Below are 71,602 nucleotides of genomic sequence, written 5' to 3'. Positions count from 1 at the left end.
AATTTTAAAAAGGAAGTAAGAAGTCATAGAATTGTGACAATAATGAGTAATCAATTAAAATGAAAGTAGAATTTATTAAAAATAATACATTACAAACAATAAGTAAAATAATAAAATAAGAATTTAGAATTCTACACAATTATTCAAAACATTATTAAAGTAATATTTTAGCAGGAAAATGTTGTTCAAGTAATAAATGAATGAGACTAGAGTGAAAATAGGGTGTACAATAAAGGTGGGAATAATTAGCGATGTCAGCAAGTTGTATTTCTATGGAGGAAGAAATACAAATTCTGCACAACATAAGCAAGAACTTTTATTTCATGAGCTTCCACATTCATCTAAATCTATCTCATCTGATCTTATAAATCTTTTCAGTGTACATTCTGTAGGCCATGTTTAAAGTGGGCACCTGTTGCGGCCTCCGCTGCCTTGAGGGCATCTTGGACAGTCCTCTGGGGTTTTGCACGGTTGGAATGGCGCCCTTTGTGGCCGTGGACGGAGCGGATGTGGCGAAAGCGAACCTCGTTGGACTTGAAGAAGGCCACCAGGAAGGGCTGCTTGTCCCGTGCCCCGCTGCCCGTTAACAGCCCTGCCAATCGGGGGTGCCTCTCGTGGCCTGCATTGGGATAGCGTGATTAGCATTACAGACTGCATAAACAATGCAGGGTTTCCTTCTTTATTTGTTTGTGTCCACTTTTTGCTTGTTTTTTTTCGTTTGTTCCAGTACAAGTTCATCAGAACATCATGTCTAACAGGCAATATTCAGTCTAGTTAGGCTACAGGCTGACCACGGCTGTCTTGCAGGACCAGATGCAGGCCGAAGTTGTGCTCAGGGTTGGCCAGCCAAAGATTACCGGTGGCAGTCAGGTCAAAGATAAGCCAGCCCTCATCTGCAGCCCACACTTCTCTTTGGTCCACCAGCAGCAGATCTGCTTCACTGGGGGAAGATAACACGAGGTCATGAAAACATCAATAAAACCAAGTGATTCTGGTATTGCTGTCCAGAGAACATGGACTTGATAAGTTCCAGTTGAAGGTGGAACACGAGGTAACTAGTTGGTCAGTCAGGATCGATGTGATCTATCAGCTGAAGCCTGCTTTAGGAAAACATCACTAAACAATATGCTAACGTCACACGTTGGATGCTGTGTGGTCTCTACAAACACCAAATACGTGTCGTCTTAAAGGCTGATTTGGCAGACAATAATATCACTTTGAGACCCTCAGGCAGACGTCTGTCTTTTGTCCCGACGCCTGCTCGTCTGCGCTGAGTGGCCTTTATGTGTGTGTCCGTGAATGACAATGGTCTTGCCCTCATCACCGTCGTCAGCCCTGCCGTCGCCGATGGACCCCTCCTCCGTGTCCCACCACAGGCTGAGGTACTGCCAACAGTACAGGAGTTTGAAATGTGGAAAAGGCTGCAACACAGCAGCCTTCTCATCATCCTCCAACCTTTGACTGTGTCATGGCATTCCCAACAGCTGGGATCTTGTTAGCCATTAAATACTGAGCAGATGTTTCATTCTTACAACAGAGGTTTGCTGGAACAGATATATCTGATAACCACCACTGTAAAAAGCAATAGAAAGGCTCCAAAAGCATCCACAAAGTCAAAATAAAGACATTTCATGAATGTGATGGACACAGGGAGCAGAAGAGAAATAGCATGCTGTCACGTAAAGGGATAAGGGTACAGACAGTACTGTAGGTTTGAAAAAGGACCACGTATATACCAGTTCTGTATGAAAGGTACACTCACTGTTGCTTTTGCTGCAATCTGGCGCTTTATAGAAAATAACATGATAATTAAAAATTCAATCAAACGACCTTCTTGGTATAAACGGAAAGGTAAACACTGGGGACTGGAAGTATATACAGTACGTAGTAGTATGAAACCCGGATATGCGATCAAAGGTCAGCAGGAAATAATGCATGTTTATGTCTGTTGGTTTGTATTACGGCTGCATGGTGGTCTAGTGGTTAGCACGTTGGCCAATACAGTAACAAGACCTCGGAAGACCTTGGTTCGATTCTCCCTTGGGCATTTTCTGTGTGGAGTTTGCATGTTCTCCCCGTGTGTGCATCTCCGGGTACTCCGACTTCCTCCCACCTTCCAAAAACATGCAGGTGAGGTTAATTGGAGACTATAAAGAGTCCATAGGTATGAATGTGATTGGTTGTCTATATGTGCCCTGCCATTGGCTGGACACCAGTCCAGGGTGTACCCCGCCTGTCGCCTGAATGGATAGGCTCCAGCAGGCTCCAGCATGCCCCCCGACCCTAATGAGGAAGAAGCAGTATAGAAAATGGATGGATGGTTTGTATTGCACATCAAAAACGTCATCAAATACAAATGGCAGGAGCAAAAACGGCTTGTTATTATTGCATTCAAGGATTGACTCTGGGTGTTTGGATTGTTCTTTGACATTTTGTGTATTTCTTTGCAAAACCTAAATCCAAAATAACAAGTGATGTAAAGAGAAGACAGCGAGAAGAGAAGAAGAAGAATATAAAGTTATGTGACGTCAGCGGTGACGCTCGTCACCACGAGTTGTCATCCGTATCAAAGTTAAGACGGAGTGTGCTGCTGTTTTGCCATTAACACTTGTCAGCTTTCTTTTTACAATCGTATGTACCGGTAGTTAAGAAAAAAATGTTTTGTAACTTTGTAAATAAGTTTTAAAAATCTGTGCAGTTACTAAAGGTTATTTGATGGTGATGGATGATCTTTATTGTCATTATTGACTAAATTAACCCAAAATAATGTTGTTTTTTTTTCAGCCTGAGGGAATAAAGAGCTGTAATGCCAGGAGGTACCACTTGTAGCCAAGAGTGTATCTTTTGCTGTGATTTTTGTCCAGCAGGCAGAGTGGAGTGGAGTGGTATTGCAGGATGCAGATATCGTGGAAAATACGCCTCAGAAAAGCGAGGGTTTTATAGCAGGGCTGGGTAAACTTCTTGACTTCTGGCCCACATGGGGTTAAAGATTTGGCAGTGGGGCAGGACTATATATGTATGTTTGGCAGTCGAGCAAAAGCACAGAGAAACAGATTGAAACAACGTGGCAAAACACAACGACAACGTTAAAAACACCCATCAAATATAAATGATCACTTTTCTACAGAACACTTGCTTGTTTGACCTTCTACATCCTCTCCATCCTGCTCTATCAAAGCTTTGTCTTCCTGGAGCTGCTGCGACGTAGTCCCTGTGATTACCGTAATGACCAATATATCACTAGAAAGTGCAGTCTCAGAAAACCTATGGGAATGTAAAAATACCATCACAAATCCTATTGTTTAAAAGTAGAGAAAATATCATTTTTTATGGGTAGTTTGCCCGTGTCTGCACTGTACTTTCACACCATCAGCATTTACACAGTAATTGCCAAATCTTGTTTTATTTTACAGAACAGTATGAGCACAATGAATGATTATATTCTTTGTGGATGAATTAGAAGCTTGGTGGAGTAATGGGTTAGGCCCAAATCAATACGAAGCAAACACAGTTAGTGGTTTGCTTTGCAACAGGTCACAAAAATGTCCATCACTGCTTTTCAAGGTCAAAGCTGATGTGTGTGAATATGTTGTTGTCTTGCTGAAAACACCAGCATAATAGATCTGCTTTCATGGATGACTACGGACATGTGAGAGGCTGAAATCAGAGGATACAGTATTTATATTCCTAGAATACCAAAGTAGTTGTGGATGAATTGTGCAATTGATGAATCATGGATTGATCAATGAAATGTTGCAGCGCTACACAAAACACACTAGAAGAAGTAGCAGAGGGATGAAAAAGATGCTTTACCTGTCGGCAGTCTCCTGCAAGGCCTGGTAGATGCTGGCTCGGAATGTCTCATTCTCATAGCGTTCCTGGATCAAATCTTTAAAAATCCTGAATTCCGCTGCTGTGACAGCCTCTCCCGGCGGAATACGAGAAACATCAAATCTGAATTCCCTTCGGTGCTTCTGGTACAGAAGCTCTTTATCCTGATCGACTGTTAGGAAAAGAAAAAAGAGGAAATTGTGTATTTATATCTTCAAGTCTAACATTTGGCAGCACACGGAACTCAACATTTGATTGAGGCTTTGGCATGCGTGTTGTTATCATGAACTATATACCAATAACAGCAGGCTTTATTAGATTAAAGCAGCCGCCACACACTAAACATACAAACATTTCTCCCTTGTGAAGAAAAGTCAAGCCACTGTGAGACGCTTAACTAGCCGATGATGTCAAAACTGTTGCAGACTCCCACAGTTCTCTGATGTGTGTCGCCCTTCGCCACATCTCGGAAGGGCCGCAGCAGGAATAGAAAAACTCTCGCCTCAGTCTGCGACGCGACTGATCTAAACATCACTTAAGTCTGCCGTACATGCCAATAGGGGGGATAAAATACACCCTGCACCCAGTTTGGCTCACACATGTGTCGACCACAAGAAAAGGCCCATTAAAGCGCTGCCCGGAAAACCACAGCTGCCAGCGTGCTTTTCCAAACACATTCACATTATGCACAGAAACCCACACAACTCATGCCCCTTGCCAGACTGTACCACACACACCTCCCTGATCATTTTCCCATGCATCACTGCCCCACCATTCCATTCCAATTGTTGAGGATAGATGTCAAGCAGCAGTGGCTGCTGGCACTGTGGTTTCTCCTTCTCCGTCCTGCACTCGGGCTTTCCACAACAAAGACCCCAACGCTTCCTGACACTTCCCAGTGCTTTTGCAGCATTGGTCAACGCGTCTAGGGCTCCAATGAAGGTGAAGCAGCGCAGCTGTTAGACAGCCGGCTGACATCATCGCAACGGCGCACATTTGAATTTCGTAGCCCGAAAGGTCTGACACTGGCTCAGCCTTCTCAAAACACACACAGCCCACTCGCTCTTCACAACCGAGCATTCTGAGCCCTGGTCGTCATTTGTGTGACCGCAATTAAATGCTGGAAGGGAACAGTGGGTGTTTTTATGAAAGCAATAATTGCTTGTAAGGACTTGGTGTGTTTATTTTAGGGACCATTAGCTGCAAAGATCACACCTCAGATATGCTGACTTCCCTCTGGGAGGCATTTCAACACTTCAGTTTGCCCCTGACGCCGCATGGCCACACAGACGTGGGGCTTCCATTAACCACTGGTGATTTTACAACATGTTTTTTTCAAGAATCAGCTTGGGTGGTTTTCAGACGTATGAGAAAAAACACCGTTTCTCTGAATGACTCCCCAGGACTGAAAATATCAACTGAATCACTTGTCCTCTGATGTCTGTTACACACGAGAACACTTCATCACACTCACACCATCATGTCGGCACGTTGACCTGTTTGACAGCATTGCACATTGTCGCCTGTCCGTTCTTGTGTACGTGATGAGTAATGGTCTCACCTTGGCCACCCCAATCAAACATTTCTGGAAGTGCTGCTCTAACCGCTGGTTGTTTATACTAGGGACCGTCAATAAATGAATAAATAATTTACGCTGAAGAGAGTTTGTTTAAAAAAGTCATATATTCTAAATCAAACCACAAGGTAATCTATAAGCATGTCACATGATTAGTCCTACCCTAAAAGTATTTTGCACGCCCATTTTTTCAAATGTGATCTTTTATTGGCTCTTTTATTGGATTAGTAGCTGACTCTCAGAGGTTTGTTCCAAAAGCCAAACAGTATTGTTGGTCATGCTGTGGAATAAAAAAGTACATTCAGCAATACTTTGCTTGCATCACTTTTCATGCTGTTTTCACAAACATATCCAATTCCACTAATTCATGTTTGCAAGAAAAGCATTTTTTTTTTTTTAAAGGATCGGTACCAAGCCAAAAATGTGTATCAGGACATCCCAAGTTATTAATACAAGGAGTTGAAGCAAATATTGTTTGATCCTTTGGATATACTACTACCAGTAGGAAACTCCTGACAGGGGGCCCCCAGGCCGTACTTTGGACACCCCTGGTATGGAATAAGAAGGTTAAGCCATTTTCTGCGGAAGGAATACTCGCCTTGACCCCGCTACAGGAGCCCTGAGAGCAGCTCAGCCGCGCTGATTTTTATTTGGTTTGTGAATCTAGAACACCCTGTGCTGCGTTTCTTGTGGGAAAGCATCTTCCTAAATGAAAGTCTGTCAGAAACGCCCATACGCCCACGTGAAAACTACATGAGCACAGTGCATGAGCACATGCACTTGAAATCCCTCAGGTGCACTTTGACACTTTTGACTGTGCATTCTGTGCTCAGCCTCTAAAAGCACACTGACTGATTTCAAAAGCTCGTCACCTCTGCAGCGGAAAGACCATAATCCATTTAAGTCTTGAAGCCATCACGCGGGGACCACCAACACAATGAGCGGGGCCCAAGCTAAAATCTCCAAAAAACGACCAGCATGGGATGCTTTGGTGTGCTCCAGGAAGAGAACCCCCCCCCACTAATCATGTCTGCCTTCACACCCGTTCTTCCATATTCAGCAGGGAAATGACGCACGCCTCATGTTTATGTTCTTTCAGATGAGTTTCATACTAAATATCTCTTTATTTATCTAAGTTCAAACTCAGTAGACTAAGAGCATCCCAACTGACCTTTAACCTTTCACCAGGACCTGCAGCAGCAGCATCGCTACATGATGAAACGTAACATCCACATATAAAGTTCCGTCATGTAGAAGCCACTGGAAACACTACGAAACACCAAATGACCCAACAGTGCATCAAAGTGTACTTTAGACCAGCACAGGTAACTCAAGCAGCTCTCTGAACGCAGTTCTAGACGCAGTTTTCATTCTAAGTGTCTCACAAGTGTGCATCTGCTCTAACAATATTGTTTGTAGAAGTTGAATTCTTAATTCTGATAGGAGGCGACCTCAGACAACATCAAATAAACATAAAGCATCAAATGGACTACAAGGAAAATGAAAGACAGTCTGATGGAACAACTACGTCAGCATGACATCGATTGTTTAGCAATTACTGCTTTGACTTCATGCAGTCGCAATGTTTCATTTAACAATGAATAATTCATTGGATAATAATTCATGTAATAAGTCACACACTGCATTATTCATTTACAATCAGCATTTATTCACCAATTGACACATTTCACTCCAGTATTTACTTCTACACTCATTCATCTTTAACCGCTGCACTTACATTTCAGGGGCAGATCTAGCTTTTTTGAAAAGCGGGGGGGGTGGCCGAGGCCGCAGGCCGAGGCGCTGGAAATGGAGCATGGGGTCTGGGAGCCCTCCCCCCGAATTTTTTTTTTAAATTGGACCCTTATTCCCTGCAATCTGGTGATATCCGAGGCCAATTTTATGTCCTTAATTTCAAGAGTTTGTTGTTATTTTTATCTCTTTTATCTTATTTTTGTCTCATAGCCAATCAGAACCACATAATGTGTGTTAAGGTTCATCAGTAAACCGAAGTCTGAGATCGTAAATATTTTGTGGGACATCGTAATAGCGTAATGAGGGGTAATCTCTGGGTTGTCAATGTCAAAGTGTGCTGGCCGCCAGCCAGATTGACCGGCTATTCAGATAAAAAGACCGTCTATTTCCCACTGGGAAGCAATCCCTAGCAGTGTTTAATTACTTTCACTTCATAAACCCTCCAGCCCAATGCCCAAACTGATATCAAGGATACATGCTGACCCTATCCTGCATGCCGCCAGCTTACCACCTACCACTACACAGTGCAGCATGTAGTAAGCCATACACATGTACAGCCAGCCTAGAACGGTGTAGCATCCTCCTGACCCAAAAAGCAGACCACAAAATATTCCCTGGGGCTCCCCTCCCCTAGAGTCCCTCCATATAAAGAGTTGGGACATGACGAGTCGAAAAAATACGGTCACGTGACTCGTGGAGCCATCTTGGGGCCAAATTCGCTTCGCGTTCACCTTTTCTTTACCGTATTCTTGGCCGTATTCTTGTTTATTCCCCAAAAATGCCGGGTTGTTGTGCATTTGGATGCACAAATAGACATGACAAGGGTTTCAAGCTGTACAGATTCCCTTCAGATGTCAACAGACGGACAATTTGGGAAAATAAAATCAACCGTTTGGGCTGGAAGCCGAACTCGTCTTCAAAGCTGTGTGAGGTAGGCTCTGTATATGTTAACATGTTTAATGTCACAATGTTTAGACAACCTGCCAGAGCCACCTGGGGCGATGTTACTAAGTTTAAGGCATCTCGTCATGAGCTTGGCACATTTTGGAGAGAGTGTGTTTACCTAAATATTGTGTTCTACTTCATTGGTTTGATATAAGAAAGTAGCCTAAACGTAAATATACTATAAAAAAGGAAACAATAAGGCAGTCATGGATGCTTAGAGTTAAGAATGATCCTTGTGTAAACCACCTCTGGTTGCAAATGAAGTCATCCATGATCTCCAGCAAACTTATAAAACTGCATTCATTTTGAGATCTGTTGGCATTGAATGTATCGTAAAATTCTGCTTTTTATTCCATTTACAGTTGAAACCAAATGTTGAAGTTAATGCAACTGTTCCATATTCAACAGAATTCATATTGTTTTAATGTAGACTGCATTTGCATGATGTCCATAACTGTTCAACAATGTTTTCATTCATCCAGTCAAGTCAGTCAAATGACACCATATTACACATTAGAAAATATAGATCTATAAATTGTTATAAAACAGACATTTTGCATGCGTCCCTTTGTGCAGAGACATTGCAATTTACATGCATTGTCGTACTGTGCACGCAAGCCACGCGCTTGAATTGGCCCCAACATGGCGGCGTAATCTCAGTTGTCATAACTCTCTTTATGAAAGGACGCTAGCCTCCCCTGCTCCCCCAGCCGGCCTAGCTCTGGGGTCAGTTGACTGACTGTGGCCTGGGGTGATCTGTCTTGGTACTAGTAGCAGTACTAATAAATCAACGTGTACCGGTTTAGACATACATGTACCTTCACTGGGACTGGGTGACTGCAATCCAGGATGGTTTATCATTTTATTAGCTTTTATTGTGGCAAAGAAAATCGTGGGTGCCCCAAAACGGGGGGGTGTACACCCCCCATACCCCCTCTAAATCCGCGCCTGCTTTTATTCATTTCATTTTAGTTTAATCGTTGACTCAAACCTTGCACATTTACTGGTACACATTTTTGATTGAACACACTTTATTCTTCTTATTATTTTGGATTTTATGTTTCATTCTTCCAGCAGCCTTTTCCCTTTTTGAGAAGATAGTGTGGATGGTCAGTCAGTAAAAGACAAGAAGAAGGGGTAGGATTAAATCAAATAAACTCTGCATCTTCCTCCTCCTTTTTGGACATTATGATATAATAATAATTATAATTTATTTATTAAATACGTTATACGGTATACCTGAGACATTTTTACATATCTAGAAAAGTGACATAAAAAACCAACTTACCCAAGTTGACAAAACTCATCACCATATCAGCGTCATCCAGGAAGCGACTGTCCTGCAGGGTGACCATGTCGGAGGCCAGGTGGGGGTTGTAGCTGGAGTATCTGCTGTGCGGTGCGTCTGCCGAGGCAGTGTTGTACAAGTCCAGCATGAACATCGGGGCTGCGGTGTGTCTGCTTTGGACGTGAGTGGGTCGCGGGCGACGAGGCAGCCCCAAGATGGACAGGATCTCTCGCTGCATGTCCCTGCGCTCCTGGCTCCTCAATCGGCGCTGGATGAAGCTGGAGCGCACCTCGTTATCCGTAGAGAAGTTGGAGAAGGAGAGTCCACAGCTCCACGTCGTGACAAAAATCATGATAGTCCCCAAGGCGCATGTAAGCATTTTGACCATATTTTTTACTCTCTCAAAGATATCAGTGAAGTAACGAATCAGCCGTAGATATCACCAAGAGCAGATATATTCTTCTGAATGTCCAGCTGCAATCATCTGCTGCTGCTCTGTGCTGTTCTGTCGGATTCTGTCGTGCTTCTTCCTGATGGCATCTTTGGAGCCAGACGAGAGTCGGCTGGATCGATACAAGCACCGATAGCTATGATACCACAAGCAGTGTCAATATCCGATCGATACTAGTGTGATTAGATCAATATTCTATGTTTAGTTTCACAAATATTCTTGTTTTTCTTGTGTTGTTCATACTGTTACATTGTTGATACTGTATATACTGGATGACACATTCTCCAAACCTGCACAGATCGTCACAAGGATCTTCTATTCTACATGCAAGATGTGAAAAAGTGTTTTGTCCCCTTCCTGATTTCTTTTTTTTGCATGTTTGTCACAATGTTTCAGATGATCAAACAAATGTAAATATTAGTCAATGACAACACAACTCAACACTTCATGCACTTTTTAAATGACATTTTATGATTAAATCAAAGCTACATGTCCCTGTGTGAAAAAGTGATGTCCCCCTAAAGCTAATAAGTGGTTGCCCCCCCCCCCCCCCCCCCCCCCTTAGCAGCAACAACTGCAATCAAGCGTTTGTGATAACTTGCAATGAGTCTCTTACAGCGCTGGGGAGGAATTTAGCACAATTGTTGTCATTCAGCCACATTGGAGGCTTTTCCTTGTTAAGGTCATGCCACAGCATCTCAACAGGATTCAGGTCAGGACTTGGACTAGACCACTCCAAAGTCTTCATCCATTCAGAGGTGGACTTGCTGGTGTGTTTTGGATCATTGTCCTGCTGCAGAACCCAAGTTGCTTTCAGCTTGAGGTCACCAACATTCTCCTTCAGCACAATTCATGCTTCCATTGATCACAGCAAGTCTTCCAGGTCCTGAAGACCATCACACTACCACCACCATGTTTTACTGTGGCTATGTGGTTCTTTTTCTGAAATGCCACATGTAATGGGACACACACCTTCCAGAAAGTTCCACTTTTGAGTATTTTCCCAAAGGTCTTGGGGATCATCAAGATGTTTTCTGGCAAAATTGAGGCGAGCCTTAATGCTGTTTTTGTGCGCTCTTGGGGTCATTTTGGTTGGCAGCCCACTCCTGGAGCCATCTTGGGGCCAAATTCGCTTTGCTTTTGCCTTTTCTTTACAGTATTTTTGGCCGTATTCTTGTTTATTCCCCAAAAATGCCGGGTTGTTGTGCATTTGGATGCACAAATAGACATGACAAGGGTTTCAAGCTGTACAGATTCCCTTCAGATGTCAACAGACGGACAATTTGGGAAAATAAAATCAACCGTTTGGGCTGGAAGCCGAACTCGTCTTCAAAGCTGTGTGAGGTAGGCTCTGTGTATGTTAACATGTTTAATGTCACAATGTTTAGACAACCTGCCAGAGCCACCTGGGGCGATGTTACTAAGTTTAAGGCATCTCGTCATGAGCTTGGCACATTTTGGAGAGAGTGTGTTTACCTAAATATTGTGTTCTACTTCATTGGTTTGATATAAGAAAGTAGCCTAAACGTAAATATACTATAAAAAAGGAAACAATAAGGCAGTCATGGATGCTTAGAGTTAAGAATGATCCTTGTGTAAACCACCTCTGGTTGCAAATGAAGTCATCCATGATCTCCAGCAAACTTATAAAACTGCATTCATTTTGAGATCTGTTGGCATTGACTGTATCGTAAAATTCTGCTTTTTATTCCATTTACAGTTGAAACCAAATGTTGAAGTTAATGCAACTGTTCCATATTCAACAGAATTCATATTGTTTTAATGTAGACTGCATTTGCATGATGTCCATAACAGTTCAACAATGTTTTCATTCATCCAGTCAAGTCAGTCAAATGACACCATATTACACATTAGAAAATATAGATCTATAAATTGTTATAAAACAGACATTTTGCATGCGTCCCTTTGTGCAGAGACATTGCAATTTACATGCATTGTCGTACTGTGCACGCAAGCCACGCGCTTGAATTGGCCCCAACATGGCGGCGTAATCTCAGTTGTCATAACTCTCTTTATGAAAGGACGCTAGCCTCCCCTGCTCCCCCAGCCGGCCTAGCTCTGGGGTCAGTTGACTGACTGTGGCCTGGGGTGATCTGTCTTGGTACTAGTAGCAGTACTAATAAATCAACATGTACCGGTTTAGACATACATGTACCTTCACTGGGACTGGGTGACTGCAATCCAGGATGGTTTATCATTTTATTAGCTTTTATTGTGGCAAAGAAAGTCGTGGGTGCCTCAAAACGGGGGGGTATACACCCCCCATACACCCTCTAAATCCGCGCCTGCTTTTATTCATTTCATTTTAGTTTAATCATTGACTCAAACCTTGCACATTTACTGGAACACATTTTTGATTGAACACACTTTATTCTTCTTATTATTTTGGATTTTATGTTTCATTCTTCCAGCAGCCTTTTCCCTTTTCCTGGGAAGGTTCACCACTGTTCCATGTTTTGGCCATTTGTGGATAATGGCTCTCACTGTGGTTGGCTGTTTCACACAGGGACATGTAGCTTTGGATTTAATAATAAAAAGTTTCATTGAAAAAGTGCAAAGTGTTGAGTTGTGTTGTCATTGACTAATATTTACATTTGTTTGATGATCTGAAACATTTAAGTGGGACAAACATGCAAAGAAGAAGAAATCAGGAAGGCGGCAGCCACTTTTTCACACCAGTGTGTGTAACAGAAGAGAATAAGGTAACTGTTGTATTCTTTCTGGATATTGTTACATTGTCTTATATTGTTGTATGAATATTTTGTTCAATTGGACATTATTTTTTAATCTAGGCCTAAGTATTTTTGCAAAAAAATCACAAAATCATCTTGAAAAATGTACTTGGTATCGGATAGATACCAACAGTTGCTGTATCACCCACCCTGGTTACAGACTGTATTTTGGGGGAGGGTGGTTGGGTGTCCTGAAGTCTATCTAAGGTGTATCGGTGAAGAAGAGCTTTTAAATCCACAGGCCATTGTTTGAATTGAAGACAAATGTTGGCATTTTTGTGTGACATTTGTCTTTTTTTCAGACGTGAGCATCCAGCATGGAAGTATGCCTTACGTACCAATACTGGCCCAGGGTACGGTATGGCTATCTCTCCTCTAAATGGTCACCAGGAGGCAAAGAATAAAAACAATGAACTCATCAGCTTGTCAGCACAGACATCTTTGAACTCAGACAATAAACTCGGCCCCGCCCGAGTTATTTGGGGGTCATCAGCTGCAGCTCAGGGACATGAAGGGACTTGCCAATGGCCCAAGTGATTTAGTGCAACAATGTGCAAGGCACTGTTACTTTAATAGGAGGGTGTGGGTGATGAACGACAACAGTTCAGTCCAGCCAAGAGGTGCAAACGATACGTTGATTGAGGTCATTGGTCATTTCATAGAAAACGCATCAATATAAAACACATATTGACTTTGATCCATCCTAAATGAATGTGTCGTCTTTGCAGTGTGTAGGGTTGTGTGGTTTTCAAAGTGTGAGGTCAGTGGGCCCCCCATGGGAGGTGTCAGAAGACTACAGGGGAGGTGCAGCAGCTTCAGAAAAATGAAGAAAAACAACCTGCAAAGCTAACTTCAGTTACTCATCCAGTTTCTATGCCGCTTGTACTCACTAGGGTGGCGGGGGTATGCTGGAGCCTATCCCAGCTGATTTTGGGCAAGAAGCAGGGTACACCCTGTAGGAGATGAAATTCTGCACAACCTTCTAAAGGTCAAAGGACCACTGAAGCCAATTTCACCTCCCCCATGCGTGCTCTTTAATCTCCACTTATGAGAAGGAAGAAAGGCTCTCACACCAAATGACTGACTTTTCCAAATGTATTGAAGAATACGTCAGACATATAAAATTGAAAAATAAATCAGACAGGATTTCTTTCTTTATATATATATATATATATATATATATATATATATATATGTACAGTATATATATATATATGTACAGTATATATATATATTTTTTTTTTTACTTTAAAATGTGTTTATTTGTTTTTTTATTATTATTTATTTATTTATTTACTTTTTTTTATAAGACAGGATTTCTTAACAGCTTCCAGGGCCCTGGTCCCCATTTCATTCACCAGTACCCATCTCCGGGCCGAATGAAAGAGAGAGGCCCTCAATTGTCCCATCTGTCATTTTTATACTGGTTATGGTCAGACCGTTGGCACCAGTCTCTACAAAGATAACGTTCTCCTGGATTCCTTGACAAAGCTTGTGACGCCAGCAGATGATAGCCAGCTCCTCCACTGGCCCGATAACACTTAGTGTAGTTGTTGACATAAACAAAACATTGTTTTCCTTCGCCTACTTCAAGGCTCAGGCCAAGTTTTTTTTATCTGTTTGGACTACTTCTGGGCCCTATCTGGCTGCTGACCCTGGCTGGTACAAGCAGGGGCCAACAGTATTTCTGTTTGACCTTTGACACACTTAAAGAGATGTTCATCTGCTCAGCTCATGATTTAATAAAGCATTATTTCTATAAACTACTTGTAATCATTCACTAAGCTATTAGATGAATTGATTAAACAGTTATATCTATACTGTACTTGTTTTAATGCACTCAGCAATATTTCAATCAATAACCATCAATGCAAACACGTCTGTGTAGGCTCTCAGTCGACATCAATGCAAACAATTATTCTAAAATCTACTTGTAATAATTATTTACCCACTCAGTAAATTAATTGTTTTCCTACAACCCTGGACTGGTGGCCAGCCAGTCGCAGGGAATAACTTCAGTTATGTCAAAGTGTTTCATTCCTACAGTGAGCGGAACTTTAAGGAGTAGGAGAGGCCTCAACCATATTACACTAAGTCCCCAACTAACGAACACAATTGGTTCCAGACGATCGTTCTTATGTCGAATTGTTATTAAGTAGGGGAAAAGGTAATATTACCAATGATATAGGTACTACATGTACGTGTATACATATACAGTATATGTGTATGTATGTAAATATGAGTTTGGATGCAGTAGTAATATTAAACCAGGATAATTAATGAAAAAAACAATAATAAAAGTGATATAATAATACGTAATGATAAATGTTATTTACCTTTGAAGAGGAGTGGTCGAGCATACGTCGTTGTGGTGGAGGAGGAGGAGTTATTGAAAAAAAGTACAAATGGTGGTGGTGGTTAGACTCTTCTAAAAGAGGTAGTGTTCTGTGGGTGGTGTAGAATTAAGCAGGCCTATTAACTCTTCATCAAATTTAATTACACGCTGTGCTGTGTTGTATCATACAACTCTTAGCCTTCTTCTCTCCTCTTCCTCTTCTTCCTGTATCTGTTGGTCCCATAAGCAGTGTCACAGTGCCCTCTGCTGGTCAAGCATGTACAGTATAAATATGGACTTATAAGGCAAAACACATGAAAAAATAGACCAGTCGGCTTGTGTTCTATCTCCGAATGTTCGCACGTCGGATGTTCGTTAGTAGGGGACTATATTCCTAATGTATATTCCTAACTTTGACCACCAGCTGATTTTGTTTATTTGATGTTTCATGTCGACACCATGGGACACCTCAGCGAGGCTTGTGACACGTGCAGTCTGGGTTGGTATTTAGACCCCTTTGGAGCCTACATCACAACCGGATGTATGATTTTTGTGAAGTCTGATGTCTGTGTGATTTTTGGCATTCCCCCAAATTGCTGCGTTTTTTTTTATTCGTGGAAAACGTAGTTGTGGTGACCATGAAGGAGTAAGATCTCAACACGCTTGGAGGACATATGATATACCTGAACGTGCACTAATTACGGGGCACTAATTATAAAATGAATGGTTTCATTGTATTTACATTATTTCTTGATTCAGTGTTCATTTGTTTTGGTTTTTGTCTTACCTTTTGGAATTGATTAATGACGAATACCCCGCCTCACTGTCACGTGACATATAACTAATGTGCGTGCGTGTTATGATTACGTGCTGTGTGGATTACGTACGCAAAGGAAGGAAGAAAGAGGGCAGGATGGTATCTGTGACATCCAGCAGCTTTCATTATTGTTTCACAGCAGTTGCAGCTTCAAAGTATATTTGAGGAAACGTGCAAGGCTTTGGCTAATAAGGCTATTCTGCACCTGCCAGTCGGTGTTGCTCGGGGTGAAAGACTAGTCTAGTGAGTGTGGGGTAATTTGCCACTACGCCCCGGCTAAGTGATGGCTGTAACACAGCCCTATGCCCTGTGCAACTACCATTTTGTCCTACACTGCCCCCAAGCGTCAAATCTGCAAAGCGCACCGTCTTCCTGATGCCTCTCACGTCACTAAACTGCGACGCATCTCAAGACAGCGCAACATTTTTTTGTTGCGCCGAATAATTTCCACATATTCAGATCAATACAGCAGTCGAGTCGGAGATTAACAAATACTGGGTATGTATACTCGTGCACAAGGGGCAGTGTGTACCAATTAAATAGTGTGTTTAACACGGTTGCTATCGGGAAACTAACCGGTACGGACCAGAGCGGAAGGTTTCCAACGCCAGGCTAGCTAATATTAGCTAGCGCTGTTATTCGAAACAGTTCTCATTGGCCAACGAATGCGTCATAGAATCACAGTGCGTTAAGCGCACGCATAAAACACATTCGTGTCATGTTTTTAATTATGAGAATGTAAAGGCAACACCAGTGTTGACATTTGTCCGTTGACTATCGAGACTTGTAACTGAACCAGAAGATGATATCTGCCTGGTATCTGGACGATGGGGCGCCGAGTGAAGGTGGATAGCTATGGCAATGTGTACCGTCTTTCTTTTACCAGGCACAGATCAGGAATTACGGTAACTCACCATGAGTTTATTTGGCACAAACTCCGGGTTTGGAACAACGGGCACTAGTGTTTTTGGAAGCACAACGGCAGATACACATAATCCTATGAAGGTAAATCAACTTTTCCAATTATTTGTGTTCGTTGTTGTGGCAAACAGCTCAACATTCATCAGAAAATCTGTAGGTCGGTTTTTCATTTGGCGATATGTCTCAGGATGTTGAAGTGACTTCCCCACCGGATGATAGCATCAGCTGCCTGGCTTTCAGCCCACCCACCATGCCAGGAAACTTTCTCATTGGAGGATCCTGGGCTAATGATGTGAGTAATTGAAGGTGCTGGGCCATAAGAACCACACTAGAAGTTGATGCTGCGGTGTGAGATATAACAATAAGGAAATTCACTTTTGTTGTCGGCATCAGGTCCGATGCTGGGAAGTACAGGACAATGGACAAACTGTGCCCAAAGCCCAACAGATGCACACGGGTCCTGTGCTAGATGTGTGCTGGAGTGATGTAAGTCTCACCACGCAGTAGATGTACGCCATTCTCATAGGTCCCAATCAAATATTCAATATGGTCCCTTTTTCTCAGGATGGGAGTAAAGTGTTTACTGCTTCTTGTGACAAGACAGCCAAGATGTGGGATCTCAACAGTAATCAAGCAATGCAGATTGCTCAGGTAGTTTGAGAAGCTTTGGAAGCACACAGTATATCCTTCACGCTGCTTTCTTTGAATATGTTTTTCATTTTGGTTCACAGCACGATGGCCCAATCAAATCAATTCACTGGATAAAAGCCCCCAACTACAGCTGCGTCATGACTGGCAGCTGGGACAAAACACTGAAGGTATGTGTCCCACAGGTGTCAGCACTTAGAAACACATGCAGTACGTTTTAGACATTTCATGCAGGACATGGTGCGCTGTGTGACGTGATTTTGTTGCTTTTATTCCAGTTCTGGGACACCCGCTCTCCCAATCCTATGATGTCTCTGCAGATGCCAGAGAGATGTTATTGTGCAGACGTCGTACGTCGGCTAGCGTGTTTCATCATGAACTCTCCCAGCAGATGAGCTGTCGATGTTTTTTTCTAAATATCTCTTTCGTTTGGCACGTAGGTGTACCCAATGGCCGTGGTGGCCACAGCTGAGCGGGGTCTGATTGTGTACCAGTTGGAGAACCAGCCCTCTGAATTTCGCAGACTTGAATCGCCTCTTAAACATCAGGTGAACACTTGGAATATATTCTTTAGTTTCATGTACATACTGTATCCTTTGTATCTTATCAGGGGTGGGCAAACTACACCGCAGCTGTCTTATCCAGTAAAAAGAAAACTGTACAATTCAATGTTGCTATTTGATGTGGTCTGATGTTTAAAGTGCCCCTGAAAAAGGGACACAAGCAGAAATAGCAGATTGTTTGACACTTTTACAGATAAAATAAGACAAATAATTCCAGGTGGACTGTTAGAATTATAAACTCAAACTAGTTTGTGTGCATAAAATATTTCGTGTGGCCCGGGGCAAATTTTGTTAACTCACTGCGGCCCGCAAGTCAAAAAGTCTGCCCACCCCCGATCTACAGCATTTATTCAATTCCAAAATGTAATTTGATGAACACATATTCACCTGTTATGGATTGTAGCACCGCTGTGTGGCCATATTCAAGGACAAGCAGAACAAGCCCACTGGATTTGCACTGGGAAGCATTGAGGGTCGTGTTGCCATCCACTATATAAACCCTCCAAACCCGTAAGCATCAAGACAAAAGCTGCATTACAGATAATATTTACAGGATTAGAAGCATTGTTCATCTTGCAAGAATGTGTCCTTTTTTCTATCAGAGCCAAAGATAACTTCACCTTCAAGTGCCACAGGTCTAATGGGACCAACACGGCCACTCCACAGGACATCTATGCTGTAAGCTGTATTGTGTCTTCCATTGTGCCATGGTTGTCTTTCCATCCAATCAGAACAGGCACATGACATGTGCATCACTATTACTGTATGTACAGTACGCCCCAGCAAGGACACACTTTTGCACTCCGTTGAAAACAGACAACTGTTAGGAATGAAATAGTTTTCCTCTGCTTTGACACGACATGATGAAAGCTTGTTGGTAATAGAGGGGGGAAATATTCCATTCCAAACATAGCCCTCCATGCTTAGTATTTTGAATTTAAGCGGAGGTGCTCAGTGATATTTCACTTGACACCTCAAACAGTTCAGGGCATCAAACGGAGGGATGTTTGGAATATCTTTGCGGCGTGTTTAACTACAGGAGAGCGGCAAATTGTAACACCTCCCAGTATGATGTAGTTTAGTTGTGCACCAGGACAAGCTGCAACCACCGTAATGAGCATGAATACCTCTAACATCCAGGCTCCACTTCTTTGGTTGTTGTTTGTGTTAACCAGGTCAACGCCATCTCCTTCCATCCTGTTCATGGAACTTTGGCAACTGTAGGCTCAGATGGACGCTTCAGCTTTTGGGACAAAGATGCCCGCACCAAGTTGAAGACATCAGAGCAGCTTGATCAGCCCATTACAGCCTGCTGCTTCAATCACAATGGCAACATCTTTGCATATGCTTCCAGCTACGACTGGTCTAAGGTACGACGTCTTGAACTTGAACTCACTTCGACGTTCCTGCTTTTTTTTGTCATCAGTAGCGCACCCAGGTCGCTAACGCCCACTCTGGTTTTGTCAGGGCCACGAGTACTACAACCCCCAGAAGAAGAACTACATCTTCTTGAGGAATGCCGCAGAGGAGCTGAAGCCTCGGAACAAGAAATGGTGAGAGACAGGAGGCGCTGAGACAGTGTTCACTGGATGGGATCCTCAGGTCCTGAGTGCACTTGTGGCTTATGCCGGGCCTCTGCAATCACCTCGCAGCCACTAGCCTGCAGACACAACTCCTACAAGTACTGTAGAGATTGCAGCAAAGCTGTTGAGTGGGAATGGTGCTTTACTGAAGTTAAAGCTAAATCACGTTGATGGTGTGCTTTCTGCTGCTGTAGCACCTGTACAACGTGTCACGGAGCGTTAGCCTAGTGTTCATTATCTCAATGCAGCGGGTGAAATCATTGAACTTGGGCAAGCAGTCATTTATAAATAATAGCACTAATAAATGCACTGTTATTTGCTCATCATATTCTGAAATAAACTGCCTCCAAAAACTGTTCTCTTTGACTGATTGGCTCCCCTCTTTTTAACATTTTTTTTTTTATTTTTTAGATTATCCATGCCAAGTCGCATCTGGTGTGGGAAAACGCAGACGACCAGGTGCTTTAGTGTATGTGTACGCTTGAGAAAGACTCCTTCATTTCAACAAACGCCTGGACCAGCTGCATCCTGTGCATGGACCAATCAGAGAGAAGCTGCCTACCGGGCACTGCTGACGCCTGCTTGATAACTGGTGGTGTATGTTAGTTACCGTACTCATGGAGGGTTTGGCATTCATTGACATCTGGGTGGTTTTCTTCTATGTCTTTTTTTGTTTTAACTAATCTCCAAAGACTTTTATTTGGCATTACTCTGTGGTTTAGCTCCATGAAGGATATTTGGATGTAAAATAAACAATCAAGTGCACAAGCTTTGATTTGAACATGTTTATTCCAAAGTCATCTGATATATAGTCTTATTGCGTCCTGTTGTACATTTCTACATTTCACATACAGACCTACAGTTGTGCTCATAAGTATTCATACCCCTGGCATTTTTTTGGTATTTCTTGTATATTTCTTTTCAGATTGCATTTATTCTGCAAAAAATGACATAAAAGGGTTGCACCAGGCTTTCACAAATACAGCATATGTATTTTTGGGGAATTTCATTCTTATTTGTGTTTTATTTCACAAATTTACAAAAAATGTCATGTTCATAAGTATTCATACCCCCTGCTATAACATGACTTAATCATCAATGGCAAAGCCTTTATTTGCAATTACAGATTTGAGACGTCTCCTGTAGTTTACTACTAGGTTCTGGCATGTTTCCACAGGAATTTTGGCCCACTCCTCCTTCGAAATTCTCTCCAGGTCCTTCAAATTGGTGGGTTTTCTTGCCATGACCTTAACCTTTAGTTCCCTCCAGAGATTTTTGATGGGGTTGAGGTCCGGACTTTGACTTGGCCACTCCAAAACAATGACTTTGTTTTCCTCAAATAATTTCTTGACTATTTTGGCGGTATGTTTTGGTCGTTATCTTGTTGGAAGATCCAATGTTGACCGAGACCAAGTTTCACAGCAGACTGTCTGATGTTCTCCTGGAGTATCTTGATATACTGTTCCTTCTTCATGATGCCGTCAACCTTAACGAGGCTCCCGGTCCCACTCGCTGAGAAGCAGCCGCACAGCATTATGCTTCCGCCTCCATGCTTAACAGTTGGCACTCTGTTCTTTGGTTTGAAAGCTTCACTCTTCTTTTGCCAAACGTAAGCCACGTCTCTGTGTCCGAAGAACTCCATCTTCATCTCGTCCGACCATAAAATCGACAACCAAAATGCCTCTTCTTCATCCAAGTGACGCAATCTTGTGTGGTTGGGTTTGAGCAGTGGAGTCTTCCATGGTTGGCGTCCATTGAGTCCTGCCCTATTCAATGTCCTCTGGAGTGTCTGTCTTGAGATACTGGCCCCTTTGTCACTGAGGCCCTGTAACATCTCCTTGGTGGTGATCCGAGGGTTGATGGTGGCCGCCCGTGCCAATTGTCTTGCATGCCTGGCTGAGACTTTGGGCTTCCTTCCAGGTCTCTTCAGGTTCTTCACTGTGTGGAACACCTTGAACTTCCTAATGATGCTCTGTACTGTGGCTGGATGGACCGGAAAACGCTTGGATATATCTTTATAACCCAAACCATCTTTGTGTGCATCCACAATGCGTGACCTTAGGTCCTCACTCAGTTCTTTCTGCTTGACCATGGTGGAAATTCTAGCATTGACTATGAACTGACAGTTACTTCACCAATCCCCTCAATTTATAGGCCCCAGGAATTTTCTGGAAACCAACATGGCTTGGATTTGTTGCATAACAATGCAGGGACTAATGTGACAAAGCTAGGGTGCACCAAAATTAGTGAACCATGAAAAACACCTGTCCTTGTACTTCAGGAGGACAAGGGTATGAATACTTATGAACATGACATTTTTTGTAAATTTGTGAAATAAAGCACAAATAAGAATGAAATTCCCCAGAAATACATACAGTATGCTGTATTTGTGAAAGCCAAGTGCAACCCTTTTATGTAATTTTTTGCAGAATAAATGCAATCTGAAAAGAAATATACAAGAAATACCAAAAAAATGCCAGGGGTATGAATACTTATGAGCACAACTGTATCTCATAATAGGATGATTGTTGGGGGTGAATGCTTGTTTGAATGCACGTGAACCAGCAGGTGGAGCATTTGGTCTGTTCAGCTGTTATCTGAAGGTGTTTGCCAGGTCAAAGCCCTAAGAAGGACAAACGAGATCAAAAGGTCCTAGATACACGTCGAGTCCTTTTAACCTGGGGGGAGACTCGGCTGGAAAGGGGGTGGGGGTTACCAAGAGGATATGAATGGGCAACAGGCAACAAAGCCCATGTGTGAAAAGTGAAGCAGGTAATAGAGCAGAAGGTGCGAATGAACAGCCCTTTTATTGAGGTTATTAGAGTGTCACCTCACTGTTAGCCTGACCCTTGGTACTTAGAGGTGGAACGTTTACCCCAGTGTCTCCTTAACGTCCACCAGAGCAACTGGCACCGCTTTGCTTTCTCGTTACTCCAGTACTCCCCTTCAGTGTTTGATGCAGCTCATGCAAGGCTGCCAGGTTCATGTTCAAAACGTACAGCCAATGATGCCTAACCCTAACGGTCTGAATTTGTGACAGGGTTGACAAAAGCATGTTGGAAATCGACTCCACCATGAACAGTGGTGCTTTAAAGTCAACTCGGTGGTGATTGTACTCAACGTTCCGCCATGGCTGATCGTGACTACTACCACGGTATTTCAGGTGCACCCATTTTCTTTGTTCTCAACTTCCTCATGAGAGCATGATAGTTGAAGATGGGGCTGAAAACAAAATGGAGCAATAGTTTCTTTGTTGTCACAAAATGTGTTGATTTTTTACGCAGTGTCCTTTGCAGAGGAAAACGGTATGGACCGCCAACAATCATATTTTCGTCTAGACTCGAGTGATATTAACGTTGGACATGTTCTGTTCATTTAGGATGCAGTCATATGATGAGTGCACACACGTAAGGATGAGCGTGTCTGTGGAACACATGCTTGCTGGGCCTCAGGAGGTTAAAGGACAAAAGCAGGTGCCGCGGTGCGTCCGAGTAGGCGGGACTAGAGTGGGTAAACAGCAGTTGGCAGGCAGGGTCTGCTCTTATTGGTTACATGTGGTGTGGGGGCGTGGCCGTGTGGTGGGCATATATAAAACCGCTTCTCATTGTGATCGTGTGATCGCGAAGCAAGTAGTTGTTCCCGCGGCGAAGCTAGGTGGTAAATCAGCTAGCAAATACAGCCAGGTTCTCTCAAGTTTACCAACGACAGTTGACTCGTGTTGTAGTGTTTTGAAGCCTCTAATGCCGGGCCGTCACTGAAGCTCCGTCCATTCGACTCAGCGTGTGTGTGTTGCTTTAGCCGGCTCGCCAATGCTTTTGCATCAGTTCGCGAACGGAGCCCTGGAAGCCATGCATTCCACACTGCTACAGAAAGACACCACTTTCACTAAGATCTTCGTCGGCGGCCTGCCGTACCACACCAGCGACGCCTCGCTGAGAAAGTACTTTGAGGCTTTTGGGGACATTGACGAGGCTGTGGTGATAACGGACAGGCAGACTGGTAAATCCCGCGGATACGGCTTTGTAAGTAGAGCAACATCAAGGGTAGCACCGTGATGAAAAATACACAATGTCCAACTGCGTACGATGATGTTCTGGTACTTACTTAGCCTTTTATGTATGACGAAACCTGGGAGACCACCCATGTCAACTTTACTGACTTGTTTTTACCTTAGCGAGGATAACAAGTTGATAGTAAGATGATGCTTTTTTCACATATGTCTACCCCCGAAGGCACCCCCGAACAACCTGGCTTGTGGCTTAGTAGTGTGGAACAGACTGTCTGCACTTGGTTCCTTTCTGTGCTTCTTTAGGACAAGCAGGCAGGTTGACCTTGTACAACATGCTCTCTGTCGCCATTGATTTACACTCATGCACAGCGCTTTGGAAGACATGGGCTCATCATTGGCAGGTAAAGGTTGTGGGCCCCCTTTTTAGTTTATGTCTGCAATGGGACGTGTCGGCCACATAAAGTGAACTCGGGGAGCGTTTGGCATTTTCCTGGCTAATAGGTGACTTATCCCGCCCATCCCGGCCATTCTCCCTTCTCACTCAAAAGCACAGAAGCCATGCGAGCAATGCAAATATTTACCAGAACTTTGGAAAGACCCATCTTGTTCTGTCAGGCCAAAGAAGGAGTGGAAAAGGGTTAGACGCGTGTGTTTACAGGCACAATGTAAGACAATTGCTTGGTGTTTACACATAAGCTTCCCAAACTAGACAAAACTGGCCTGCAAGTCCCGCTGCTGACGGTTGAGCCTGGAGACCGGTGTTTCCTGTTAAACTGGCTGGTTGGGATGTGGTTGCTGTCGCAAAGCTACACAGTCAGGTGGCCGGCAAGTCAAAATTGCTCATTTCTGTGGTGTGGGTTCCAGCGAGGGCAACGGGATTCTGCAAAAAAGGAGAATCACTCTTTTTTTTTTTTTTTTTTTTTTTTGCTTTGAATTGAGAGCCCAATTTTCCTGGATTAATTTCTTCACATGCACACAAAATGTGGTCTTGCATTTTTCATGTCTCGGTTGAAGGAGCCTTAAACAGAAAGACAAAATAATCCATCAAGTCAAACATATACCACCGCCACCACTTGAGTGTAAAGATGTTTGTGCCATTAAAATGATTGTTGCTGCTGTTTAAAGATGGTTTTAATGTTCACCCAACCCTCCCTTTTCTCCAAATGAGTCACAATGGTTTGTGCTGTTCCATGGCGTGCTCTCTGGTTCCGCAAATATATTCATCCATCTATCTTCCTCATTAGGGTCGCTTCAGGGGAGCTGGGGCCTATCCCAGGTGACCGTGGGTGAGAGGCTGATGAATAATAGCCAGCTCACCGGCCAGGGCAAGTTCACGCCGCTGCTCTGGACTGCGAGGCTTGCTGGGGGATGGGGCAGCGAGAATCTTTGGATAAAATCTCAGCATTTGTTTGCGATGCACGTCAAGCAATTTATTTGCGCAACCCTAGTTCCAGCTGAGTATAAGGCTGGCAGAAGGGGAGGGGGTGCCCCAAAGCTAAGCTCACCTTTTATCCAAACACACTTGAGTGGTGGATTAGTGGAACCCCCCACAGAAAGGCTCCACACGGTGTAAACAAAGCCTTGGTCCTTCCTGTGTGTTGACAACACAGACATGGGGCTGGGCTTTGGTGCCTAAAGAGGCATACTATGTCCTTTTTAAAAAATAAAACAATGTTAGCCATGCCCTACATTCACTGCTCAGTCCACACACTGAGTTGGCATGAGCGGGCAGGATGTGGCAATCAAAACAGAAGGGCTACTTGTGTAATACCAGGAGGGAGTAAGGAGGGGGCGGACTGAGACCACCTCCTTAATATTCAATCCCTAATTGATAGAATAAGCTGTGCTCCGATCCATATTCCAGCAGATGTTCCTTTGCTGCTGCTTTAAAGAATAACTTTAGTTTTTTGAACATCCTAAACGCTTGGTTAAAAGCAGCGTGTGTTTTAGATTTAATGCTGACATACGTATTAAGGAACGGGTGTTGGACTAAACCAACACTTTATCAATATCTGAAGTGGTACAGAAGAATGCTGACTACAGCTGCCTAGCGTGATGGAGCATCTCCTAGCTGATGGCATGTTTGGACTCTTTAGTCACAGTCTAATTGAATCAGCAGTGCCTCTGCTGGTTTGTTAACACTCAAGTCATCTATTATTGTGCCTCTGTCTGTTCTCTCCCACCAGGTAACAATGACGGAGCGAGGAGCGGCCGAGAGAGCCTGCAAGGATCCTAACCCCATTATCGACGGCAGAAAGGCCAATGTCAACCTCGCCTACCTCGGCGCTAAGCCGCGCAGCATACAGCCAGGTGATGATTGGTTTATTCCCACCCTGATCATCTACCTGTAGTTGCATTTACGAGGTACCTCCGGGCTCTTTTACCAAGCATGCACTTTGCAGCACCAGATTGGGCTTCAATGAGTAACCCAGCATTTTAATGGAATACTCCCAAACATTTGCTCACATGCTGGAAGGGATTAGAGTTGATTCTTTTTATTTCACAAATCAGTTGTGTTTCTACTGTTGCACATTGTTTGCTCTAAAACTGAAACAGGCCAGGCCTCTGTCTGCCCATGCCCTCTGTTTATTGTTGCGGGGTCCTCCTCTGTAAATGCAAATGCGTGCATGCGTATGCAGCGTGTGTGTCTTACAGTCGGCCTCGTATCTTCCAGGCATATCCATTGGAGTGCAGCCCATTCACCCGGCATTCATCCAGAGGCAGTATGGGTAAGTGAACGGTCGTGGGCGCTTGTTGTTTGCTCTTGTGTTAGACGCTTTGTGCCATGCCACCAAGCTACTACAGTATTTTTTGGACAAAGGGGGTGCATGCAACTCCAGTGTGAGTATTAGCATCCTAGAGTTTTCTAGTCCAGGGAGATTGATCGCATGTCTTTGGCAATAAGGAGCATTCCACAGGCCAGTGTGTGACCCACGTGTTAAGTTTCGTCAGGAGCTTATTGACTTGTGCATGCGGCCTCCTGGAAGCGGCTGTGTCGGAGAAATGGTCTCAGAGACCCTTAGTGCTGCACGGCTAATGAGCGTTTCAATACACGAATGACTGCTTGTCCCCTGCAGCTGCCACATGTCATGACTCAATATTATTTGACACACAGCATAGCGGCTCTGTCTGTTGGCGTTTCAGTACAAGGAGGATGAAATGCCACCCATCCATTCATATTCTGTACTGCCTGTCCTCATTAGGGTCACGGCTGGGCTGGAGCCTATCCCAGCTGACTTAGTGCGATTCATTGGTTGCACACCGGACCGTGATAAATGAATTTCCACAAAGGAGGATTTTGTACTTAGAAATGGAATATTCTTGTAGTTGGAGCATAGATAACCTTTTCGTGACCGTCTAAATATGCGTTTTAACATCATTAGAGTCCTCTAGACATGAAATGACACCCCTATAGCCACCTTTACATTACCCAATAGAGTCGGCTTAATGACAAAAAATAAGACTGGGGGGTTCAGTTGTATCTTTGTGCGGGTTACACCCCCAACAGTAGCCGTGTTTTTATTAGGGATGTTTATTAAGGATTGTTGTGACATCATTCAAGCCTGCAATAAAAGCCTGTTGTTGTGGCCATGAAGTCTGGTGCTTGTGTGTCTCACCAAACATTGCAGTAACATTCCCGGTACCGAGTGACCAGTGTGGAATGCTTGAATGTGCTTTATGCTTGAAAATGCTTAATTTAGGCCAAAAAGAAATGAAAATGTGCTTAAAGTGGGCAACCGTGGAACAGCGTGATATAAATATGATATTTTTGAAACAACCGTGAGAGTGAATCTAGACGTTGGAAACGCCAAGTGGCGAGGCGGTACTGTATTGTTGACATGCAAGCATTGGCACCTATGGACAATTTAGTCTCCAGCCAATTAACATGCATGTTTTCGGGATGTGGGGTTGTCTGCCCTCCGCAGAGATGATAAAACATGTTGCTGAACCCCCCTAAAAAACACTTGAACTGGGGTTGTGTCCACCGATACTGGGTCTGAATGATCCACTGGGCATATGTCCCATCTTGTTCAGAGACCTTAGAAGGACACTGGAAAGTCCCGTGTCCATGCTTCTGTTGCCATGGAGATGACTTCTTGTACAAAAAGCCCTCAGGGATTTCAAAAGTGGAACTCTCTGGTGTTTTGAGGTATGGAGCCAACAGGTGCTGGCTCATATTACAGTCTTTTACACGCCTTAATCACCCATGACCGCCACCCTAGAGATGCCACACGAGGCACCTGTCCCCCCCTGCCTCTCAGCCTTGTAGATGGTGAGTGACAGACGTAGGCCTCCCTAAGACGCTTTTCTTTCAGCCCCCCTGCTGACAACATATGGTGTGCTGACATGGTCAGAAGTGGGCTTGTAAGCAAAACTTGAGTATTAGACACTGTGTGTGTGTGTGTGTGTGTGTGTGTGTGTGTGTGTGTGTGTGTGTGTGTGTGTGCGCGTGCGCGTCTAGCGTTGTTTGGACAGGATGGACCTCCATTACGTTTAGACTGTCTCGGAGCGTCCTCCTGTATGCTACTTTTGATTGAAATCCATCTCTTGCTCGGCTGTCAGTGGCGGTGTGAAAGCTGGCACCTCAGTGAGACCGGGTGGGGACTTGGTTATGGTGGGGCTGATGCTTCCAAGGAGACGCACCAATGCAGGTGTGAAACATCCCTGATCCGGCCACATCCCAGTGGTCATCCTCAATGGAAAGGGAACGTTTTGGCCCATCATTGAAACGCCAACCTGCCAGAGTATGACACGTTATTCATGAACGGCAGAACATATGACGTGAGAGCTTGATGATAACCTAATAATAGTGTACTGTAAGCAGCACGAAGTGTTCCACATGTGCATTAAAAAGCACTCCCCTGGCATACATGTACACTTGTTTTTGTACAATGTGGAACTTTAAAAAAAAAAAAAAAAGAAGAAGAAGAAACTGTTGTTCTTGTATCGGTGTGCCCTAGCTGAATACAGAGTGTTGGCCATATGTTTACGTGAGGTTCACGGCTGGTGAGGCACTGGGTTCTGTAGAAACTTTTTTTGATGTTTATGCAGCTCATTAAAGGCTGATTCACTTCCGTTCAAAACTTTGTTTTTAAACACTTCTTAGTCCCAAATATTTATTTTGTAAACTGAAAAGCATTTGTGGTCTTACTTTTGTATTTGTATCTGAAGTACATGCGCCCCATCCTTCCTTGTATACTTTGTTGTAAAAGTCTGATCTACTTGTGATGAGCGTGGAGATATCATCCTCCGTCTTGACAGTCCAATTTTAAAAAGTCATGGCATACAGAACATGGTTCTGGAAACATATTGGTGACATGCCGACCAACAAACGAGCATACGCCATCCACCGTCCAGCGCACTCGGTCAAGTGCACTCAGATGGTAGCTCAGCTTGCGCACTTAAACCGAGAGGAGAGATTCACTGCAGCCTCGTCTCAGCTTTGTGCCCTGCATTTGATCAGGAAGTGTGCAAATTCTGCTTTTTTTTTTAACTTATGAAAATTTATTGATAACACAGTTGAGTGCATGTAAGCATCATTTAACATGTAAGCATACTATGAGAGCATGTTTGTAAGCATCATTTAACATGTAAGCATACTATGTGCATGTATGTAAGCATCATTTAACATGTAAGCATACTATGTGCATGTATGTAAGCATCATTTAACATGTAAGCATACTATGTGAGCATGTATGTAAGCATCATTTAACATGTAAGCATACTATGTGAGCATGTATGTAAGAATCCACTAACATGTAAGCATACTATGTGAGCATGTATGTAAGAATCCACTAACATGTAAGCATACTATGTGAGCATGTATGTAAGCACGCTCTCACATGTAAGCTTACTATGTGAGCATATATGTAAGCATCCACTAACATGCAAGCACTCTAAGGTGCTGATGTCTCTTCCGGCTCCCGTGGTGAAGGTGAAGTGTAGAAAGCGAAGGCGCGTCTGTGTGGTATCATCTGCACGTGGCCGGCGCGTATTATCCGGGTTATTCCATGGCTCCATTTGCGTTGTTTGCACACGCGTTCCAAGCGTTGTGTGTCAAGCATGTGTTTGCGTCCAGGCTAGGCATTGCGTCAAACTCGCACGGGTCGGCTGCCGGCCGGAAACCAGCTGACCTCGGATTTCCTGACCAGTGTCCACATTTTCGTCACTCGCTCACAGTCCACTCGGCATCTGCTGTGTGCGTTTTGCAGGACCCCTGGGCATGGTCTCACTGCTCATCTCTTTGATGGGTTGAATTTCAGCTTCTGAAACCTCCCTGCATTCACCAGTAAGGGAGTCCTTTTGGCGTAACTCCACGTGAGCGCTTGGATTGGGTTGTGTGGTTGGGTTGCGAATTTCCCCACTATGGGATTAATAAAGTCTAATCTAATCTAGATTACGTCAGCGACCTGCAGCCAAGGCCAGAGACGAGGCCCAATGTGTGCGCATGTGTGAAAGCAGCACAGTTCATTGCTCGGTTCTTCTTTGCAAGTAGCTCAGTAGCTGGGTGCTCGCTGGCTGTTGTCATGTAGTTGTGTCCATCTCGCTCTATTTGTCTCCTGCTGCAGAAACGTGATTTCAAATGTGTGACAACATTGTGCCACCCCACTGCCTTGAGGTAATGTCTGTTTCTGCTTGACAACAATCCTCCACCTGTCCAGCTGGTGATCAGAAGACCTACGGTAGTCTTGAGGGGGGCTTTGACAGCATGCGCCCCCTCCCTATGCAAGGTGCCAGCGATGGCTTGAGAGTGCAGTGTGGTGTGCTGTGATGGATTGGAGTGCCTCTTTATTTTTTACAGTTTTGTGTGCGAGTTATATGAAGTGGAGAGGTTGCACTGATTGCGCTGTGACTCTTTCCCTATTATGGCATGGTGTGGGGTTTGTGGTGGTTACTGGCGTGTGGGAGGTTGGAGTGTCTGGAGCGTGATGACATCCCTATCCTTGCATGCGTTGATTCCATCCAAGGCAGCCTCTCATTCCTGATAAATGACTAGAGCAGCAATACCTGAAATGTTTTGATCAGCACTGAGAGGCCGCTGAAGAGCGTGTGAGCTTTGTTGTGATGCTCTGCTGTCTGTCAATGCTTTCACGCTTAAATGTGGAATGTCAGTTATTTTGACAGCACCTTCTTTCTCGTACAGTAATCGCTTGTTTATCGTGGCCAACTGGTTCTGTTTATTGTGGTCGAACTGGTTTTGTTTATCATGGTTAACTGCTTCCAGTCTTGAACGTGATAAGTGAATTTCTGTGAAGTAGCATTGCTGATTTTTGTTGTTGGAGCATAGAAAACCTGTTTATGACCTAACGTTATTCGAGCCCTCTAGACATGAAGTAACACCCAGTATTCCCCAATATAGGAGACATAATGAGAGGAAAATAACAATATAAATAAAACTCGTGCTCGATGCAATATGTGTTTCAGACGTGTGGACAGGAAGTGATGCCAGGGCTTCAGAATTGACTTTTAGTTGGATTATGGCTGCAACAGGAGCACATGTTGTTGTGCCTGTTGTGAAACCTGCAATAAAAGTCTGTTGTGGCAATCAAGTCTAGTGCTTGTATGTTTCCCCTGCTGACACCTAGTGACCACTGTGGAATACTGCATATCACAGCTTGAATGCATCTTCTTAATGCAGTGGTTCTCCATTATTTTCTCATGCCATGGCCCCGCTGGGGGACAGAAATATTTTCACAACCCCCCCAATTTGAAATAGTGTTGAGAAACTTCTATCTCTTTATTTAGCTGAACCCGGTGAAATGCAACAGGATGGAGAGCAGTGAAACATACGCGCATTCAAGAGGCTAACATGTAATTCGACATGCTGACTTCCACAAATCCATACATGTTGGCAGGTCTGCACTGATACTGAAAGTCTTCCGCGTCTCTCATGCAACCCCGACAGTTGACCCCATCCGCCCCACCATTTGAGAAGCACCGTCTTAATGCTTTATATTTGTATTTTAGTTCATCGAGCCATTTTTCATGCAAGCATATGTAACATTTGCTTGAAATATGCGTTTTGTTTTTTTTTTAGTAGTAGTCCGTATTCAAGCACAAAACAGCATGATTTGGTCATATATTTTTGAAAAACCATGAGTGAATCCATGAAATGCGGCAAGGGACGACTGAACTGCTGTGTGATGAAAACAAAAGGATATATCTTGACAACAAATACTACTGTTCTTTGATGGATGTCAGTGGACAAAGCTTTTTTTAGCTCAACACAACAGTTAAGTTCTGCTCAGCCTGCATTTCCATTGTCAAACGTTGTGAACTTGTGACACTTGGAAGACAAACGTACTTTCTCCAAAGGGTGAAGTCTTGCCTGCCACGGTACACTTCCTAGTGTTTCCACCAAGGAAATAATGAACGTAACGCCACGTTGACACTGCAGCCAGCGTATAACGCCCTGTTTGAAATTGTTTTGCTAAAAGTGGCACGTATGCACACAAAATACGACATCACGCGCTGCTTGTTTGTGGAAGTAAAGATGGCCCCGATTCATGGTGGCAGTCCTGGCGCATTTGTGAGAATTTCAAGGATTTTGTGCAACCAAATTATTTAGCGTAGGAGATGAAGAAGGAAGGCTGCGGCAGTTAGCGGCGACGTCTGTCGGGTGGGGAGTCGGAGCCAGGAGTTTTGGGACGTCGATGGGGAAAACAAATATTGCTGTGTGGGCCAGGAAAAAAAACATCCGATTTTTGGCGAGGATCTGGGCAAAGGTGCATAGTCAATGCTCACCTGTTGCCGTGTGGGTTCCAAAAAGTGCATTTCTCGTGACTACCTTTTGGATAACTGGATAAAAAAAATGTGTTCTAAACTGAACGGTCGCTAAGTGGGAAGCTAGTTTTAGAGACCCTGCCCCCACGGCCCACAGCTTTAATCACCTGTCTAAGAGGCACCCCACAGGGCACAGTGACACCACCCTCCATAAGCTCCCCTGCCACCATGACGCCTCCTCACTCACCTGCACTGGAGGGACGGCATGATGTTTACACGCCCCTGAGAACATGGCTGCTTCTGCTCTGCCGTCCTGCACTTCTTTTTTGTCCTCGTGTGTGCGTGTGTGCGTTTAAGTGAAAAGCAGCAGCTGTTAAAACACTCTGCTGGTGCCTGAGCTTGAAAACCTGCCAGTAACTGCTGACTCTATCATTCCCCCGCCTCTCCCCAGCCTCGGAGCCGAGGAGGCCCGACCTAACGTGTTTGGTAGGTTTTGCTAACCGATAACTGACACGGACTGCCAGCCTGTGCCTCTGTGGGCCCGGTGGTGCTGTCGTAGGGGCGGATGTCTGCGTGAGAGAGCAAAGTAAAGAAACAAAACAAAGACTGGTTGCCGCCGCTGCCCCGTTTTTCTAACACGATTTGTTTGGTTTGTGTGTCTGTGCAGGTTGGCCCATCCCTACGTCTACCCACAAACCTATGTGCAGCCCAGCCTGGTGCTGCCCACCCAGCTCTCTAGCTCGGTGAGCAGCAGCCCTTACCTGGACTACAGCGCGGCCTACACCCAGTACGCCCAGGCTGCCTTTGAGCAGCAATATCCCTACGCCGCCTCCCCAGCCGGCTTCCTGGGTTACAGCTATGCCACCAGCCCCGGTGCCACAGCGGGGCCGGCCCCCGCCGCCACGGCACCAACCGCCGTCCACCCCTCCTTGCCCTCGGCCGCCGGCGCGGCCCCGGCCTTCCTGCACTACGCTCAGCAGCAGCAAATCCAGCCCGACCGCATGCAGTGAGCCGGCGGGAGGTGGAAGGGGGACTTCATGAACATCGTGGCAAAATGCCCGTTGGGGTGACCCCGTTTTCATGTACAGGGGTTTCAGGAAAAAGGGCGGGACTACTGCACTATGTATCAGGAGCGCCCCTTTGCTGATGTGATTGGTTAAAAAGGGTAAAGGTGTGGGAGGGTTGGGCAGGCTGACAAGCTTTAACGTATTTGATTGCTTCCAACAGCTTCCTAGAAGCTGACTCTTCATTTATTATTATTATTATTAATATTATTTGTATTGTTTATTATATTGATGTCATCGTCATCATCATTCATTCGTCATGGTGCCTCATGGCTCAGTGGGTGGAATGACGTCTGTGGTACGTATTGATGTTTGGAGAGCTTTCTGGGACATATTTCACGCTCCAAAGTACCTCAGCTGGATGGAAGGGTGACTGCTGCTTTTGGACGCTGTGGGGACATTGGGAGATTAGCGTGAGAGGCCGCCCACCGTCTCCGGTCCTACGGTGAGGTAAAGCCGTACACAGTGACAAAGGAGCTCCAGCCACCCTGGAGGACACCATGTTTCGCCTCACAAAAAACAGGAAGTCTCAACACCAAGACTTGGAGCTGCATCGTGTTCAGCCTGGAGCGTATCAGCAAGACATTTTATTCTTTTTATGAAAGGGGCCTTAATAAATCAAAAACTCCACCTTTTTTAATCTCCTGAGGTCCCAAGAGAACCAAGTGCAGACTTTGTAACCGTTTAGTCTTCATGTACCTGACCCGCTAGCGTCTTGGTTATTTCAGATGGATGTAGACCACAACCGGCAGTGCGGGTGAGAGCCCAGCATGCCATGTGTCTGGATTAGATGGTAGCTGACACTGAGCTCAAACACCAGCGTTTTGTTTTGCTCCTCCGTATCTCACCGTCCAAGCACTGCATTCAAGATATTCAGTCCTCAAGTGCATTTGCAATATTTATATGTTGGTATTTATACAGCTTTTTTACTGTGTAGTTGTAGCACTGATGCCATTTGACCTGCAGAGGCGTACCTGCACATGGACAGGTGTGGTATCACCGTGTCGATGATGATGCCTATTTGTAGATCTTTATCTGACGTTGTCTTTTATAGTCCCTTCAAGGAAAGCCATACAACAAATGAGAATAAAGACTTTGTACTTGGCAACGACTCCAGACCTTTTTCCTAACCGCCTGAGCACATGAGTTGTGTTTAATGTGTGGCGGCAATATTGGGTCACAGGGTTCACTTCACGTGTGCTTGTTATCAGGCGCAGTGTGTGTGTGTGTGTGTGTGTGTGTGTGTGTGTGGAGGAGGGGGGGTTGCAGGAGGCCCCGGACTTATCAGGTCTCAACAGCAGCACCTGCTGGGTTCTCTTTCCTGACAGTTTGTGGCTGTCCCCAAGCCTTTTGCAGCCCCCAACCTCAGGCACGTCAACAAGCTCAGCGAGTTTGTTTTTTTTCCACTGCTGGTTTTCTTGCTCTCATCAGCTCTTTGAGAAGATGCCGCAAACCAAAGGCACAACCAACCAACACATTTGTCCACCTACCTTCCATGAAAACAAGCGTGTGCTCATTTAAAGAAACACTTTGATGCCACGCCTGCGAATGTAAAGAATACCGGCAGCGTGGTTGCTCGTCTCGCCATGCAGTTCATTTGAATTGACAGGTCCCCGTGCTTATGGTGCTTCTAGTCTGCATCATACTGCCAGGGGGTTTTATTCTTTGGTTGCCTTCCTTTAGCACGCCGGCAGATTGCAAATATTAGTGACCAGCGCATAGTATTGCGTCTTGGAGTGTATGTTCTGCTTGCCTTATATTTGTGTTGTAGTTTATTTCGCCATTTTTAGGATTGAAAGGTTCATTTTAGGCAAAAACTACCGTACATCAAATGTGCCTAAATATGATATTTTCTACTAACAGTGGGTTGCATTCAACCACAAAACATACCCCTGCGTATTTGGGGTGTAGAATAGGCCCGCTGTACTCCCAGCAGGTCGTAAGAGGCGACTAAGTGGGACGGTCTGTTTGCCGTGGACTGTGACCCGTGTCGGTGGAGAAAGGGATCCTGGTGATTGAGTGGATGGTGAGACTGTGGTCCTCCTGAAGCAACACATCACTTTGGCCCTGGATTCATCTAGTCGGGTGGTTATATAGGCCTAGATATAACCAATCGGCTGGTGGTGTTTAGCCCTAAAATACAACTAAAGTAACATAATTAATATTTACATTACTTTGTAATCTACATAACTGTGAATTAACCATCTTTATCTAGATTTGTATTTTAGAAGGCAGCTGCTCAATCAGGTCAATCTGGGTGTAACTTACTACGTTCAGAGTATAGTACTGCTGTATTCCTGTCGTCAGTATAAGATGTTTTTCCTTATACAACCCCTGGCAAAAATGATGGAATCACCAGTCTCGGAGGATGTTCATTCAGTTGTTTAAATTTGTAGAAAAAAAGCAGATCACAGACATGACACAAAACTAAAGTCATTTCAAATGGCAACTTTCTGGCTTTAAGAAACACTAAAAGAAATCAAGAAAAAAAGATGTGGTAGTCAGTAAGTTACTTTTTTAGACCAATCAGAGGGAAAAAATTATGGAATCACTCAATTCTGAGGAAAAAATTATGGAATCACCCTGTAAATTTCCATTCCCAAAACTAACACGTGCATCAGATTAGATCTGCTGGTTAGTCTGCAGTTAAACAGGAGTGATCACACCTTGGAGAGCTGTTGCACCAGGTAGACTGACATGAATCATGGCTCCAACACAAGAGATGTCAATTGAAACAAAGGAGAGGATTATCAAACTTCTTAAAGAAGGTAAATCATCACGCAATGTTGCAAAAGATGTTGGTTGTTCACAGTCAGCTGTGTCTAAAATCTGGACCAAGTACAAACAACATGGGAAGGTTGTTAAAGGCAAGCATACTGGTAGATCAAGGAAGACATCAAAGCGTCAAGACAGAAAACTTAAAGCAATATGTCCTGAAAACAGAAAATGCACAGCAAAACAAATGAGGAACAAATGGGAGGAAAGGTCTGTGACCGAACTGTAAGAAACCGCCTAAAGGAAATGGGATTTACATCCAGGAAAGCTAAACGAAAGCCATCATTAACACCTACACAGAAAAAAACAAGGTTACAATCGGCTAAGGAAAAGCAATCGTGGACTGTGGATGACTGGATGAAAGTCATATTCAGTGATGAATCGCGAATCTGCATTGGGCAAGGTGATGATGCTGGAACTTTTGTTTGGTGCCGTTCCAATGAGATTTATGAAGACGACTGCCTGAAGAAAACATACAAATTTCCACAGTCATTGATGATATGGGGCTGCATGTCAGGTAAAGGCACTGGGGAGATGGCTGTCATTACATCTTCAATAAATGCACAAGTTTACGTTGACATTTTGGACACTTTTCTTATCCCATCAATTGAAAGGGCGTTTGGGGATGATGAAATCATTTTTCAGGATGATAATGCATCTTGCCATAGAGCAAAAACTGTGAAAACATTCCTTGAAGAAAGACACAAGGTCAATGTCATGGCCTGCAAATAGTTCGGATCTCAATCCAATTGAAAATCTGTGGTGGAAGTTGAAGAAAATGGTCCAACCTGCAAAGCTGATCTGGCAAAAGCGATCAGAGAAAGTTGGAGCCAGATTGATGAAGAGTACTGTTTGTCACTCATTAAGTCCATGCCTCTGAGACTGCGAGCTGTTATAAAAGCCAGAGGTGGTGCAACAAAGTACTAGTGGTGTGTTTGAAGTATTCTTTTGTTGTTGTTTTTTTCATGATTCCATAATTTTTTCCTCAGAATTGAGTGATTCCATAATTTTTTCCCTCTAATTGGTCTAAAAAAGTAACTGTTACTGACTACCACATCTTTTTTTCTTGATTTCTTTTAGTGTTTCTTAAAGCCAGAAAGTTGCCATTTGAAATGACTTTAGTTTTGTGTCATGTCTGTGATCTGCTTTTTTTCTACAAATTTAAACAACTGAATGAACATCCTCCGAGACTGGTGATTCCATCATTTTTGCCAGGGGTTGTATATATGGCGTCCCCTTGTTGGGCTCGGTGGTGGGTGGGGAGCAATGGTACTGAATCCTAAATCATTCAATATGGCATCTAAAACAAAACAAATGAAGAGAAGTAGATCAAGTGACTCTAACGAGGACCAGAAATCTTTCCCAAGATTCCTGGTCATTCAGTGTAGCGATCCGAACCAGCCACTCAAATTGTCGCCTTTCGCGATTAACAAAGTCATTGAGGGGCTGGCCGGATCTGTTAGGACAATATCCCGCCTAAGATCTGGGGAAACACTGGTGGAAGTGGACAGGATGGCACAAGCACATAGTTTATTGAAGGTAGAGACATTTGTAAATATACCAGTAAAGGTGTCTGCACACAAAACCCTGAACTCCTGTAAGGGAGTTATCCGTTGCCCTGCACTCGTAGACTGTGATGACGACGAAATTTTAAGATGAGCTTTCAGACCAAGATGTTACGACGTTTTTAGAGTAACTACTGATCAGAGAGGCGTGAGGAAACCAACGAACACGTTGTTCTTGACATTTGGAAAACCAGATCTCCCAGCATTTATCAAAGTTGGGTATCTGAGAGTGAAAGTAGACCCATAAATTCCAAATCCGATCCGGTGCTTCAAATGTCAAAGGTTTGGACTTTTCAAAACATACTGTAAAAGGCCGGAGTGCTGTGTGAAATGTGGCGAAGAAGGACATGTGGCTTCCGACTGTAGAAGCCAACCTAAATGCGTGAACTGCGGTGAATCACATTCGGCTGACGCGAGAAATTGTGCAAAGTGGGTAGAGGAAAGAAAAATTCAAGAAATAAAGACCTTAAACCACCTTTCTTACCCCGAAGCTCGCAAGCGCCTCCAGACACAACACAATTGCAGCACCACCTATGCAGATAAGGCAGGGTTGGCCCCTCCAGTGGGACCCCAGAAAGTGACAGGTGGACCCCGTTCTGATGCAATTGCACAGACAGAGCTTACCTGGGTAACGGGTAGTACCCCGGTCCTGATCAAAAAAAACTCTTCTACAATTACTACAAAGGCCATTCCCCAAATTACAAACAGGGATCACCAAAAAAAGGGACAGACGAAAACAAATGAAAATCGTAGAAGTTGAAGCCTGTCACGAGATCCTCCTGCCAGAAGCGCTTCTGGTAGTGGTGCAACTCGCAATGGCCAACAAACGAAAAAGCAAACAGTAAAGTAAAAAGTAAAAAGTGTTAAGCCAAAGCTTCATGTGCCACAAAGTTTAACTAGTTAAAATAAATATGAAGTTCTATCAATTGAGGGGGAAGGTGATATGGACGTGACTCCCCCCACCACTCAGACGTCCAAAATACAAGTTGTCAAAAAGAAAGACAATACTTAAATGGGTAATGATAAAGAAATAGCCGTCATTCAATGGAATTGCCGTGGTCTGAAACCAAATTATGAGGAAATAAAGCGTCTTTTGTATGATCACAACCCTTCTGTTATTTGTTTACAGGAAACATTCCTGAGGTTATCTGACAATATATCATTTCGGAATTATAACATTTTTAACACCTTCAGTAATTCTGTGGTAGATGGTAGACCTATCGGAGGCTCATCTCTTTTAATAAAAAAGGGAATTCCACATGAAATTGTGGATATTCAAAGCAACCTCCAAGCTATCCCAGCTAAGGTAACACTGCATTGCACCTTTACTATATGTTCAGTGTATATTCCACCCAGATTTCAACTCTCTCAAACAGAAATGGATAGTCTGGTTGACCAGCTTTCAGAACCCTTTTTATTAGTTGGCCATTTTAATGCCCACAATCCCCTCTGGGGTGGTCAAAATGTAAACAGATTTGGTAATGTTGTTGAACGGAAATTGAACATTTTGATTTATGCCTTTTGAACGATAAGTCTGCTACTAACCTCCACCCGACCTCTGGCTCAATGACGGCTATTGATTTATCTATTTGCTCTCCAACAATTTTTATGGATTTTCAGTGGCGTGTACATAGCGATCAATGTGGCAGTGATCACTTTCCTATTTTTATGAAACTGGTAAAGTGTTTACCAGGAGAAAGAATTCCAAACTGGCAGCTCCACCGAGCCAACTGGAATGCTTTTTCAGAACAATGTTCACTAAATATATATCATGACAAACTCAGGTACAGAAGATCCACTTAACTTTCTTTCTCATTCATTACGTAACATAGCTACTAGCACAATACCAAAATCAAGTTCTTCCCCTCGTAGACACAATCCTTGGTTTAATACTGAATGCAAGGAAGCTGTAAAAAAACGTAAAAAAGCACTGAGGACATTTAAAAAACACCCGAATAATGACAATTTACAAAAATATAAGCAGATACGCGCTAAAGCTCGCAACATCATTAAAAAAGCAAAAAGACAGTCTTGGCAGAATTACATTTCTAAATTGAATATTCATACATCTATTCACAAAGTATGGGAAATGATTAGAAAAATAAGTGGAAAGTACATAAGTAATTCTGTTTCCTATTTAACAAAAGCAGATGGAAATAAATGTACAGAAAGGCCCGACATTGTGAATTTGCTAGCACAGGAATTTGAAAATAACTCATCAACTGACCACTATTCCCCAACATTTAGAATTTATAAGGATGAAGCTGAAAGTCAGGATCTTAATTTTTTTATCAAACAATGAGGAAGATTACAACATCCCATTTAGCATTGCCGAATTGAGAGATTCAATCAAGAAATCTCACGATACGGCAACTGGTCCAGATTCATTATCAGTTTTTCAAGCATTTACCTGATGTGTCCCTTTCAGTTGTATTGGATATTTTTAATAGAATTTGGAGAACGGGTGTTTTTCCCGTTTCTTGGCGGGAGGCTATCATTATTCCAAACCCAAAGCCTGGAAAAGATGCATCAAAACCAACAAATTATCGGCCTATCTCTTTGACCAGCTGCCTCTGCAAGCCAATGGAGAGAATGATCAATACTCGGTTGGTTTGGTTTTTAGAAAGGAAAAGATTACTAACCAAATTTCAGAGTGGCTTTCGACAAAAGTACTGTTGATCAACTTATTCGACGAGAGACTTTTATTCGTAATGGCACTATTCGAGGTCATCATGTGGTTTCTGTCTTCTTTGACCTTGAGAAGGCGTATGACACCACCTGGAAGTATGGTATTCTGAGAGATCTTCATAATGTTGGGTTAAGAGGCAGACTACCGATTTTCATTAAAAACTTCCTCAGTAATAGAGTGTTCCGAGTTCGCCTTGGATCGAGCCTCTCAAAATTATACAATCAAGAAATGGGAGTTCCTCAGGGTAGCATACTTTCTGTTACTTTGTTTTTGTTAAAGATCAACAACATTGTGGATGTTGTCACTCCTCGGTTGGACAGATCATTGTTTGTGGACGACTTTTGTATTTCTTGCTCTTCGGAGAATATGCCGACCATAGAAACAATTTTACAGAACTGCCTAAATAGAATCGAAAAGTGGGCTGATGAAAATGGTTTTCGCTTCTCAAGAACAAAAACGGTATGCATTCACTTCTGCAATAAAAGGACTTTACAGCCTGACCCGGAAGTTAAAATAAATGGTTCTGTCATCCCGGTTACTCAACAAACAAAATATCTTGGCCTGGTATTTGATAACAAGCTAACCTTTAAAGCTCATATTGATCATGTGAGACAAAAATGCCATAAAGGCTTAAACCTTTTAAAGGTAGTATCTAAAATGGATTGGGGTGCGGATCGCATTGTCCTGCTACGTCTCTATAGGTCTTTAGTCAGATCAAAACTTGATTATGGCTGTGCAGTTTATAGCTCTGCTCGAAAGTCCTACCTTGATAAGTTAAAACCAATACAAAATCAAGGACTTAGAATTTGCCTTGGAGCGTTTCGGACTTCTCCAATGGAAAGCTTGTATGTGGAGGCAAATGAGCCTCCACTGCATTTAAGATATCAAAAACTATCTCTTAACTATGCAATCAAATTAAAGAATAACCCATTAAATCCAACGTATGAACATACCTTCAGACCACAATACCAGGTTTTTTACGACCTTAAACCATCTTCCATCAAACCGTTTGGCTTCCGTGTTCAAGAAGCTCTGATGCAAGTTCTTGGTACCACTGATATTTCTCCATCCTTAGTACCCAATATTCCTCCTTGGGTGATCAGCGAACCTTTAATAGACTTGACATTAGCAACATTCAAAAAGGGCGTTACAAGTGATCTGGTCTACCTGGAAAGATTTGGAGAAATAAGACACAAATATAGGAACTACCATGCTATCTATACAGATGGATCAAAAGATCACAATAAAGTAGGATCAGCCTGTATGAGTGGCACAATAAAAGAACAGGTTAGATTACCAGACAGTGCTTCCATATACACTGCCGAGTTGTTGGCTTTGAAAATGGCTTTGGGTATAATTCAAAACACTGATGGAAAACAATTTGTTATTTTCACAGACTCTCTATCTAGTCTGGTGGCTTTACAGTACAGTGTAGAGATCTTAAACATCCCTATATTGTACACTTACTACAATCATTATACAAAGTCGGTGTATTATCTCAACTGGTAGTTTTTGTTTGGCTACCGAGCCATATAGGTATCAAAGGGAATGAAAAAGCTGATATGTTAGCAAAAGAGGCACTTAATATGGCTGTAACAGAAATGAAGATACCCCATACAGACTTAAAACCAAAGATTAATGACTACATAAAAATAAAGTGGCAAGCGTCATGGGATTTAAATCCCGGTAACAAACTCTACCAACATCAGCCTATAATCGAACCACGTACTACAATCAATTTAGCTAAGCGACGGGAAGACGCTGTGCTAACTCGTATTTGAATTGGTCATTCTCGCTTATCACACTCCTATTTACTTGCAGCAGAAAACCCTCCCTGTTGTACATCATGTAATAGTACACTCTCAGTTAAACATATCCTCCTTGAATGCAGTGAGTTTGCTCACATCCGTGTCAATTTTTATAATGTACCTGATCTGAAAACCTTGTTCAGCCAAGTTCCGCGATCATGCATCATAGAGTTTCTTAAAGAAATAAATCTTTTTATTAGGTTTTAGATAATGGAAACAGGCCCCTTGGCAGGCCATTTTATTCAGTATCTACTTGTAATCTTACAGAGGAGACTTTAAGCCGCTGTCCCGTATAAAGAAGAGCCACACCATTTGAACATTAAAGAACCTACTTCTCTGTTCGAAAAGAGTAGGGAATTTTTCCCGGTAAAGTAGATCAGTTTCTATCTTACAAGCTCTACTCCCTAATTAAATTGATAGATTACACTCCCGAGAAAGAGGTTTTGTCATTAATAACTTCACATATTAAGGTCCAGACACTTACATGACACTTTGTGTTGATAGTGTCGTTGAACTCTAATCAATCAATCAATCAATCAATCAACCACAAAACAGCATGATTTATTCATCAATACTGTATACTGTGTTTCTGAAAAAGAGTGCAGCCGTGAAATACCAAGCGCGATGTGGCGAGGGACGACTGCAAGATGGCTGAACAATGAAGAGATGTGATCAAAAAGAAGAGTTTATTAGGGCTCCCGCTCTCGGGAAATGGATGGATGATCGAGTTCCACTGCATTCTGGGTGTCCTCGGAGATGATGCGGCATGAAAGAAGTGCTGTTGTGGGACGTGTTCAGCCTGAAATGCCCCCACACTTTCCACATTTTTTGGTCGTTTTTCATATTCTTTTCCTTCTCTTTCGTCGTCATTGTCGTTTTCCCTCGCCCCTTCCCGCTCCTTCAACCAAAAGTCCGATTCTTCAAGGCACCGAAAATTCATTCAGTCCTTTTCTGTAATTATCGAAATACGACACAGAATATCGCTCAGAGACTTCCTGGCTTCAAAAGACATCCACTTCAAATGTGCGGTTAGCACACGTGCGTCAAACTCAGGCACGGCAGCTACATCCGGCCCACGCTGCAATTTCATCCGGCCCGCGGGACCGTTTGGAAAATAGCACTGAGTCGGCCCGCCTCACGGCCCTCATCAAACATTTCATTTTAAAAGTGGCAACAATATTGTATATTGCACCAAACTCACACATGTTCTTAATAAGGGTGCCAGGTTCACATCTAAAGTCCAAATAATTGAAGCGAACACGACTAAAAACGGCATTACTTGAAGTATTACACCCTGCCTGCACAAAGTAACACACTAAAGAGGCACCATTTGAACTACAGCAAAGCATGCTGGGAAGGCGTAATCTGTGCAAACTCTTCCAGGTTACACAGCTCACAGACTGGGATGTTTTTGTGTTGATATCGAGTAGTGTACACCAGTGGTGTCCAAAGTGTGGCCCGGGGGCTGTGATTTTATCGGTCCGCAGCACATTCTAAAAATGTAATTTAACAAGAAAATAGAAAAAACAACAAAACAATAACAGCAGCAAAAATGGAAAAGTTCAAACATGAAGAGAAGAGCTGTAATCCAGCAGGGAAAAAAGCCATCATTTCACAAGAATAACGTAATATGAGGAAAAATGTCATTTTAGTAGCATGAAGTTGAAATATTAAAGAAAAATTTAAAGTCAAACAATGAATAAAGTTGGAAATTTTGGAAACTTAGTTTGAGAGAAAATGTATAACATGGGAATAAAGTCCAAATATTAGGAGAAGAAAATATACAAAACAAAGTTGAAATATTTGGGGGGAAAAAAACAGCAGCAGAAATTTGACCAGAGTACAGTCAAAATGTTAAGAGGAAAAAAATAGTTTTCCAATGAGAAGAAAGTTGCAATTTAATGAGAATAAACTTGTAAAATGAGTCAAATGATCATTTCAGTAGCAATGTTGAAATAAAGAAAAAATCCATGATTAAAAAAAAAGATCAAAATTTATAATTGCGAGAAGAAAATGCACAAAAGGAAAGCTGAAATGAAATAGCTGGGAAATAAAAAAAACCCAGCAGAAATGGAAAAAGCAGCTGTCATTTTATGGCAGGGGTGTCGAACTCATGTCCACTTAGGGCCACATGGACATCATGGCTGTCCTCAAAGGGCCTGATGTAACTTCTACATAAAACTACATGTAATGTCAAATAAACATAACAACTCCTTGATGTTAAATAAGTCTAAATGTAGGACTTATTCAAGTGGCAAACATTACAGTTGCATAGAAAAAATATCTTTACTTGTTGCTCTGTTCTAACATAAATCATTTGAATTTGTCAGCTTATGAAACCCACACGACTACATAAAGTAAGGATCAAACTATCCAAATGAATGAAGAAAAATAACATAAAACACAAGTGATGACATTAACTTTGTTCAACGCGTTCTTGTCAAAGTTCAAATGGGCTTAATTACTGTCGAATCAACAATTGTGAGCTGCTAACGACACGTATGACAGACGTAGCATTTTACAAAACACAGTCTTGCATCCAACTGATGCTTTGATACAATCATTTGTCTGCATGCGAACATAAAACCTGCAAATACTAAATCATTGCAACAGCAGCTACACAGAAATAATATGTAATCAACTCAACATTACAAAATAAAAGTTCACTCAGTTTACAACTATATTGGTCAAACCTAAAAACTGATATTTCTTAAAGTCTGTAATTGGTCGGGACACACCTGCTCACAGACCTTCAGCATGCACTGCTTCAAAAAACACTTGGAAGCGTGGGTAATTTCTTCAGCCACAATAAAGCTAGCTTCCACTGCCGCATTGTTTTTGGCTGTGGATTTCGTGAGCACACTCTGCTGCAAGCGCAGTTTGCCTTTTCATTCTTGGGCAATTTGTTGCTTTTCTGGAAGGCTAGCTTTGGCGTACTTAGCTCCGTGTTTAGTGTCAAAATGCCGACGCAGATTGTAGTCTTTAACAACCGACACCGCTTCGTAACACAAAAGACATACGGGTCTTTCTCCTTGAAGCACAAACAAGTACCCCCCTTCCCATCTTCTTTGAAACGATCCTCCATCCGCATCAACTTTTCTCTCCCTGGACATTTGGAGATTATTTATTTGCCAATTCACCTCGTTGGCATTGATGTGGAGACACTGCTGTTTATTGGCGGTGAGCCGTCACTTTGTATTGTAGTCGACAGGCATTGTGGGAAATGTAGTTTTTGATCAAAGCAAGCTTTTGACCTATTTAATTGCTCTCGTGGGCCACATAAAATGACGCGGCGGGCCACATTTGGCACACAGGCCTTGAGTTTGACACCTGTGTTTTACGGGAATAAAGTCAAAATATGAAGAAAAAAGTTCTAATCAAATGAAGAACAAGAGTCGCAATTTTACAAGAATAAAATGGTATGATAAAGGAAGAAACCTCATTTTGAGTAGCATTTCACCTCCGTTCCAAAGGTGAAATGCAGCTGTTTGCTGAGCTGGTGTCGGCCTGCTGGAGCTTCCTAGCATGTCTACATGTGTTGTTTACTGAACATCAAAGCGGCACACTTGCATCCTTTCATTTTTCACTATGTGGGCCTCGCTGGAAAAAGTTAGGACACCCCTGGTGTAGATGTTGACGGCCCTACAAAGAGGTGCTCCATCAACAGTCCCAAACAACATGCAGTAGTTGCATTACACTCTCTCTCCATGCAAAGTATGGATTTCAAGCAGGAATGAACCGACACAAACAATACACGTTCAAAGAATTCCCATGTGGGTGGGGGGCCCACAACCTCAAGCAGGCTTTGAGTTGGACACCCCCGATTTAGCACCTCCATAGTAGACATGCGTGTTTTGTGGAGGGGGGAGGCTGCACCAGCGGAGGTTCCAACTTGGATTCCCTGACTGCGAGGCTCGCGTACTAACCACTAGTCCACCACGCAGCCCTTCGTAAAAACATCGTTTTGCTTCAACTTTATGTCAACACATTGTTTTGCTCCAAAATCCATCGTGTTGCGTCGACAATGTACAGCAGAGTGGTTGCTGTCATCGATGACCTCTTCTCTTCTTTTCCTCGCCACGTCACTGTTTATCTTTCACTGTCTTAACCCCCCCGCCCCCCATGGCTGCCTTCTCACTCACACGCTCATTTACTCAACCCTGCCTGTCATTTGTGTTTTTCTTTCCCTGACATTTGGACCGCTCTCTTCCACTTTGGTGAGCGCGGTGCTGTTCCTCGTCACGCTCCATCGCCTCTCCCCCCACCCTCGTCTTCCTTTCCTTCTGCCTTTTCTCGTCTCCGGTTCCTCGCCTCGTGGAGACACCAGAGAGGGAGCCCGAACTGAGCTGACAAGTGTGTCCGCTTGATAAAACAAGCTTGCGCTTGCCCTCATAACGCTGAGTCAGCGTAAGAGCGATCTCAGGTCGATTCACACGCACGTGTAAATAGGTTCAAGTCACATCTCACTCTCTGCGTGCTTCTCGCCCTGATGTGCGAGTCTGACATCATGGGATTCCTCACAAGTGTCACAAAAACAACCCCGCCTTATCAGGCTTGTGCTGTTCTTTTAATCCCCTGTGTGTGTGCGTGTGCGTGTGTACGTGCGTGCGTGTGTGTGTCACTGCATCAGTGGCATCTTGTCTCTCTTTGTATCATCTGGCTAGGTCAGGGGTCAGCAACCTTTACTATCAATAGAGCCGCTAACACAACACAACACAACACAAGCAGAAGTGCACTTTCAGTCCTTCCTGTATTCATTGGTGTGAAATGAAACAAACAAACAACGCAGCCCACTTTAATCGAACATAAAAAGACGTAGTTGCAGCTTGGCAATTTAAAGAAAAGTATACATCAATTTAGGCAGGTTTCTTCTTCTTTCAGTAAGATATTATTTTTAGCAGAGGGCTGCGCCAATGATACTGGACTGACACCACGCCGCTATGAAACAGCTGCCCCTAATCGTAGTGAGTTGGACGGATTAGAAACTGGACTACAGGCTCTCATTTGTGACCAGTATTGATCAATGATGTCTTTTTTTGGATGCATTCATGGTTAGCTTACCGCAAGCATTGTGCGCTCAAGAAGCCACGTGCCGGCGAAGGTGAGGGCCATAGACCTGGATGTGACGCATATTTTCATTGATTCATTTTAAGTAGTTCTTAAAATTCACTCTTCACGACCAAAAGGAGCCAACAAGGAGGCTGCAGAGCCGCACATGGCTCCGGAGCCGTGGGCTGGGCTGCCTCCCCCTGGTCTAGGTCCTAGCTTTCCAAGGTGGGGTACACCACTTGTCATAGGGGGTGCGTAAAAGAAAATGAAAACCAAGTACAAGTGCACCTGAATGCCTCACAGCACAAGGAGAAAGGAAGTTGTTCATTGCGCCGTGTGCACCATGTGAACAAATAAGTACGTTTGGTGCATTGAGAGCGTTTCACCATGAAGGTTCCATTTATATTTATTTATGGATCTTGTTTTTCACCCACAATGACTCTCAAATGAATGAACCAATGAATTATCTCTGGTGTTAAGTGTGCAGGAGTAGGGGGTACATGGCACCACTGGTCTAGGTTCCATCACCCATGTGGTGATCAGGTATGTAGTCCCAGTGGTGATGAACATAAACGTCCTTCTTGTGTTTGGTTCTGTTCTGTTCTGTTCTGTTCTGTGTGTTAGTTTTCCACACAGGACGCTTCATGTAAGAGCAGATTTGTGCGTATTTGCTGACTGTGATTAACAACTGAGCAGCTTCACTAAAGACAAATGAGCCTTTGGACTTCGGGGCTGTTTACACAAGACTGTTGCTAAATAAAAGTGTTGTAGGTTTTACACAAAAATAATACAAATAATAAGGAGGGATTGAATGTTTGTTGGGGCTGTCAAACGATTAACAATTGTGATGAAATTAATGACAGTTTTCAAATGAAATTATGAGTAATGCCCATTTTTACTGTATTTTATGAAGAGAGAGATGAATGATGAGCTGGGTTTGGTTTGGCTGAATGAACTGCGTTTGGTTTGGTTTAGTTTATTTGAACATGGAGGTTCAAATAAATTCATGAATTATTTTATTTTATTTTTTTTTTTTTTTCCTTGAGGGGAAGGATGTGTATGGCAGGAGCTCTGTTGATACTGGAAATTTTAACTATTTTGGTGCCTTCCTGACGACACTTCATGACCACAAGATCAGTGCTGCTTGCTGAATCCCCCAACTTTAACTTGGATAGTCGAGAGGTACAGATACAAGTATCGATGCTGCTAGCAAGTCTAGCTAACTAGCTAACTGCTGACGTTCAAAGAGGTTGCTTAGCAACAATGTCAAACACAAAGGAAAATGATTCTGGCTCTGAATTCACAGTGGACATGGAAATAAAAACATTGGCAGAATACCTAGCTAGTCCAAGATACCAAGAGTTGCAAAATGCTTTCAAGAGCTGCAGAGAAACCTTTGATAGAAGCTTGGAGAGTAGAGAGATCACTCCACCACAAATAATGCGAGCAATTGAGAAGCTGCATTCAACTGTAGAGATACAGTCTGAAGAAAATAGAGCACAGAGTAAGTCTATCAAAAAACTAAGAAAAGAAGTCAAGAAGTTGCAAGATGAAACTGCAGACCTGAGCGCTGCTCTTAAGGAGGTTAAATACCCTTTGGTAGATATCAAGGCTCTGCAGGATGATATTAAGGTACTGCTGAATGACAATGCTGCCTTGCACTCTGCTCTTCAGGAAGCGATAAACCGTAAAGAAAATACAGCATTTTGCAAGGATGTTAGGGTTCTGCAGGATGATATCAGGGCATTACTGGAAGATAACGCTGCCTTGCGCACTGCTCTCAAGGAGGCTATAAACCATATGGAAGCCGCCTCACGTACTGATCTTAAGGATGCTAAAGACCCCAGGGAAGAAAATAGAGCACTATGCAATGATATCAACATTCTACAGGATGATATCAAGGCACTATTGAAGGACAATGCTGACTTTCGCACCACCCTTGAGGAAGAGAAAGAAGCAAAGGCTCCAAAGGCTCCAAATCACATCCAAGTCAAGAGATGTTCCTTCAACAAAGCAACAGATTGCTAACTTCCTACACTCGAAGGAGGTGGATGTCGATGTCAACAGTACAGACACGTGCGTCCCACTCCATGGCAGGAACAACACCACACCTGTCATCATTAAGTTCACCAACAGGGAATCCAAAACTGCACTGCTGAAACAGGGAAAGAAGCTAAGAGGCACCAACGTCTACATGAATGAGCATCTCACAAAACGCAATTCCGACATCGCCAGGAAAGCACGAGACCTGAGGAAGCAAGGAAAGATTCAAAACACTTGGAGCACTAACGGGAAAATCAAATCACATCAAACTAAAAGGAAGTCCAGGAGTCGCAAGAGTGCTTGTTGTCCAAGATATCAGCTATCTGGATGCATATGAAACATTATATGACTATGACAATAAGCGTAATTGCAATAACCTTGTCATAGTTAATAAAGGGAACTCGTGTATACAAACCCAGCGTCACTAGCAGTGCAACACCAAAGAAGATGTGGATATCAACAGGAGAGGAAGGACAGGATAAACAGATAGGGAAAAGGAAAGGAAAAGGAGGAAGAAAAAAAAAACATTTTTTTTTTAGCATTTGTGTACCTGTATACTGTATATGTGTATACTGTATATGTATATATGTGCGTACTTGTGTAGGTGCAGATGTAAGTGTATATATATGTATGTGCGTGTTTGTATGTGTATGTACACACATGTATGTATTAGCAATTGATGTGCTACAAAAAGGGGATAGGATTAAATAAGCTCTGCTTCTTCCTACTCCTTTTCGGACATACGCATGTTCGAAATAAATTAAACCAATCAATCAGTCAATCAAGGTACCAATTTTCACAGTTCCACATGTTCAAAAGGAGTAGGAAGAAGCAAAGCTTATTTAATCCTATCCCCCATCTATTCTACATCTAATACAGTACATGTTGTTCACTTCCTGCATTCCATGTCATGTTTTATATGGTAATCAGAATAATAATAAATCAACAAGCCTGACAGAACATCATTGTGATGATGAAGACTCTTCTGCTTGTATTTAGCAAACATCAACTGCTTGTATTGTTGATGAATGTGCTCATCTCTGTACTTTGTTGGACTTCCTTACTCAATCCATTCCATGATGTCATTGGGCGTCCTGAAATGCTGTGGCTTTTCAGCCTTGTTCTGGCAAAGAAGTGTTTTCACTTTCATTTTCCTCTAAGATCATATTTCTCCTCTCTGATAGAGAAATACTGTATGACGTTTTTGAGGAGCAAGTTATTGTTAACTTTATGCATTATTCTAGCGGTTTGAAAAGCTCTTTAGAAGTTTAAATCAAGCTAAAAGATAGCACACACGTCGGAAAATGTATTTTCCCAACACTGGTCAATAGTCGCAGAATCACACTTTATTATTAAGAACCACGATGGGTTGCGTTCAAAGACACCATGCAATTGAAGGTGAATTCAAATGTTTTGAGTATAGATGTATTTTCTAGGATTTCCGAGTATACTTAAATGCAGCACAGTGTACTTCTTTAGTAAGAGTTACGTCAGTGAGCAATATTCTTTGCCTTTCTGTTTATTTACACCACACATACTGCACATGCATAACAAAGACTTTGTTGTGAGTTTCGGAGTGTCCATGAATGCATCAGTGACAATGAGGAAGTGCTGTTCCCTATGGAATCACAGGAGTGCCAAAATTAAAAGGCAATACGTGTGGAAATACAAATAGAAGCAATAATAAACACAAATATACAAATGTAGTCATATTGTTTTACTATTTTGTCTTTGTTTTTTCCAAATTGCCGTTGTTTTTCCTGTTTTGTATTTGTCTTTCCCACTTGCATTTTGTCATTGCATTTGGTAATACCATGCAAATGTGGAAGAATGACCCCCCCAACAGCCTTTGCTGTGGGCGGGTCATTCTGCCAGGATGATGACTACGTGATTACATACGTGATTACACCATTCCTGCTTGCAGTGGTTATGTAGTTAAGGAAACTCGGGAGCCCGGAAAAAATGTCACGGACAGAAAGTAGACGCAAATACACGTTTATCAAAAGTAAGTGGGGAAATTTAAATATGGTGGACGTGGACGAATTGAGAAGAGGTGTTCAACGAGAATTATTAGCAATTGCTCGGTTGGTGGAAGATGTAATGGAAAGTTTTGATTAAAAAAAAGTCTTTAAAGTCTTTAAAGGCTATATCTGCGTTGATGAATGCAGATATGGATGAAGCTGTGTGGCGCAATCTTTAAGAGGTAAATGCCTTATTTGATCTTATTTAAATTTCCCCAAAAGGCTGTGGGCGGGCCATTCTTTCACATTTGCATGGCATTATCAAATGCAATGACAAAACGCAAGTGGAAAAGACAAATACAAAACAGGAAAAACAAGAACAATATAGTAAAATATATGACTACATTTGTATATTTTTTTAAATTATTGATTCTCTTTGTATTTCCACATTTGTATAATTTTGTATTCTTGATTCTCTTTGTATTTTCACACGTATTCCCTTTTAATTTTGGCACTCCTGTGATTCCATAGTTCCCAGGACGAGCGGACTAACGACAAAATCTACAGTTAGATATGTTGTCGGAATTGCACTGCTGTTGATGTGTTCGGGTCAGAATAAAGTTTAACGCACATAAAACTATAATCGTAAAACTCTAAAATTGTCTTGTGTTGACATTTGTGTCTGTCCAGAATGGATCGCAGTCATCCGTCCACCGAGATTCAATATTGTAGTTCAGTATTCATACATGGAAGATTTTCCTAGTTAGAGCATAGAAAACCCGTTTAGGACTTTTTTTTTACATTATCAGAGCCTTGTAGAAATGAAAGACATTCATATTATTTATTGTTTACAACACATTGCCCAACTCTTATGCCGTAGGTCAGGGGTCACCAACGTTCTTCCTCGTGAGAGCTACTTTTACAAAATGAAAATGGCCAAGAGCTACTCATTTTTCTAACATTTATTTTCAGAGCTTATTTTAAAGCCAAACAAAGCAAATATGCTTGTTTTACCAGAACATGAACAAAATGCTGGTGTCCACAACTCACATGTTGTATTTCACAATGCATTTCCTTCTACTGTTCTTTCATTATTAACTGAAAACCTGAATGAAAAGCAGCCTTGTGGGCACCTCATGTGGTCCTGTGGGCTACCTGGTGCCCGCGGGCACTGTGTTGGTGACCCTTGCTGTAGGGACTCCAGACGCCTGCTAGCCAGCAAGCTAACAAGCAAGCGAGCCAACCAGTTAGCCTCAAATTGATTTATTCTAAACTTAAAATGCCAAAAATGTACCACTGTTTTCACTCTATCGTGTGCATGGCGGACTTGATAACTTCATGCGTGTTGGTAAGTGTTATTGTCATGTAAGCTAATGTGTCATTACTGCCGCCTACTTGCTACATATCACTTGTATTTCCATGTGTTTGGCTAATAATAGGCCATAGTCTGCCACCAAACACAGATCATTTATCAATGAATTTCTGAAACACCTTGATAGCGCGAGGGAGCGATGATCGAACTGCAAGGGACGACTGTTTAATGGCGCTAACCAAGGTTCTACTGTATGCAACTATTTTAGGGTTCATTTTGGGGGGTTGGTAACGAGAAAAAGCTTGTAATATCCTGTTGCATCAATAATAATGTTTATTGATGAATTCATGTGAAGGTAAAAACCAACTGCATGCAGTACGCGTGTAAGTTGAAAAAAGAAATGCAACATTTCCACATGAAAGGATGTGGCAGGCGAGATGTGGAGTTTGACACGTGTGCTGAATGTGGTCATGATAGCTGTGCAAAAACACAAAAGAAATGGTGGACGCAGGCAAGTGTGTGTGACAGAGGTGTGATGAGGATACTCAGTGTCATTGTTGTCTCCAGCAGACCCCCGTGCTCTGGATCCTGTCAGCTGCCTGCCGTCGTGCCTCCGGCTTTTGCTGACACTCGCACTGATGATGGTGATGATGAGAAGACCCAGAGGGGGCTGATATACTTGGTGAGCTTTATCAGAGTGAAGAGGCACAGCTTGACCTGGCTGCAGGTGATTATATGTTGTATGGTTTCACCAGGCGTCCCTCGTCCGGTTATCTGAATTTTGAGCTTGTAACGTCATCTGAATTTGTCTCAGTCAAACAGAGCTTTGGGACGGCAGAACTGTAGTCGCACGCATGGTCACCCCCACCCCCCACCGATGAGGAGCCATGACGCTTTGAGTGGCCCGTCCTCCTCTCATATTGGTTTCACATCACGCTTGTCAGCATGCAAACATAGTCATGACTTTAAACCCCCCAGAAGCTTTGCCGGGTTTCTTTGTTTCATTTGCCGGGTTTCTTTGTTTCATGAGCAGTACGTGTGCAGTGCTTTTTTACAATTGTGCACAAATGACCTTCAGCTTAAAACAGAGCCAACTCCAGCAACAGTAAAGACTTTTGGTGTTTAGAAAACATTGGAAATGTTTTTTTAAATAATTTCAATGACTCAAAAATACATTTTCTAGGGAATGATAGTTTTTCCTGCAAAATAAGTAGAAGTGAGAAATGGATGAACGTACTGCTGATGCAGACTTCCTGGCGAGATGGAATTCCAAGGTATTTCTCACCTTCTTTATCTAATTGCTGCCACTGGCAACTTTGTTTGGGCCCATGGTGGATTATTTTGCAGTTGCAGCCAAAAAATGCATGCCAACGCGTAGGGTGCTTTCTTTGGACACTTGATTTTGACACGGTACAGGGCAAAGGGACTACTTTGTTAGTTTCAGTACTGCATGAAAACCAAGACAGTGTACCAAAACCGAGGCAAAATGTTTTTGAACATTCTTGATGAAAACCAAATCATACAAACACTGAGGTGTACGAAAACCGAGGTTTGACTGTATATCTTTATTAGTCCGACTTTAGCCTGAAGTTAGCTGGGATAGGCTCCATCTACCCATGCTTGCTTTGGTTCCTCCAGGAACTCTGCTTGCTAGTCTACAAACATGCATGTTACTGTAGGTTAGTTGGACACTCTAAACTGCAAATGAGAGTGTGAATGTTTTTGTAACTTAGCTTAACAGCTGCGTTAGCTGCTTCAACAGTGGCCTACCAGAAAAGTCATTCATCACCATCTTCATCCTCCTCCTGGAAACTAAAACCACTCAAGTCATCTTCTTCAGCATCACAACTGAACAGCCTCATAATTCCTTCATCACACACGTTGTCAGTCTCTCTCTCTCTCTTTGTTGTTGCTCTCAGTGTCACGTTCATCTCGAGGCAAATTAGCACTTCAGCTTGAGCGGTCCTCTTCATCACGCAGTAGTCCAGTCCTTCAAAGCCTGCTGGTGATAGCCTATAAACCTTGCAACCCTACCTCCATTCGAGCGTCACTCGTTAGCTCTGATGATGAGACGTGAGATGTTTTTTTTTCCATCGGAGTTCAACAGTCGTGGCGGAAAGCCCCGAACCCGATGGTGGACACCAGGTCAGGGCTGCCGTCAAGCTGAAGAAGGAGTCCTACCAAGCATGGATGGCTTGTGGGACTCCTGAAGCAGTGGGGACGGGGGCCTGCTGACCTCGACTGAGGATATAGTTGGGCAGTGGAAGGAATACTTTGAGGCCCTTCTCAATCCCACTGACATACCTTCCATAGAGGAAGCAGAGGCTGAGGACACGAACGCAGACAGTTCCATCACCGTGGCTGAGGTATCTGGGGTAGTCAAAACGCTCCCCAGTGGCAAAGCTCCGGGGGTGGACGAGTTTCGCCCTGAATTCCTCAAGGCTCTGGATGTTGTGGGACTGTCTTGGCTGACACGTCTCTTCAACATTGCGTGGAAGTCGGGAACAGTACCTCTGGATTGGCAGACTGGAGTGGTGGTCCCCCTTTTCAAGAAGGTTGACTGGAGGGTGTGTTCCAACTATAGGGGGATCACACTCCTTAGCCTCCCTGGGAAGTCTATTCCAGGGTGCTGGAGAGAAGGGTACGACCGTTAATCGCACCTCGGCTACAGGAGGTGCAATGGGGTTTTCTTCCTGGTCATGGAACACTGGACCAGCTCTACACCCTAGCGAGGGTACTTGGGAGTTTGCCCAACCGGTCTACATGTGCTTTGTGGACCTGGAAAAGGCATTCGACCATGTCCCTTGCGGTGTCCTGTGGGGGGTGCTCCGGGAGTATGGGATTGTTCAGTCCTTGTACAACCAGAGTAGGAGCCTGGTTGGCATTGCCAGCAGTAAGTCAAGCCTGTTTCCGGTGAACGTTGGCCTTTGCCAAGGCTGCCCTTTGTCACCGATTCTGTTAAGAATTTTCATGGACAGAATTTCTAGGCGCAGCCAAGGTGTCGAGGGAGTCCAGTTCGGGGGCCTTAGGATCTCGTCTATGCTATTTGTAGACGATGTGGTCCTGATGGCCTCATCGGGCTGTGACCTGCAGCGTTTACTGGGACGGTTTGCATCTGAGTGTGAAGCTTCTGGGATGAGACTCAGCACCTCCAAATCCGAGGCCATGGTTCTCAGCCGGAAAAGGGTGGATTGCTCCTTCCGGGTTGGGAATGAGGTCCTGCCCCAGGTGGAGGAGTTTACGTATCTCGGGTATATCTTGTTCACCAGTGAGGGAAGGTTGGAGCGTGAGGTCGATAGGCAGATCGGCGCAGCGTCTGCAGTAATGCGGTCGCTGTACCGGACCGTCATGGTGAAGAGCGAGCTGAGCCGGAAGGCAAAGCTCTCAATTTACTCTTCGATCTATGTTCCCACCCTCACCTATGGTCATGAGCTTTGGGTCATGACCGAAAGAACGAGATCGCGGATACAAGCGGCTGAAATTAGTTTTCTTTGCAGGGTAGCGGGACTCACCCTAAGAGATAGTGTGAGGAGCTTGGTTATCCGGGAGGAGCTCAGAGTGGAGCCGCTGCTCCTTCACATGGAGAGGAGCCAGTTGAGGTGGCTCGGGCATCTAGTCCGGATGCCTCCCGGACGCCTCCCTGGTGAAGTGTTTCGGGCATGCCCAGCTGGGAGAAGGCCCTGGGGAAGACCTAGGACACGCTGGAGGGATTATGTCTCACAACTAGACTGGGAACGCCTTGGTGTCCACCCGGTGGAGCTGGAGGAGGTGGTCGGGGACCGGGAAGTCTGGGCTTCCCTACTAAGACTGCTGCCCCCGCGACCCGGACCCGGATAAGCGGAGGAAAATGGAATGGAATGGATTTCAACATCCAAGCAGAAGCTGTAGTAATTCTACCCTTGATGAAACTTACTTAAGATTTGTCAGATCAAAACTGCAAAAGACTTCAAATGTGATATTAGAGTCCACTTCGCTCATCCAATTCACTACTTCTTGGAGCTGCACCGTAAGCATCATGGGAACTGTAGTTCTTTTATCCCTCACTGGAGAAGCTGCAGGGTTGAAAGCGTGAGAGAAAGTAGTGGCTTATGCACTGGAAATGACTACTCATCAGTGTAAATACCCCATTATATTGAGGAATGGAGGCATATCACCATTCCCAGCTTTCATTCTTTTTTTCTAGTTTGTGTTAACCAAAACTTTGTTTAGGGGGAGGAAGAAAGCATTGACTCATTACAGGCAGATGGTAGCTACTACACCTACAGGACTAGAGAGGAACTGCATTAACAGCAAATGTATTTCCAGTCAGGTTCAGTGTTGTATTTAGCCTCATGAGCGGGGTGGGGGTGGAGGGTGCCGTATTTCCTTATCTTTGGCCAGCATGCTTGCAAAGACGAGCGTGGCCTCCACCTCACCCTCAAACTTCGGCTCTGTTAGGGGGCAGAAAGCAGAAGGAAGGGAGAAAAGGAAAGTGTCGGGGAGGGCTGAGGGCATAACGACAGTGGCGAACAAACAGGAGATGTGTGTGCTGCCCGACGTCTCTTTGGCAGCTGAGCTTCTGCTCTCTGAGGCACGTTCATGACCACAAACTGGCAGCCGTACACAAACACAAAATCCATCCACTTCAGCTGTACGCACGACTGAGTGGTCCTGCATGCATTACGCTCATTCTGTGTGTGTGTGTGTGTGTGTGTGTGTGTTTGTGTGTGTGTGTGCACTTTTAGAAGAGTGGGTATTGTGTAACAAGTGCTGCTGACTTTTGTTTCATCTCGGTGAGCCATGATGAGGTGTGTTTTTATGTGTGCTGAACAAACCACAAGTGGCAGAGGGCAACAGGTGCATAAAAAGAGGATGTTAAAAGACAATTGATGCCCCTTCTTGACTTGTGGACTTTGTTATCACTGCTGGTAAAGGAGGACAGCTGTGGAAAGCTTCCCACAGAGCTCAGTAAACAATATCTCCGTGTCAGTTGCTACACTCCATGTGACCTGCACAGACACCGGGGTCTACATTAGCCGGCACCTGACCTGTATACCGCTTCTGTGGTTATTTCATGGAGGGGTGGGGGTGGGGGACATGAGACAGACTGCCACAGTGTGTAGGATACGGCACAGATCACATTAGCCAGTCGTGTTGCAGCTGCCACTGTTGTTCATGTGTCACGCAGTAACGTTCCTGAGTGGAAAGACCACCTATTTTTGGACAAAATGACCACATTTGCATATTTGTGGGGTCGCGAATCGTGAATGTGCGGGAATCCACGGTTAAAGGACAGGCTCACATGTGCAGTGGAACCTTGGTTAGCACACGCCCCGGTTAGCGTGGTTCATGTGAAAAATGCTCGCCAAAATATTTGCCTGCATTCTCCAGGTAGCGTGCAATATGGTGCACATCTTGTCACCTCACCATCACGTTATTCATCCAAATTCTGCCACTTGCAACTTTCTGTAGTTGATGAAAAGAAAAGCGGAGACGTGAGGTGAGAAACACCAAGGTGGTGTCCAGGATAACCTGGCTGCCACATGGTGACTTTGGCAACAATCACGTCTTCAATGAAGGTTCATTATTCCTTTCACCATTTGTGTGTACAGTATGTGTAGTATGTGCATTTCAAAAGGTTTTATAAGTTATAAAAACGTGTTTTGACATTTTGGGCTTTCTGAATTGGATTCCAGTCAAAAGCCAATGAGGCTGGGATTGTGGCGTTGAATTACACTGTAGTACAAGTATGTACAAAGGGAGAACATGGCTGTGGAAGACACTTCTACTTACTGCTGTCTCCCATCCAATCTGCACGACTGCGTCAGGGAAAGGAGAAAAACAACTCTGCTCGCTCCTCTGGCTGCTGTCAGTCAACATCAAGGACCGCCTGCTCCAGAGACCCCCAGTGAAGCTCACTTTTCCTGGAAGTGTGGTTTACCTAATCAGAGTCTTACTTTCCCGCTGTGAGCTTCAATGGAGACTTACCATAGCGAGAAGATAACAGTAGATTCATGCTCAACGCACTCACAAGATGAGGCACATTCCCGCATGCTTTGAATGCAGTTTTAAGCACGTTTGAATCAAACAATGCTTTGAACAAGGGCAAGTTCAGCTTCCCTTGTAGCCAATGAGCAAAGCACAAGGAGCTCAGTGAAGGTAGCGAAGCGAAGAAGGAGAATTGCAGATGAACACAAGTTGGGAAAGTGGTTTGGGGTTAGGGTTAGAAAGATAACCGGTACTGTCACTCTCAGATGAAAGGAAATGTGTTGATCTTTTGGGAACAAGCCAAATGTGATGCTCAGTGGATTAGTATAGAAACTAATCATCATGCTACAATGCATAGCACATTGTGGGTTGCATGTTCCAAAAGTTAGCAAAGACAAAACAACCAAGAAGATCCTTCTTGGTAAAACAGGTTTCATCTGTTCTGACAGCATGAGAGCCAAAAAGGGGCAGAAGTTGACGTAGAGAGGATGGAAGATGGCATTGTGTAAATTCCACCCTCAGATATTTTGGTCACATCTTCCTTCTTTAATCTACTGCACCCTCTCAACCTATCAGGCCGGGAACCTCCCCCATCATCAGTGCTCCCATCATTTCTTTTTGGAGGTTTCCTCTAACGTCTCCTAATTTAGTATGTTCCACCGACCGCATGCGAAAAAACTAAGCTCTCTGTCCTGTCTCACTCATAAAACATCATAAGCCTGTGTGTGTGTGTGTGTGCGTGTGCGTGCGTGTGTCTTTCCATGTCCATACAATTATGTTTCCAGTCCTGCAGGGAGTAATCAGGCTCCAGAAGGGTCGTCCACTCGGATCCACCACCAGCTCTTTATAAGGAGAAGGGAAAAAGCGCCCTACTGTCTATATTTAGATGCTCTTTATTGGGCCTCTTGTCTTCATCCCCCTCTCTTTCCCTGTGCTGCTGCTGCTGCTCTTCAAAATCTCTACCATGTGGGCGGCCGGCCCGCCTCTCCATCGCAGCCAGGGGAGAGTGGGCCTAATAATGATGGTGATAAGAACACAGCAAAGGGAAGGACAACACAGGGGTAGTTGGTGGTGAGAGACGTGTCTTTCCTTCAATGACTGTTATCCACAAGGATCCCAGGAAGCGAAAGAGATGCCTCATATTTTTGTCTTCAGTTTCATGGCATTTTCTACATTTCATGTCCACGCTTTTTATGAAAAATACTGCAAGAAGTAGTTTTGCTTCTGGGTTATGCACATGATATGAAAGCACTGTAGTAGTAGAAAGTCCTCTTGTCCATCACAAAGGATGCTGGGTAAATGTGTGTCTTCAAAATGACTTAGTTGTCCAAACCACATCATACTATCGATTAGACCAGGGGCGGCTGTGATGTTATCAGCCTGCAACACTGTCTAAAAATGTAATTGAACAAGAAAACAACAGCAGCAGCAAAATGGCAAAATCAATCAACAGTCAAAATAAGAGAAGAGTTGTAATCCAGCAAGGGAAAAAAGCCATAATTTCACAAGAACAAAGTAATAATATGAGGAATAAGTAGCATTTTAGTAGCATGAAGTTGAAATATGAAATTAAAAAAAAGTGTTTTTTATAATGTACATTTCTGCATTGCCAACATACTGTATATGGTCCGAATGTTGACGACCCCTCCTTCCTTCATACCTTCTTTTCTTCTCTCTCTGCACATTTGGATGATCTTGGGAGGGGACCTCAACTTAGTATTTAACCCAGAAGTGGACAGGTCTAGCCCAGCTGGGAGACATCGTGAGTCTCAATCAACATCGATACTGAAGAAATACATGAATGATTTTGGTCTTTGTGATGCTTGGCGCTCTTATCACCCTACTCACAGGGAATATACTTATTTCTCACCAGTGCACCACACCTACTCTCGTATTGACTACTTTTTGACAAGCAACTCAATCATATCTGACATTTCAAACATTCACATACACCCTATCACCATTAGTGACCACGCCCCAGTCTCTCTTTTTCTCACTAACCAAACTATGAGCGCTCCTACTAGATGCTGGAGATTAAATACATCATTACTAAAAGACTCAGACTTCCTAAAATACTTTGAAAGAGAGTGGACAATGTTTTTAGACTTCAATGACCAACCCGGTGTCTCGGCTAGTATTCTGTGGGAGGCAGCAAAAGCAGTAATGCGCGGAAAAACCATTTCATATTCATCATATAAGAAAAAGAAAGAGAGATTACTAGAATCAGAGTTGGAGAAAAAAATCCAAATCCTCGAAGCAGCTCATGCTGACTCACAAGATGAGCATATCCTAAGTAACCTAAGGAAACTGAAACTAGACTTAAAAGAAATTACTGACAAGAAAATTCAGTTCTAACTGCAGAGTCTACGTTTGGAAAAGTTTGAGCATGGCAATAAACACGGAAAATACTTCGCTAACCAACTAAAAGTCAATAAAGAAAAAAGCTCTATCTCCTCCATGAGAAACTCAGGAGGTCATATCACTCACCTCCCGGAGGAAATTAATTCCATCTTTAGTAGCTTTTATAAAAATCTATATACACCTCAGATTAAACCATCTCTCCCAGATATCGAAACATTTCTCAACACCATAGAATTACCAAAATTAAATGACGAACAGGTGACCAACTTAGATGTACCCATTTCATGAATAGAACTCCATAACGCTCTACACCGGTTACCGAATAACAAAGCACCAGGACCTGACGGTTTCCCTGCCGAGTTTTATAAAACATTCTTGTCATTACTATCTCCAATATTTCTTAGAATGGTTTTGGAAATTAAAGACAGTTCATGCTTGCCTCCAAACATGAACTCAGCTACAATCAGTCTCCTGCTGAAACCGGATAAGGACCCAACACCACCTTCCAGTTATCGTCCAATTTCACTGATTAATGCAGATCTTAAAATAATATGCAAAGCGTTAGCTATAAGGCTGGAAAAGGTTACCCTTCATATAATACACCCTGATCAATCAGGATTTATCAAGGGGAGAAACTCAACTAGCAACGTACGCCGTCTAATCAATCTGATTGATTACTCTATCATCCATAATTTAGAAACCACAATTGTCTCATCAGATGCTGAAAAGGCATTTGATAGAGTAAACTGGAAATTTCTCTTTGCAACACTACAAAAATTTGGCTTTGGAGATTCATTTAGAACATGGATTAAAATACTATATAACACCCCGAAGGCCTCTGTTCGCACCAACAATCACATCTCTCCAGAATTTACTTTACAAAGAGGTACTAGGCAAGGGTGTCCACTCTCTCCCTCACTATTTGCTATCTTTATCTAACCTCTTGCAGCTGCAATTCGACAACATATAACTATTATATAACTATTAATATAAAGTATTAAAGGGATCCACACCACAAATGTTCATCATAAGATAACCCTTTATGCTGATGATGTATTACTCTTCCTAGATAATTCACATTCTTCACTTCACCAATCTATCTCACTCATTAACAATTATAGCACCTTCTCAGATTACTCCATTAACTGGTCTAAATCCACAGTACTGCCCATTAACTTTGGTTTCCAGAGCACCCCCTCTATACCACTGTGTTCAGGGAACATTAAGTATTTGGGTATTAACATTTTCTCCAACCTGTCAGACCTGATCCGCTTGAATTATACTCCACTATTGAAGTAGAGGATGATCTTGCACGTTGGAGAACCTTGCCCATCTCACTTACAGGCAGAGTATCCACCGTGAAAATGATGATTTTACCAAAGGTTAATTGTTTTCCATGATCCCCACCAAACCATCTATAATTTGGTTCAAGTCATTAGATTCATATATAAATAAATTTCTTTGGAAAAATAAGCCAGCACAAATAAGTCTCAAAACGTTACAAAAATCTAAAGAATATGGGGGCTTAGAACTACCAAACTTCTCCAACTACTTCCTTGCAAACAGGTTACAGTATATCTTATCTTATGGCTAGACATAGAACAATCACTTAGCCATGACATCCCAATTTGTAACCTGCCCTTCATTAGCCAAATCCTCCGGAAATATAATTGTTTTAAAAGTATAAATATAAGCACTACTCTGACAGCTTGGTGGGAATTTCTAAAAATAACAAAATTCTCGCTCACTCCTTGCCAATACACTGCCGTCTGGAATAATCCTGACATCTTGCTTAAAAAGAAATCATTAAATTTCCCAACATGGCATGAAAAAGGAATAAGTTTTATGAAAAATATAATTATAGGAAACAACTTTATCTCATTTAACGACCTTGTTACACAGTATGGAATAAATCATAACAAATTTCTTGAATACATACAAATTAAATCCATAATTAAAGCAAGTTTCAGGACTATATCATGGGAAAGCAATACCACTATTGACCAATTTTTAAAAATATCTGCCCCTAAAACATTATCTAAATTATATGTTCTACTTTCAAAAAATGACAACACAATCGGAGTACCAATCTCCAAATGGAGCTCAGATTTATCTACAAGCTGTGACCCTGAATTCTGGAAGTAAATATGTCTTAATGCTTCCCGGTTAATCAATAATCCCAACCTACAGCTGATTCAGTTTAAAATCCTTCATAGAGTACACTACACAGGACATAGAATGTTTAGAATGGGCTTAACTGACTCTAACATCTGTACACACTGCTCAGACCATAGAATAGATGACTACTTACACTCCATGTGGACCTGTGCTCCCATTAAAAATTTTTGGCATGGAGTGTGTGAGTACCTATCTTTGGCACTTGGGTTCTCCATTCCTACCTCCCCTTTACTATGCCTGCTGGGCGATCTCTCCACAATTGATGTAGAAACAAACCAAACACAGCTTCTCATCACTGCATTAAGCATCGCCAAGAAAACCATTCTCATCAATTGGAAATCAAGGAAGAAAGTGAACATAGGTCTTTACAAAAATCTTTTGTTAGATCATATAGCTATGGAGAGAATGTCTGCTGAATCTAAGGAACAAATGTCAGAATTTCAGTCTATATGGGCACCAATAATTAATTCCCTGACCTGACTCTCAGGGGGGTGAGGGCGTCTGTCTCTGCCCCTGGGGGTCTCGTTCATCTGGCATGGGGTGTGGTCCTGGTCGCTGGGTGGCCCTGGTACCTCGGGGGCGGGCGGGGGCGGGCTTGGTGTCCCGGGTCTTCTTTGCTGGGCTGCCTGCCTGGGGGGGCTGGTGGGTGGGGGTGGGGAGGGGTCCCGGTCGGGTGATGGGCCGGGGTCGGGGGGGGCCGTCCGGGGGGCGGCGGTTGACCTCCGGGTTGGTGGGTGGGCGGGGTGCTGCATCCTGCGGGTGCTGGGCGCCTACTGCTGCTGGGGGGGCCCGTGTGTGGCTGGTGGCGCTGGCTCTCCCCCGCCTCCTTTGCCTCTGGGGGTGGGGCGGGGTCTGCCCTGGGCCCTCCTGCTCGGCTGCCGCGTGGGGTCGTCTGGTGTGGGGTGTGGGGGCGGGCCTCTCCCCCTGGTGGGGGCACGGGTGCCTGAGCCCAGCTGCCCCCGCGGAGCTCTCTCCCCTGGGTGGCAGGGTGGTTTGGGTTGCGCGTGGGGGCGGGCGGCGTCGTGTTCTTCTGCGTGGCGCTGGCCGGGATCAGCGGGGGGATGCTTGCTCCGGGGTGGGGCAGTTGGGGGGTGGCTTTGGCCGGGGGCTTGGGGGTGGGGCTGGCGGGGGGCTGGCGGGCGGTCCATGCTACCTGCTGGTGTCTGGCTGGTCTCTGCTTCCTGGCCGGCGGTTGTCTCTCTCCCTCCGGGGTTTCTCCCTTGGCGTGTTGGTGGATTGGTGGGGGGTGGAGTGGTGGCCGGTCTGCGGCGTGGCGGGGGGCGGGGCAGGCGGGGGCATCTGCTTGGGCGCCGGGCGGGGGGCCGCTCCTTTCGTGAGCCCTGTCGTGCAGTGCTTGCTTCTCTGTCCCTCCCTGGCGCCTCTGGCTTGCGTGCTTCGTGGGTGTGGCCGTGTTCCGCTCTATGTGGGGTCCGGTTCTCTTGTGGTCGTCGTGGTGTTGCTCCCTTGCCCGCCGTGGTGGTATGAGGGAGGCGCGTGGGTGCGGTTCCCGCTGTCCTGGTGGCGGTCGGATCTGCCTTGGGGCGTGTGGCTGGTCCGTGGTGTTTGGCGGTTTGGGGTGGCGCTGTGGACACAACCTCCGGCGGGTCTCCGGTGTTGGGGGGCGCTGGGGGTATCGCCTCTGGGGGGTTGGGTGGGCCGGACTGGGCATCCTGGCGGGCCGGGTAGGGCCTGTGGTGTGTCCTGCAGCCTGTGGCTCGCCCGAGCCTGGGCTGTGGTGGGTGGCCGGTCGGTCATGTGTCCTTGGTCCCCCCCCTGCTCGGTTTGGGCGGCGTTGGGGTGTGGGGCCCCCGTCCTTCCTGTGCCACTGCACCACCTCACATATATATAGGACTTTGGGGGGTGGCCTACGGTCGTGCGTGGTTGGGGAGGGGAGCTGCCTTGCGGGGCTCCTTTGCTCCTGCCGTGCCACTGACCTGTTGCCCCCCAATTTTAATCGCAGAGTAGACACTTAGGGTTTGGGGGGGCTGGTCAGGTGAGGGACCCTCTGAGCGGAAGCTTTCCCCCCGATTTTAATCATTAGCTATCATCCACATACTACACCCCATATACATGCACACAGATACACCCCTCAGGGACACAGAGACCAGCTTTTTGTAGCTGTCCTCTTTTATTTTATTTTATTTATTTATTAATTTTTAAATTGCATTATCGACACAATCACACCTTATCACATACACGGGTGGGGCGGGCTGGATTGGGGTGCCTATGTCTGGTTCGCCTGCCCTTCCCTGGGGTGGCCCTCCGGGGCCTGTTGATGCCGGGGCTTGCACCAGGGGGGCGGCTTGCGGTGCTTCCCCTGGACTGACACGTGCTGCGGGCACCTCTGCGCTCTTGGGGCGGGTTCGGCGGTCTCCGGGGGGCGGTGCCGGTGCTGCGGGTGGCCCGTGTGCCGCCGCAGGGGCTGATGGTTGCTGCGCTGTGGCGGCTGCTGGAGCGCCGGGCCGGCTGGTGGGTTGGGGCTTGGTCATGCTTGCGGGTACTGTGGGCCTGGGTGGCGGGGTGGGGGTGGGGGGGCGGGTACCCTGGGGCCGGGCCCGCTGGGGAGGGTTGTGCTCTGCTGGGCCGCTGTCTGTGTCCTCGCCTCCCCCGGTCTGTCTGCGGGCTTGTCGGGGGTGGGGCTCCGGTGCGCGGGTGGTGCGCTGTCGGCTCTGGTGGCATGTGGCTGGTCTGGCTTCTGGTGGTTTGTGGGGTCCGTCGGTGCTTGGCCTCCCTGCGGCTTGGGGTGCGGTGCTCCCGCTCCCTCTTCGGGGTTTGCTGGCCCGCGGGTGTCGGTTGGCGCTGTGTGGTGGTTCGCCTGGCTGCTCGCCCGTTTTCCCGCCCGCCTGCTCAGTTTCCCGCTTTCCTCCTCGCTGGCTCCCCTGTCTGCCTTGCTGGCGGCGTCCTACCGTTTGGAGGGTGTGGCCTGGTGTCTTCCTGCTCCCCGGCGGTCCGCGCTCTCCGCGTCTGGGTCCTGGATTGTATGTCTGGGACCCCGGGGTCCCAGGCTCCGCTGCTCCTTGGGTTACCGAAGGGGGATAGGGTGAGGCTTCCGGGTGTCGGGCAGTCGACCACTGTGTGTGTGCGTGCGTGTGTGTGCGCGCGCGCGCGTGTGCGCTTGAGTGCGTTGGAGTGTGTATGTGCGTGCGTGTGGGTGCGTAGGAGTGTGTATGTGCGTGCGTGTGTGTACTTTTATTTATTTATTTATTTATTTTTGTTATTTTTGGGGGGGGCGGGGGGGGCATACAGGGGTTTGCTCCGTGGGGTCGAGTGCTGGGTGATATATCTCTGCCGCCCGTGCCTCCGCCGGGTGGGTGGAGGGTGTGCCTCCTGCATCCCTGGGCGGGGCGGCCCTGTGTCGGGGGTCGGACAGGGGTTGGCCCGGGGCGGGCCGGGCTCCGCTCCCTGGGGGTGGGGGTGGCAGGGGGCGGGGATTGGCGCTACCGGCGCGGGCGGGCTTCTTTCCGGTTTGTGGGGGCGTCTCTGGGCCTGCCGGTTTGTGGCCCCCGGTACTCGTCTGCCTTTGTGGGGTGTGATCTCTTGCTGGTCTCAGGATTTGGCTGTCCTCCGGCCCGCCGGCGCCCTGTCCTTGGCTGGGATTACCTCTCTTCGGCCCCTTGCTGGTCTTCCCGGGGGGGAGGGCTCTCTGGGCTAGCTCTTGGGGCACTGATCTTTGTGCTTCCTGCCCCTGTGGGCCTGGTGGCCTTCTGGCGGCGGGGGCTCGGCCTGGCTATTTGGGGCGGGGCTCTCTGGGAGGTGGAGGGCAGCCCCTTTCCTTTCATGCATTCTCAGTGACAATTACACGCCCACACATTCTTGCACCTTTATATATATGAAGTCTTCCCCACATACAGAGATACCTGTACATATGCACACTCACAGTACATACGTACTTCCCCACATTACTCACTGAGTTAACCAGGTGTTATGTTGTTGTTTTATTACTGTTGTTGGTTATACAGGACGGTGATATCAGCAGTATGATTATAGTTTTTTTTACAATGATGTGCATTACAGTAATTATCATTCTGTTCACTATCATGGATAATCATTTCATTACTACTATTATGTGTGACTGTCATTGACAGCGTTGTCATTGTGGTTGTTGATATTATTTTGTCCTTATGTCCTTGTTCGTCTTTATAGTTGTCACAGACATTTATTTGCTGATGTCGTTCTGTATGTTTCTGTTGTTCTGTTCTTGTTGTCACAATTGTTGTTGTTGCTCCAAATTTGCTTTATAACAAGCATCAAAGTCAAATAAATTCTGTATAACAGGGGAAGTGTATATCACACTTCTCCCTGGCAGAGTAAATCTGTTGAGCACTTGACGGCATTTAGATCTACAATTCTATCTGCTTTAAAGGCTGGACAGGACAGAGGGGAAAAAACAAAAAAAAAAAGTGTTTTTTTTTTTAAGTCAAAAACAATGAACGCATTTTTGGAAACTTAGGTTGGGGGAAAATTTAAAACATGGGAATTAAGTCAAAATAATAGGAGAAGAAAATATACAAAAAGAGAGATGAAATATTCAGAAAATTATACAAAAAAAATCAACAGCAGATATTTGACCAGAGTAAAGTCAAAATATTTACAAAAAAAAAAAGTTTTCTAATGAGAAAAAAAGTTGCAATTTTACGAGAATAAAGTCAAGATATTAAGAAAAACAGTCTTAATCAAATGAAGAACAAAAGTCGCAATTTTACAAGAATGAGCTTGTCTGATTATAGAAAAAAATGTAATTTTAAGTAGCATTTGACTTAACTGTATATTGGAAGGTGAAATGCAGTTTTTTCTTGAGCTTCTTACGGATACTTCTTCACTTCTTAGCGTATATCCATGTGCTGCTTTACAAAACATCAAAGCGGCGAAGTTGCATCCGTTCCTTTTTCACGATGTGGCCCTCGCTGGAAAAAGTGTGGACACCCCTGGATTAGACACTTTGCTTGGCGTGTTTTACATTTGCATACACAGTTTTTTCCCAGAAAACTCCCGTATTTTGTCCTTCTTTCCCATTTATCTTCTTCCACTCGCCTGAGGTGGGGTCACGGGGGAAGCAGCCTGAGCAGCAAAGCCCAGACTTCCCTCTCCCAGGCCGCTTCAGCCATCTCCTCCCTGCGGACCCTGAGGCGTTCCCAGGCCAGTTGAGAGACATTGTCTCTCCAACAGGTCCTGGGTCTTCCCCGAGGCCTCCTTCTGGCGGGACGTGCTCAGGGAGGCGTCCTGACCAGATGCCCGAGCGGTTCTACTCCTGAGTTTCTCCGGGATGACAGTGCTCCTCACCTTGTCTCTCAGGGAAACTCGTTTGGGCCACTTGTGCTTGCCATCTTGACCTTTTGGTCACTACCTTTCCTGCCGCCCTCCTGTTGAAATAGTTTCCCATATAGATTTCCAGCACTTTTATATTCCAAAATATATTTCCGGTACATAACTGTCAACATTTGCATTTGAAAATAAAGGACATTTTAGGGAAAATAAGGGACACTCTGGTATGCTTGGATACCGCAGGTGACAACGGTGCTGGTATCCACGCTTGAGCAGCATCATGCAAGGACAGTCATGCAGTCTCTCCACCTCAGCTGGGGAGGGCATGGCTTCCCTTATTTTCTCAAATGCTGTGTTGACTGGTGATTACGGCAATCAAGAAAGCAGTGCACCCCCACCCACACCTATTCCCATCCAACATGAGCTAATCATTTACTTCTAACCCTAAGCCTTCGCCTACGTTGGATGTGTTAAATGCCAGCCGCTTCCTTCAGCCAGGCAGCCAGTAATGACTTTCAGATAAACAAGTTACGTGATGGAACCCGTTACGTGCATCTCCATGGTAATGCTATTGGGCATCAGGCCATTACACCGATAGGCGCTGAGGGTACCTTTATCTAACCCCCCATTCACTGATGTAGCCCAGTTGCTTGGTCAGATAGTGCAGTCATCACTAGAGGTGGCCGTTTCTCTGTTTCCTTCACCTGTCTGCATTGAACATGTCAGCGTGGATAACTAACTGTTTTTGGAATGTTGCCCATCATCCACAATCCGTATGGGAGACATGAACACGTGCGTTCTAAAGATATAAAAACAGCTAAAAAAAGACACAGCTAAGAATGCACCTAACAGGAAATACACATTCTGCCTGCAAAGCCTTCTGAAAAAAACTGCAAAAGGCCCCGACAGCGCTCCATTTACATATCATGTGACATACATCGTTACGCTGAAGAACTACTTTACTGGTGTACTGACTCCTTGCCACACCGCACCGGCTAGCGACCAGCCTAGCTCACAATGCCCCAGGCCACTACCAAAAGGCGCTACATATTGGACCTGCAGCTGCCGCTACAGCTGCTGTGTTTTTGTTTTTGACTTTGGAAAAGTTGTTGCTATGGAAGGAAGTTCCAGTGATACATAAAAGTAGCAAAGTACTGCAAGTATTCCATGTTAGCATGAATGTACCCGTTACTACAGGCTCACAGCATGGATGCAAAACCATAAACGCTTGTTGGAGGTGTTCTAATAGCGGCCTTTGTAGGTGGTGTGGCTCCATCACATTATGTGCAGTAATGAGCTGTCTTTTTTATCAGTTTTTAGATCTTTAGGATGCCCCGAAAAGCGAAAGACGTGTTCCTGTCCCACATAAGGCTTGTGCATGATGGGCAAAATTCCCCAAAAAGCTTCACGTTTGCGGTGAACACTGCCCACCTGGGAGGAAAAAATGTCATTTGCATCAATTCAGGAGTCCCATAAGAAAAACATCAACTGCCATGCAAATGAGAAAGAAATAATATTCAAAGCGGTGGAAGGTGAAGAGATGGGGGGGGTTGTTGCTGTCTCCCCCTTCCCCCGTGGGTCACGGGTCTGAAAGGTCGTTGAAGCTTTACCACAACAGTTGGACTGCAGGACAAATCATGACATCACAATAGTAGACACAGCATCCAAGACAATTGTTCTCTGTGCGAGAGGAGAATAGCCCAAGTTGGACAGAGGAGCTTGTCAGCGAAGCGAGCACACTATTTCTATTCACCGCTAGCTATTAGGAAATGGACGTGGCATGCGGACAAAGCGGCAACAGTTACAACCTGTCAATCCCGTGTCCCTCTCATGCCCATCTCTAAGTACGAGCAAGCGTGTTTATATGTCAGCTCCTCTCTGGCCATGCTCGGGAACGCAGAGGCGGAGGTGGAGTAGGAGGAAAGCCCCAAAGAAAGAAACAAAGCAAAGCTGTGCTGAATAGAAAGCACGAGAGAGAAGCTTTTTATTGTTTACACGCCACCACCATCATATGAACGCTTACGGCTTTCATGCAGCACGTTTCACAAAAACGCTTCAGAGTATTTGATTTGAAGAAGAAGTGAGAAAAGTGCAAATATTACCACCATTCAGTGTGATGACAAGACATGGCCCGTGAACGTCACCTTCACTTGCGGCTTCAGTACGTGAAAATGCCCCATCCCCGTGAGACTGGGGACAACCTTATCTTTTGGCAGAATGATTCCTATTTCTTAAATGGTGATATCTTCCTTCTCTGCTGCTTGGTTGGAAGGAACAAGCAAACACAAATGATTTACGGTACACCCTAGAGCGTGTCGTGCGATATCACTGATGTCCTCTCCCATCCGACACGCCGTCAAGATTTTGGTTAATTTTGACTTCACCAATCTCATACTGACACTTTGTGCAAATGAAACATCTCTCTTTGATTTTTCACGTTTTTTTCAAAAATATATTCATTCATAAATCATGCTTGAATATGTCCTTTTCTAATGAAAAAATATGCATATTTAAGAGAAATTAGTAGGTTGTCTTTGCCTTTTCAAGCATACAAATGACTAAATAAACTAAAATACAAATACAGGGTCAGGCAAAATGATCTGCCACATTTTAAAAATACTTTCTTGTTTCTTTACTTTATTTGCCTTTTTTCACCTACAAATGTGTTGATCATTTTGCCTGACCCTGTGTGTGGCATTCAAAGACATTGTGCTGATATTCTACACTGGTCACTAGGTGTCAGTAATGTTACTGTAACAAACTAACTCCACACTTGATCGTCGGACAACAGGTTTTTATTTCAATAATCATAATTCCTAATAAAACAGGCCACTGATGCTGCAGTAACATACTGACTGCAGCTCGTTGGTTCTTTTGGCAAACGGGAAAGTCCAAGGAACTCCATGAAGCTCGAAGAAGGAGATTTACACAAGCAGAGTGGCGGTCAATCCAAATACTTTGTACGATGTAGAATTGTTTGAACTGCTGGTCTTGGAATGACATGGCTGCAAAAGACACCCCCATCTTTTCAAGCCATGTCTAAACCTGGAAAATATACAGTAGGTGGATTAAACCACCTGCAAACCACCTCTAAAGTAGCAAAATGCAGGAAAGCCGGGGTAGTCTAGGCAGGGCAGTGATAGTAATCTGCCACTGAAACTGCTCTTTTGGTGGGAGATGATGCTGCTCGTCCATGATGGAAAGGAGAGGAGCCTCCTCGGTGTCCTTTGCTCTGCCATGGAGCTCGGTGCCAATGACAGAGCCCGCTTCCTCCCCAGTTAGGCATGTTTACTTGGAATATCATCATCTTGTGGCAGCATGCTTCAAGTTGAACTATTTGACCCAAGACCCTCCCCTCTTCAAACAGTC

The 71,602-nt window shown here is 44.3% G+C and overlaps 3 protein-coding genes across 8 annotated transcripts in view; 2 read left to right on the top strand and 1 right to left on the bottom strand.

The window, feature by feature from the left end:
- The window catches only part of LOC129185835 (bone morphogenetic protein 7-like), a 12,070-nt gene extending 2,012 nt beyond the window's left edge, over positions 1 to 10,058 (bottom strand). The window contains exons 1-4 of the mRNA XM_054783355.1: positions 9,396 to 10,058; positions 3,814 to 4,003; positions 792 to 940; positions 413 to 619 (exon numbers count right to left, since the gene is read on the bottom strand). Of these exons, the coding sequence (XP_054639330.1) occupies positions 413 to 619; positions 792 to 940; positions 3,814 to 4,003; positions 9,396 to 9,783 (934 nt within the window). The 5' untranslated portion in view covers positions 9,784 to 10,058. The remainder of the gene's footprint in view (positions 1 to 412; positions 620 to 791; positions 941 to 3,813; positions 4,004 to 9,395) is intronic.
- Positions 10,059 to 16,107: 6,049 nt separating this feature from the next.
- rae1 (ribonucleic acid export 1) lies at positions 16,108 to 20,352 on the top strand. Of its 2 annotated transcripts, XM_054784540.1 has the most exons (13): positions 16,108 to 16,249; positions 16,638 to 16,756; positions 16,860 to 16,964; positions 17,066 to 17,158; positions 17,237 to 17,323; positions 17,404 to 17,490; positions 17,599 to 17,670; positions 17,761 to 17,868; positions 18,287 to 18,393; positions 18,486 to 18,561; positions 19,059 to 19,253; positions 19,351 to 19,436; positions 19,878 to 20,352. In XM_054784540.1, coding segments are annotated over exons 2-13 (1,107 nt in total). In that variant the 5' UTR covers positions 16,108 to 16,249; positions 16,638 to 16,666; the 3' UTR covers positions 19,879 to 20,352. The 2 variants fall into 2 exon arrangements, with proteins under 2 accessions (XP_054640515.1, XP_054640514.1); XM_054784539.1 differs by lacking the exon at positions 19,878 to 20,352 and having other exon boundaries at positions 19,351 to 19,440.
- A 2,709-nt stretch (positions 20,353 to 23,061) lies between these two features.
- Positions 23,062 to 53,591, top strand: LOC129186313 (RNA-binding protein 38-like). 5 transcript variants are annotated; one of them, XM_054784440.1, is made up of 5 exons: positions 23,062 to 23,488; positions 25,662 to 25,785; positions 26,150 to 26,204; positions 53,036 to 53,192; positions 53,280 to 53,591. In XM_054784440.1, the coding sequence occupies exons 1-5, from the start codon at positions 23,276 to 23,278 to the stop codon at positions 53,589 to 53,591; spliced, it is 861 nt and encodes a 286-aa protein (XP_054640415.1). In that variant the 5' UTR covers positions 23,062 to 23,275. The 5 variants fall into 5 exon arrangements, with proteins under 5 accessions (XP_054640415.1, XP_054640416.1, XP_054640414.1 ...); XM_054784441.1 differs by having other exon boundaries at positions 53,033 to 53,147; XM_054784439.1 differs by having other exon boundaries at positions 53,033 to 53,192.
- Positions 53,592 to 71,602: the final 18,011 nt, after the last annotated feature.

Source organism: Dunckerocampus dactyliophorus, chromosome 8 (genome assembly GCF_027744805.1).
Source record: "Dunckerocampus dactyliophorus isolate RoL2022-P2 chromosome 8, RoL_Ddac_1.1, whole genome shotgun sequence".
Classification (NCBI taxonomy): Eukaryota; Metazoa; Chordata; class Actinopteri; order Syngnathiformes; family Syngnathidae; genus Dunckerocampus; species Dunckerocampus dactyliophorus.
Note: the sequence above shows the minus strand (reverse complement) of the source record. Positions and strands in the feature narration are given on the sequence as shown.

Coding starts and splice junctions, on each gene's coding strand:
- rae1 (XM_054784539.1), top strand. CDS start 16,667: ATGAGTTTATTTGGCACAAACTCCGGGTTTGGAACAACGGGCACTAGT. Junction 17,491..17,598: donor GCTGGGACAAAACACTGAAG/GTATGTGTCCCA, acceptor CTTTTATTCCAG/TTCTGGGACACCCGCTCTCC. Junction 17,869..18,286: donor AATCGCCTCTTAAACATCAG/GTGAACACTTGG, acceptor TATGGATTGTAG/CACCGCTGTGTGGCCATATT.
- LOC129186313 (XM_054784439.1), top strand. CDS start 23,276: ATGCTTTTGCATCAGTTCGCGAACGGAGCCCTGGAAGCCATGCATTCC. Junction 25,786..26,149: donor GCCGCGCAGCATACAGCCAG/GTGATGATTGGT, acceptor CGTATCTTCCAG/GCATATCCATTGGAGTGCAG. Junction 53,193..53,279: donor ACAGCTTGACCTGGCTGCAG/GTGATTATATGT, acceptor AATTTGTCTCAG/TCAAACAGAGCTTTGGGACG.